We start from the raw sequence: 72,089 nt of genomic DNA on the forward strand, positions 1-72,089 counted from the left end.
TAGATATGACAAACCTGTGACCTTTCTGATATCCTGTCAACATCAGCCTATTCCCTGACCACCCAAATATTGTGTTCTTGGCCTGTATGAATGTTTCTTACTTCCCCCTCCCTCTGTTACCCATGTTATGGTATAAATTCAGCCTTGGAAAAGATCAGAAAAGTCACCTTGATCAGACTTTTGTCTTGGCATCCTTCTTCGCGTCTCTTGTCCCCCATTCTCTTCCAGGTACCCCCAGGACCCTTCACTTACAAATAATTTATTAAGAAAATATTCCTTACATTTTTACTTGTACACTCACTGCTTACAAGTTGGTGCCTAGGTGGCAAGGATCAGTCCAGCATATCAGTTCTTACATACTTATGTGGACTGATTGCTGTGATGTCAGAGTTTATTTTGATAGAGCTTGTATGTGTTGTTATGAACTTTCTTAATATATGTGTGAACTGACTGATATAATGCTAGTTTAACAGAGCTTACATATGCTGTTGTGGACTCACATAGTTCAGTTCTCCTTTACTTAATTCTTCTCATCTTTATTTGGAATACTTGAAAACACTCTGATCATACTTGCTTATTAAATATTCAGTAACACATGGAGTATCTGTGTACTTGACACATTGTTCTAGTTTGCTTTTTATAGCTGTTATAAAAACCTAAAACAAGTATATTGAGAAGAGTCAGAATCCTTCACTGAGGGAACTCAAGACAAGAAGAAGCCAAGGCAAGAACCTGGAGGCAAGAACTGAAACAGAGTCCATGGAGAAGTGCTATTTACTAGCCTGATATTCATGCCTTTGCTCAGCTTGCCTTTTTCTGCAATCCAGTTCATCACTCAAATGGGGGAAGGGATTCACCAATCATTAATCAAGAAAATACTCTATTATCAGTGATTCTCAAGCTGTGGATCACAACCTCTTAGCAAGTCTCTATTTCCAAAAATATTTACATTACGATTCAGAATAGCAACAAAACTACAATTTTAAAGTAGCAACAAAAATAATTTGATGGCTGGGGTCACCACAACATGAGGAACTGTATTTAAGGGTCACAGCATTAGGAAGGTTGAGAATCACTACTATATATGCTTGCTTATAGGTTATCTAATAGAGGCATTTTCTTAATTGGGATTCCCCTTCCAATGAGGAAACCTGATGACCTATTATAATTAAAATAACATTATTCCATTAAGTGTTATTCTTTCAAAATGACAAGTTAAGTCTAATCTTATCTAATATAAAGCCAAAACCTTAATCCTATGAGAATATCTTCTAATATAATCTCTCACTGTAAAAGAGAAGCTTAGCCTTCTATCTCTGCATATATTTTCATTTGAGGGCGAGGTTAGATAAGAGTGTTTATTACCATATTCTCACTAAGTTAATATCTACTATTGAAAAGCTTGGGGTAAAATTTCTTATACAGATACTTTAACACACAGGTAGCTTTGTCTCTTTGTTCTTCACTGCTAAGCAACCAAACACTGTCATTATGTAATCTGAAGTCTATTGGTATAAATGTGCTTGGCGTTGATCTATTTACTCATGCCTAGAAAATTTAATAAATGAACAAAATATACTTATAACTTAATTAATAATTCATAAATGTCAGTGCCTTTATGGAAATTGGTTTTTCACTACTACTCTATAAACAACCTTACCTCATTCTATTTATTAGTCAAATTCCAGATGAAATTGCTACAAAAGTGTATTTAGTAGTATTTCCAAGGGCCTTGGAGTATAGTGCCTGCTGTAGAAGATGCTACGAGTACTGAAGCACCTATTTCTCGGCTGCTGAGGCTGTTGGCTCTAGAGAGCTCACTGATGAACCCTCGGGCTGGCTCTTTGCCTAGAGTTATTATGTAGCTGTGACAATGATCTATCCCTAATGACTCACTGAAGCAGATTTCAAAGGCCTCAACTGGGACTCATCTAAAAGACCTTCAGGGCACACATGGGATTCATCCAGACCTTCATTCAAACTGGATCATAGATTTACTTCTTCCTTAAATGAATGGTTTTCAATTGGGAGCGATTTGGGCCCAATGGGACCTATGGTCAGCTTTGGACACAATTGTGGTTTTTTTGTCACTATAGGATTGGGAAAGGATGACTACTGATACCTGGTAAGTTGAGGTCAGGCATGCTGTCTAACTTCTCACAATGCACAGGATCTCTTGTGCAGCAAATTGGTCCCAAAATATCAGTAGTATCAAAACTAAGAAACACAGGCAGCTTACACCCACAGAAATTATTCCTATTAACTTCCCATGATGATCCTCTTACATGTTATTATCAAAATCTGAACCCAACCCACAATAACAATGTTTATCTGAGAGTTATAAAGTCAGTTAATACCTATATCCTTTCCAACACAGGTTCTGTGTGTTCTAAGCTTATCTGTCTGGAAAGAAAGAGATTCATTCTCCTAAATATCTATTATTACTTAATTGAAGCTAATAGAATAGAAACCAGAGGATGAATTGAATAAAATGATATACACAAAGGCACTGTGCACTTTACTTGTTCAACTTCAAACTGGGTAGAAGGAATCCTGCTATGGGTAGTATTGCTGTGGGGAATTAATTTGAACTCCTCCTTAAGGGTGAAAAAACGGCATAAAGAAGGATGCATGGCAAGAAGGGACTCTTTATTGACAATGTTGTTGACAACTAAAATAAGTCAACTGAAGAGCAACAGTGGTCAGTTACATCACCAAAATTATCCCTCTCAACAAAGAAATAAATGAAAAATTCTACAACATAGGACGTCAGAGTAAAAGAAAAAAAAAATCCTGGTTGTTTTTCATGTGCAGAGTGCCTACATGAACATGATAAGAAAGCCAAGGATGCAGGCTGGCAGACAGTGTTCCAGGACAGCATACATAAGAACATTGAAGAGCATTCTGAACCAGTAAACACTCTGGTTACACATTTCAGTGAACATCTGTTCATTAAGTCAGAAGAGAAATTATTATTCTTACGACACACGACGATGGAAACAGAACATACCAAAACCCATGGGGTATAGCTAGGAGGGACAATGCAATAATAAATCTCGAGGACTTAGGACAGCAATCATAATCGAAACCTCAAATCAGTAGGAGACAGACAAAGGTTACAACAGAAATAAATAAAGCAGAGTGAGTGACATATGGAAGATGACTGAAGTCAACAGGTCGTTTTTCATATATTTTTCACAAATTAGCAAATAGTAAAATTAGAGACAAGAAAAACAGATATTTCAATTGAGCCACAGAAATAAAATGGATTAGGAATTATTTTGAAGAAAATATATGGTAACAAAATTTAGAAATTTAGAAAAAACTGGAATTTTTTTTGGAAATTTTCTACCAAAATTGAAACAAGAATATATTTTTAAAAAAGCTCTGACTAGACCAACATCAAGTATTGATACTGAATTATTAATAAAGTTTTCCAACAAGGAAAGCCCAAAGCCAAGCAATCTTGTAGTAGAATTTTAACACTTTTTCAAGTAACAATTTATCAAAATGTGTTTAACTTTATTTTATTTGCATTCCTGTGAAGGCATCAGATCTCCTAGAACTGGAGTTATAGACAATTGTGAGTTGCAATGTGGATGCTGGGAATTAAACCCCGGTCCTCCAGGAAGAGCAGCCAGTGTTCTTAGCTGCAAAGCCATCTCTCCGGTCCCTTCAAACAACATTTTTAACTGCTTACTTACCAAACTATTCCATTCTACAGGATTGAAATTGAAGCACTACATTTTATGAAGCCAGCATTTTCATGATACTAAAACCTGAGAAGGACAAATAAAGAAACCCTAGAACAAAATCTTTCATGAGCATATATTCAAAAAATACTGGAAAATTAAATTTAAAAAACAAACAAACAACAAAAACCTCAAAATACCATACATGGAAGTTAGGTTAGATTTGGGTTTCTATGCATCTCAATAAATATTTTATGACACATATCTTAGGGTCTTATTTCTGTGAACAGACACCATGACCAATGTAAGTTTTATAAGGGACAATATTTAATTGGGGTTGGCTTACAGGTTAGAGGTTCAGTCCATTATCATCAAGGCAGGAACATGGCAGCATCATAGCATCCAAGCAGGCATGGTGCAGGGGGAGCTGAGTTTTACATCTTCACCCGAAGGAAGCCAGGAACAGCCTGAGCATCCTCAGGCATCTAGAAGGAAGGTCTCCAAGCCCACCCCCATAGTGACACACTTCCTCCAACAAGGTAACACCTTCTAATTGTGTCACTCCCTGGGCCAAACACATATAAATCATCACAACACATAAAGAGGGGAAAAGATAAAAATCAAACAATTATCTCAGCAGACACATAGCAAGCATTTGATAAAGCTCAACATTTCTCCATGAGGAAAGCTCCTAAAGTTGGCATCATAATAAAACTGAACACAACAAGTCCACAGTCATCATCTCACTGGATGGGAGAAATCTGAAAGCATTTCCCCCACAACCAGGAAAAAGACGATGATGTCATCCACAGCAGGCTCATTCAGTACAATGTTAGTCTTCAGACAGCAAGATTATCTATAAGAAAAAGAACATAAAAGTGAGAAACAAACCCCAAAAAGGATTAAAAACAGGAAGCAAGCCAGATTCCCCTGTTTGGGGATGAATGTTCACATTTCTATCGAAATCTAATGAGTATTCTGAGAGAGCAACAGAGAAGGTAGAGGGATGGAGTGGAGTAGCGGGATCCAGAGCCAGCCTAGGAAGCCATGTGCTTTTCCGCATACTCATGACTAGTTTGCTGAGAAAGAAAGCATGAAAGCAACCCATTTACAGTGGCCGGAAATACGCCTAGGAATAAGCTTTACAGAGGAGGTGCGAGACCCGAACAATGAAAATTATAAAAAAAAAAAAAATCAATGAAATTCATCAAAGAAGGCATTGAAAGGCAAAGGACAGCTCATGCACATGTTCTGTGCTACAGAGTCAATGAATCCTCATCTCCGAACAGAACTAGAAAAAAGGAAGCACAAAATCCCTCGATAGCCAAAGTGGAGCAGAAGGAATAAAACATGGTACTGGCAAAAACCAGACACCTAGACCAACAAACAATAAACCCTCCAACAGTTCCAATACCTAATTTAACTCATCGACAAACGCGCAGAAAACCCACATCGGAGAAAGGACAATGTCTGTAGTAAGTGGCACTCAAAATATCGGATAACTGTATACACAGAATTGAAACTTCATACTTTCGGCAATAGTTTGAAGGATAGTCCCTATAGTACAAGAAACAGAAGAAAATAACTGAGAAAAGGAGCGTTAAGACAAAATGTTTCTACCTGGCACAAGAAGCAATCAACAGATGAACCGGAAGCAGTCTACAGCACCGGGAAGTACTTGTCAGCTAGTCATCTGATGGAAGACTAAGGCTCAGAGTATATAGGGAACTTACAAAACAACACCTCCAGCATTCCCAGGAGACGATCTCACAACAAACTCCTTCCTTGTTCCTGTCTTTTACAATCTTCCTGCTCCTTCTTCTGCAATTATCCTTGAGTCTTCGGTGCAGGAGTTGTGTTGTAGCTGTATCGGATGGTTTGAAGGGAGGACAGGGAAGAGGAAAACGATGTCACTATGTTAAAACCTCAAAAAAAAAACCAATAATTTACAAAATGCACAATAATGTACAAAATGCAACAGAAAAGTATCCCCAAGGCATTTAAAAAGGGGTAAGTGATTGAAACATTTTGCTGTAAAAATAAAAAAAAAAAGTGGCGGAACCAGTTCCTGTATACCCTGGTGGTTGCTATTTCCGGCTCCAAGGGGCCCTTGGAACTAGCACTAAGTCATCTCAGATTAGTATCTCTCCTGGTGGCTCTCTCCTAGCCTTGCACTCTCTGGTTCCAGCACCTGGTAAAATCAAGACTCAACAATCAGATTTACATGTTAAATTCTCAATCCACAATTCATCCACCAAATAAGCTTACAACCAATTGGTAAGGATATAAACCACCCACCTAGATAACACAAAATCCTGTACACATCCATTCCTTAAGAATAGTCATAACAGGGGCTGGGGATTTAGCTCAGTGGTAGAGCGCTTACCTAGGAAACGCAAGGCCCTGGGTTCGGTCCCCAGCTCCGAAAAAAAGAACCAAAAAAAAAAAAAAAAAAAAGAATAGTCATAACAACCTGTAATATGTGCAGAGAGGAATCTTAACATCCACCGATACGTTCTCTCTGCTCCCTCCTCCTCACTCAGGCCTCCTCTGCCTCTCTAAAACTTTTCTCTCAGCCATCCTACCTTCTCGTCCAATGACAGGCCTCGTTCTATCCTGCACCTGCCTTCACCTGCATAATGACATCAACCTACAGAAATACACATTGTACAAAGGAAAAACACAAATGCCTAATAGACATAAAAACAAAAGAACTATGCTCTATGCTCAAGGTGTTTAGCCATCTGGGAAAATGCAAAATAGCATGAGATATTACCTGCTCCTAGTTAGAAAAGCTATTAATACAACACAATTAAACAAAACAGATCCAAAAGATGGGTCAGTAGGTAGAGCTGTTTGCTGTAGAAGCTAATGAGCTGAGTTTAATTCCTCAGATCCACAGGGTGAAAGGAGAGAACTGAATCACACAAGTTGTCTGCTGACACCCAGAAATATCTGTGGCATTACACACACACACACACACACACATAGCAAGTGCTATTACCACTGAACCATCTCTCCATCTGGCGTGCTAACTTTTTTAATGGAGTAAGTATGGGAATTAGGCTGTGTCCCTCTGTAAGCAACTCTACGTTGGGTAGAGCAGTAGTATTTCAAACAACCAAGAGTCCAGCAATGTTTGCTTCACGAGGTTGAATGCTTCAGCATTCCCAGTCTAGTGCTGGAGTCCCAGGAGAGTTTTAGTGAGCTAGCTGCTGGTTTTCCGTCTTCATTAAAATCTAGAAACAGTAAGTTTTAATACCATTAAAGGAATGCCTCAACAAGAGTACAGTATTTTCGAGTGAGAGTGAATACAAGTAGGTAAAAAGTCAAAACTTGCTTCTTCTTTGTAGTCTGCCACCACCAACTGTGGCCCAGATTTAGGATGAATCTTCTAACCTGAAATGAGCCAATTAAGAAAAATTCCTCCCAGGTATGCCCAGCTGTGTGTGATTCAGTTAATTCCAGATGCAGTCAAGTTGATGACCAAGATTAGCTATAATACATTCCCTTCTTAAATGTCAAAAAGAGGTAAAGACAGGCACTGTGGTGACAAAAGCCTTAACCTGTCATCTGACCACAGGATGTGTGTGTGTCAGGGTACGACAGGCAGAGAGAGAACTCCCAACTATTCCACGGACTTCAGCTCTGCTGTGTTCCCGCTATTGACATGACCTTCTCAAGTTCTAAGTGCCCATCCCGCATCTACCTGTTCCATCTAGACCTGGCTCTGTCCTTCCATCTCTCAAGCTTAGTTCTCAAATGTGGGCTCTTCAGAGATAGAACTCTAAACTGTTGCTGTTTCTTCAGCTTTTCCCTGCAGCCAGGTTCAGGTCTGTTATCAACACAGAGACTCTTTCAGGCATATCAGTTTCCCAGTTTCATCTTTTAGGCCTTTTAGAAATTAGGCCTTTCCTCTATCATCCTGTGCAGTCACTGTGCGAATATAAATGTATGGATATTTCTATTTATTGTGTGGTATATAAAGTGAATTTTCTAAGACATAATACTAGTAATCAAGATAGAAGAAGAGACCCTGAGCTTGCTTCCACCAGGGTTACCAAGGAAAGTAGAAATATCTGGAAAAAAATTAAAAGCACCTTCTTTTGTGAATGTATTATTATTGATAAACTCTGACATTGTGGAAAGACAAAAGTATATTCATCTATATTTCTGACATAGCACACTTTTTTTTTGTCTTTATTAACTTGAGTATTTCTTATTTACATTTCGATTGTTATTCCCCTTCTGGGTTTCCGGGCCAACATTCCCCTAACCCCTCCCCATCCCCTTCTCTATGGGTGTTCCCCTCCCCATCCTCCCCCCATTACCGCCCTCCCTCCAACAATCACTGGGGGTTCAGTCTTGGCAGGACCAAGGGCTTCCCCTTCCACTGGTGCTCTTACTAGGATATTCATTGCTACCTATTACGTTGGAGCCCAGGGTCAGTCCATGTATAGTCTTTGGGTAGTGGCTTAGTCCCTGGAAGCTCTGGTTGCTTGGCATTGTTGTTCATATGGGGACTCAAACCCCTTCAAGCTCTTCCAGTTCTTTCTCTGATTCCTTCAACGGGGGTCCCATTCTCAGTTCAGTGGTTTGCTGCTGGCATTCGCCTCTGTATTTGCTGTATTCTGGCTGTGTCTCTCAGGAGAGATCTACATCTGGTTCCTGTCAGCCTGCACTTCTTTGCTTCATCCATCTTATCTAGTTTGGTGGCTGTATATGTATGGGCCACATGTGGGGCACGCTCTGAATGGGTGTTCCTTCTGCCTCTGTTCTAAACTTTGCCTCCCTATTCCCTGCCAAGGGTTTTCTTGTTCCCCTTTTAAAGAAGGAGTGAAGCATTCACATTTTGGTCATCCTTCTTGATTTTCATGTGTTCTGTGCATCTAGGGTAATTCAAGCATTTGGGCTAATAGCCACTTATCAATGAGTGCATACCATGTGTGTTTTTCTGTGATTGGGTTACCTCACTCAGGATGATATTTTCCAGTTCCAACCATTTGCCTACGAATTTCATAAAGTCATTGTTTTGGTAGCTGAGTAATATTCCATTGGACATAGCACACTTATAACGGTAAGAAAAATAGTAACTAGATTAGATTTCCTTCTGTAAGTTCTGAGGCCAGATCCAGTAATATCCAATTATTTAAATCCAACAGCTTTTATTTTTAATAAAATAAAAATAAAAGTGCTAGCCACATCACAGGCAGAGCAATCAAATGAAAATATTTTATGGACCTGGTTTGCATCCAAGTGGGGAACTTAGACTCCTTGCTAGAGTCGAACAGAGCCCGAGAGAGGTGCTCCAGTTCACACACTTGGACCTAGAAGCTGTATTCCAACCTGAAACCCTTCAGCATTTCTAGACTGCTGATAAGATCATATGCTCTGTGTGTTTTCTACATGTGTGTTTGTCTGTTTACGAACCTACAAGGACTTTTATATCTTCTATTCATTCTAGAATGACAGTGCCCAGTCTCGTCCCGTAGACAAGATGGTGAAGGTCAGTGTGAACTGATTTGGCCGTATTGGGTGCCTGGTTACCAGGGCTGCCTTCTCTGCATCTGGCAAAGTGGACATTGTTGCCATCAATGACCCCTTCACTGACCTCAACTACATGGACTACATGTTCCAGTATGACTCTACCCATAGCAAATCCAGTGGCACAGTCAAGGCTGAGAATGGGAAGCTTGTCATCAACGGGAAGCCCATCACCATCTTCCAGGAGCGAGATCCTGCTAATATCAAACCAGGTGATGCTGGTGCTGAGTATGTTGTGGAGTCTACTGGTATCTTTTTCACCATGGAGAAGGCTGGGGTTCACTTGAAGGGTGGGGCCAAAAGGGTCATCATCTCTGCCCCTTTGGCCAATGCCCCCATGTTTGTGATGGGTGTGAATCATGAGAAATATGACAACTCCCTCAAGATTGTCAGCAATGCATCCTGAACCACCCCTGGCACTGCTTAGCCCCCCTGGCCATGGTCATTCATGACAACTTTGACATCATGGAAGGGCTCATGACCACAGTCCACACCATCACTGCCACTCAGAAGACTGTGGATGGCTCCTCTGGAAAGCTGTGGCATGATGGCAGTGGGGCAACCCAGAACATCACCCCTGCATCCACTGGTCCTGCCAAGGCTGTGGGCAAGGTCATCCCAGAGCTGAACGGGAAGCTCACTGTCATGGCCTTCCGTATTCCTATTCCCAATGTATCTGTTGTGGATCTGACATGCCGCCTGAAGAAACCTGCCAAGTACGATGACATCAAGAAGGTGGTGAAGCAGGTATCTGAGGGCCCACTAAAGGGCATCCTGGGCTACACTGAGGACCAGGTTGTCTCTGCAACTTCAACAGCAACTCCCACTCTTCCACCTTTGATGCTGGGGCTGGCATTGCTCTCAGTGACAACTTTGTAAAGCTCATTTCCCGGTATGACAGCCACAGGGTGGTCTACATTACCTCCAAGGAATAAGAAACCCTGGACCACCCACCCCAGCTCAGCAAGGATACTGAGATCAAGAGAGAGGCCCCCAGTTGCTGAGGAGTCCCCGTCCCAACTCAGCCCCCAACACTGAGCATCTCCCGCACAATTCCATCCCAGACCCCCATAATAACAGGAGGGGCTTAGGGAGCCCTCCCTTCTCTCTTGAATACTATCAATAAAGTTCGCTGCATCCACACAAAAAAGATAAATATTCTACTTTTCTTTTTCTTATGCATATCCTGTTTATGCATAATTCATCTGATGCATTCAGGCTTGTGTTCTATTCTTTGAGAAAGTCAGATTTCTTGTGAACCTCCATCATTGAAGTGTTGATTACCATCCTTTATATTGTTTTATGAAAGGTAAGCTCCTTTTAAGATAGAAATTGAAGAGAGGCAAAAGTGCTTTTTGGAGCTAGCCGAGTAGCAGAGAAAACAGAGAAATCAAGAGAAGACCACTATTCTTGAGTGGAACAAGTATACATCAAAGTTTGTGCTCCAGGCTCTCTTCTAAGTATAGAAGATGAGACATAAACAAATGGGACCAAGATATCTGCACATAAGGGTCCTATTCTGTGGGGGAAAGAGACTAAAATAAAAAACACATGTGCGCTTTCAACTTAAAATGTAAATGATTTCTGAGCTATGAAGAAAATCCCATCAAGAAAAAGGGACCCAGTGGGTATGTAGGGAATTTAACATAGTACACATCATCCGGGTTTAGCATAGATGGGTCCTGTACTCAGGACCACACTAAGCTGCCGTCAAGGACTGTAAAACTTTTTCAAGGCAAACTTATCTCCTCATAGCTATGGAAATCTCAGGCAGGAAGACAGACTCTGTTCTTAATTTATAACTTTAGGAAAGACTTCACCACTTTTTAAAAGGGAACAGCTGATTAGGTCGGGCCCAGCAAGATAATCTCTACCTTGATCAACCCCAAATTGAACATATTTGAGAGCTAAATGCTATCTGCAATGCCCTTTGTATCTTTTCTGAATGAAACAACAATATCTTAGGGAGATGTGCCAATTTTTTGCCTTATTCTCTTAGTTAGAAACATTAAAAGGAAAGGCATAGTGATGATCAGTGAAATGAAGCAAAATGAAAACGTCAATGAAGAATAGGTTTGAATTTTTAAAAAATAATAAACAAAATAGATAAATTTTTATCTAGATTAGGAATTAAAAATGCAAAGCTCAGTTCAATAATAGCATGGTTCAAAGTGGACATTTCATAGAGAGACTACAGGGATGTCAAGGAAGGTGAGCTGAGATGGTTCCTCTGAAAAGAGCAATAAAGCAAGGGTGCTCGTGTTCACCATTCATACTTAATGCAGAGATCTTAGCAAGTACAATTAGGCAAGAGAAAGAAAGTCATCCAAGCTGGAAATAGAGAAGTTAGATTTTCCATTTCTGCAGATGACATGACAAGTCTAACTGCTCCATTAAAAGGCTGTTACAACACGAACTGAGTTATAGATGACAACGTTAACAGACCTAAACCAGAAGCTTTTAATTATTTTATTTATTATTGTTGTGTATAAGGGTGTGTGTGTGTGTGAGAGAGAGAGAGAGAAAGAGAGAGAGAGAGAAAGAGAGAGAGAGAGAGACAAGGAGAGAGAGAATGGGGAGGGAGGGAGGAAGGGAGGGAGGAAGGGAGAGAGAGAGAGAGAGAGAGAGAGAGAGAGAGAGAGAGAAAACTTTGGGGAAACTGGTTCTCTCCTTCTATCACAGGAAGCAGTGATGAGGTTCATGTTAGCTCGCTCATTTCTTGTGCACTTCTATTCACCGACTACAACATTAGCATCTTACATAGCAGTATTGAAACTAAAAAGATGTTAGGAAAGCAATCTTATTTACAAAAACTACAGGTATTTAGCAAAGTTTTTAAATAAGGAAATAAAGTTGTTTTCAATCAAAAACATCAAAAGTTGCTTTCAATCAAGATACTGCTGAAAGAAATTAAAGAGGACAAAATAAATGAAAGATTTCCTGTGCTCATGTATAACAGGATTAATTTTTATGACAAATGCCATATTAGCCTAAGTGATGTATGGAGTCTATTTAGTCCCATCAAAATACAAACCTTTTCTTCTTATAAATCTAATTTTAAAAAATCCTTCAGAAGATTCAGAATAGCCAAAGTGATCCTAAGTAAGTAACTGATTCGAGCCATCACAGTACTAACATGAAAACAAACTAATCATTTTGATGCTAACATACAAAGATCAATTGATCAAAAGAAACAGAAATTAACCAACACTCATCTAGGCAACAGATTCCTGAGAAAGATCTCAGGAATATACATGGGAGAAATGATACTCTCTTCAATAAGTGGTGCTAGCAAGATTGGACAAACCAAAAGAATTGAAATAGACCCTGACTCTCACCATTCACAAATAACAATTCAAGATCAATCAAAGGCCAAAATTTAAACCTTAAACTATAAAATTACTTTAAGAAAACAGAGGAATACTTTAAAACATTGATGAAAGAAAATTTAGATCTTTATGTAGGACCCCCAATACCCAGGCAATGAAAATAAAAACAAAAGGGATTACATGAAATTAAGCAGCTTAAACACAGCAAGGGAAGTGACCCAAAGAGTTAAGAGACAATCCACGGAATAAGAAAAGATATTTCTGAAGGAGTCATCTGGCAAGGGTGAATCCTTAAAATATATAAGAAACTTGAAAAGCCAATCACCAAAAAGTCAATAAAATAGACCAAGAAGCTAAAATACCTCTCGAAGGACAATACTCAGTCTTACTAATCAACGGAGAGATTCAAATCAAGTCACAATGCTGGGGAGAGTGCAGAGGAAGGACAAGTGGTAAGCTGTTGAAGGGAATGTTCATTAGTATAGCCACTGTGGGAAACAGCATGATTCTTCAACAACTCAAGATAGAACTGTCACATGACCCAGCATGTCTCCCACTAGGTGAACATCCAAGGTGAACTCATTATGCCAAAAGATACCTACACCCCTCTCCTGCTGATCACAGATAAAGTAAATAAAATATTATTTCCACCCAGATGCCTTCCAGTTGGTGAAGAGAATGTGTGTTGTGGATGCATAATCACATATTCAGTCATAAGAGTCAAAAAGTTATTCTAACTGTCACTTTCAGTCATTAGTAGAAGTTACTCTGATTGTCATTTTCAGTAGCGTGGCTGGAATTGGAAGCCATTGTACTGAGTGAAATTAGCTAGACACATGAAGACAAATGTCACACATTTCACTCATTTGTGGGAAGTAATGATTTGGTCTTGTAGAACTATGAGAAGATGGAGTGGTAGAGACTGAAAAGGGAGCAGGGGAAGAGACGCTAACAGTCCTACTAGTAATACAAAAAGACAAGGTGGAGGATTTCTGTCTGGTTCTCTTTAGGATAGTAGGGTAGTGATGGGTTAAAACAACACAAGGTGTATTTTAAATGACAAGAGAAAACAAAACCCCTAATGAATAAAAATTATTAATATTTGCAAAGAGTAGAGATACTATTCCCTGATTAGATTATAACACATTTGTGTATCTGTACTGAATTAACACAATGTAGCCCATGAACACGTATTGTCTCTGTTTATAAAATTAGACTTTATTGTCTGTTAAAGAGTTATGAAAAGCAGGGCAGTTGAAAAAGTAGACCTGCACATTCAACCTGTCCCCAATACACTTACTTTTTTTTTTTTACAGTCAATTTATAGGTAGTTAAAAATAATTCAAGTTCCTGTTCCTTAATTATGCTAACTTCATTCCAAGCACTCGGCAGCCCCATTTGCGCAATGGCTGTGTATTTGGCAGCATAGTTCATGCATTACTGGAATCGGGCCAATCTTCTCATTCTCCTGTTGACCACGTGGACAGAAGTAGTTGACAGCTTGTCGTTGGGAGGCTATGGTGCACTGGTTAGTGCAGGAACATCTCTCCTATGGGTTGAGTTATACATTTAAAAGAAAATAACTTGCACCTGTTACAAAATCTGTTTGATGTTTTTGTTTTTGCAACTGTGATAGCACACTTCCGCCAACCTTGCCAGTGATCCACGGAAGATGAAAAGGAAGGGACAGAGCTTACTTCTCACACTGAATGAACAAAATTCTTATTGACCTAGGGGTAAGCAACGTGCTGTAAAGGCTCGGGAAAATAACAAAAGTTACAGGATAATCTACCTTTCTTTACTTGGCACACTTTAAAATATTTACGAACCTTCAAAGATTTAAGTCAATGGGCATTCTGACATCGATCTAGTAAGACGATTTTCTTTCCTTTAACTATTAATCCAGATGATTATTTCAAGAGTTTTTGCTATTTCCTTTTAATCCCTTCACATCATTCTCGTATGACATTAGTTAATTCAGTGTGCTAACCTTTTTCAGCACTTCTACGTCTGTTTACCTTTATCTGTCTGTGCCACCCATGCTTCGCTTTAGTATCACAATTATGCTGAAGTTTCAACACTCGATGTTTACACATAGTCAGCATTTTTACTACTCACTGCTGCCTGAAGCATTTGCTTTACTCTCTCTGCTTTAATTCTCTTTGGGCCAGAATTTACAATGTAAACGTATGTAATCAGATCCTTAATCCTTTACATTTTTTTAAAAAAAAGTATTAATCACCTTAATCTAAAATACCTAGGAATCTTGCTTTACACTTCTGGTTTTTTAACAGTTTTTGCCTTTTTAAAATTCTGAGCAGAAAGTTATTTGCTTGGTTGTTTGTTTGTTTGTTTGTTTGTTTGTTTGTTTGTTTGTTTTGATGTAAGTTCTCTCTACATATCCCCAATTGACCTGAAACTCACTCTGTAGACCAGGCTGGCCTCAAACTCTGAGATCTGCCCGCCTCAGCTCCTGAGTGCTGGGATTAAAGGTGTTCAGCACCACACCTCGCCCTGACAGTTTTTGGCTTTTATTCTTAGGATTTCATCTTCTTACACAAGTATCAACAATGCATACCGATATCTTTCCACGCTGTGATTTGGATTACACTTTTCTTCTTATTCCTACAAATACGTTTACAATTTCCTGTTAAAATTTACCAAGTCGTTCTTCCCCACTTTTTCCTTCTTGCTGTTGTTTAAGCTGCAGCACTTACAAACAGCTCCTATGATGAATTTTGGTTGTTTCCTCTTTTACTAAACATTTTAACCCATGTTTCTAAAAGAAAACTCAGCCTATTATTATGTAATAACTACTGATATCTTTTAACTTCCTGTCAAATTTCTTCACATACCATTTCATATTACATTTCATAGTTTTATTAAATGACAAGGCCTTTCTTCTTCCTTTACTGTATATTTTATTTAATAACAAATTATAGTTTTAATGCTCTAAGTTAAATGGTTAGATAAATAACAATTTAAGTAAATTTTTTTATTTTCATCACTTTTAATTATGTTTATGCACGTAGGTCTGTATATAAGAGACGTGCTTGTAGAAAACAGAGGCATTATGGCCTTCTGAAGTCCTGGGAGTAACAGACCTTTGTTAGCCGCAGTTTATGGGTACAGAGAACAGAGCACCAATTCTCCACCTCCCAGGGTCACCCAGCTCCTAGATAAAATCCTTTTAAAGAGGTAGAAACCAATGCCCAGTTTCCTATCCATCTCTCTTGGATAAGGTAAAACAAAACAAGTTCTTTGTCCGCTTGCTGGAGCACCCCAATAATAACTGTGCCCCAATTGATCTGTTTTCTAGATTCTCACTATTCCTAATTATTTATGATTGTAAACATTACTGTATCACATATTCTTTTGAATGTCTGCTTACATATTTGGACCTGGGTTTTTCCTTCCTTCCTTCCTTCCTTCCTTCCTTCCTTCCTTCCTTCCTTTCTTCCTTCCCCTTTTTTTGCATTTACTTTTTTTAAATTTTTTTAATTGGAGACTTTTACATATATATATTTGCAGTCCGGGTCCTTTATTTCCTTTTTGTACATTAGGCCATGAATTCGTATGGCATGGGCTCCAGCAGCTCAGGCTCCTTTCCATTAGTCCTCACAAAGTGGGCTTCTCTGGGTGGCGCAGGCTGGCGCTTCAGCTGAACCCAGGTGCCCTTCTCTTTGGCTTCCTTTTTCTTCTGATCGTTGTCCTTCACACGCTTCAGGAAGCTGTCTCTGCTCTTCGAGTGCTTGATGTGCTCAGTCCGCACATTGATCCTCTTGGCCAGAATCTTGCTTGTTTACCATGACGCCCACGGCATGCTGGGTGACATTGTAGACTCTTCCGGTTTTGCCATGGTAACACTTGTGGGGTATTCCTTTTTGAACAGTGCCCATTCCCTTGATGTCTACAATATCACCCTTCTTGTAGATTTGCATGTATGTGGCCAAAGGAACAACTCCATGTTTCCTAAAAGGCCTAGAGGACATATACTGAGTACCTCTCCTCTTTCCTTTTGTGTTCCTCATTTTGGCAAGTTACTGGAAGATGGCTGCCGCGGCCGAAAGGACTTAATTTATATTTTAAATGTTATCCCCTTTCCCTGTTTCCCCTCCAGAAACCCACTATCCCATCCCCCCCCCAACTTTTATGAAGACGCTTCCTCAAGCACCCAACCACTCCCTCCCACTTCCCTGACATTCCCTCACACTGGGGCATTGAGGACAAGGCCTTCTTTACCTTCCTGAATTCCCTAGTCTGTTCAGTCGACCTATCAAAGTTTGAATCACCCAGTGTTTAACCACTATCCTGGTGTTAAATTTAGATACAAATCTTCTCACATACCAAAAGCTTGTATATTTTCTTCTCATTTAACTTCCTCCTGCCTTCACCTTCCACAACTATTTTCTCCCCAACAGCCATGAGTGAAACAATCTAATCTTTTAATATCAAGTTGTTACTAAATTTTCTCCACTTTTGAAATCATTTTTAGTAATTATTTACTTGTGATTATGTCATGCCACCTAAAGTATTAATAATTACCAGGTATTCACTATAAACACCACCATTCCTTTCTTCATTACTCTTTTATCTTGTGTTTGTCTTTTGAGGTGTCCTTGAGAACATTTTTCAAAATAGAAGATTATCTGTAGATCCGAACCTGGGCTCACTGACACTTTTTACCTTTGAGGTTCAAAGTGAAATGGTGTGGTATTACGTCCCAAGTGTCAGTACTTCTTAGCAAGTTTCCCCTGGAGAAACTGTTATTTATCCAAGCCGAGTTAGAGACTTGTCCTTGGAATGCTTTCTTGGGACAAAGGCCATGGTCAGTTGTAATTGGAGCCAGATGGGAGTAAGTATGTAGACTAGACAAGAAGTCAGGATGCTTCCCCCTGACACTGCTGGCCTGCTTCCCCCTCTGCCGTCCCTTGATTCTGAACTAGGACTACCTCTGGACCCTGGTCAGGCATCTCTCGCCTCTTTATGAGCACTCTCATTCTGTAGTCTTTTCCTTCAATCTCCGGCTTTCGATTGGTAGGTCAATTGGCTGGCTGGTTTGATTTGTTTGGGGGTTTGTTGTTTATTGTTGTTATTTGTTTTTTCTTCTCCAGTTTTTATTAATCTTATCCATATCTTTTTATGAAATAATGTGTCAAAGGTCTAAGCCTCTATTCCCAGTAGTCTTGGGAAAGTATGTTATTACCATTTCATACATTTTTAAAAGGATTGGAGAGGAAAGAGGAGAGAACCTGCCCAATTAGTGATCCTGAAGGGCACACAACAGTCTGCTTATTCACAGGCACATGGTTCACTTATATTCACATTTTGTTATATCTTATGCTAATTTTGTCTGAAACAATCAAAAGTGACATCATTTTCCCTCTATGTATGCCTTCACCTGTCTCCGAGTCTGTACCTGTAGAATGCTTCTCAAATACCTGACCTGACATTAATTGTTCGTATTTGCTGAAATGTCTATCTTTTCTCCATCTTTTCTCTATACTAATCCAAGCTAGTTTCTGTTATTTCTCCGTATTTCTCTCCGATGACCCTTTTAATGTTTTTCTACTAAGGACATCCCTGACTCACTGAGTGTATTCTTGCCATCTCCTTTGAACACAGTTGGCTCCGCTTAGTGCCAATAGTTTGAGGGCAAATCTCAGTTTCTGTTTATAAAACAAACACCCAGTGGTCACCATGTCCAAATACTTTATCACACTTGAGACATTGTCAGTCAGTCAGCTCAGACGAGAAGCTCATGAGATCAGAATCTCCACAGCCTACTATTTCCAAACACACACACTAGTCCCCTTGTTTCTGGAACATGCTTTCTTCTAGCAAATTCTGATTATTCCAATTCCCTGGGATCAACCTCCTGACAGTGTTAAAGAATCAAGGTCTGCCTTTGTTCGATCTGTATTCGTGGTGAAACTGACTTGCAAAAGTGTCCCACTTGCACACTCGTGTTTACAAAAGTTTTTGTTAAAGTCAAACTTAGATTTAAATATATCTGTGTATATCTAATGTGTCAGGACCACGATAAGTCTGAAGGCATGGGCTCATCCGAGTATGGACAAAAAGGCAGAAGCTCCTCCAGTGCACCATTACCTCCAAAATGATTCACTGTAAAACAGCCTGCTTGTGACAACCTCTCATGTCTGAGCTAACCTTCACACCAGACACACAATCTGAACAGTGTTCTAACAGTGTTTATGATCCGTAAGAGAGTTTTCCAGAAAATATGTGTGCCTAATCCATGGCATTTATGAGAATTTGTGTTATGATAACGAACTTGATTTCATTTCTATTTCTAAATTCTTGATGTAATGTGTACCTAGCAGGAATCAGACCAGTTACAATCCTTGGTATGTCACTGGGGAAACCAAGTCATTTGACATGTTTGCATTATGCTAAGACTTTTCTAAGTATTTTTTACATAATATAGCCACATTGACATTTTATTCTTGTTAATTTATTTCAGTGTATGTCTCTGTGTGTGTGTCTGTGTGTGTATGTCTCTGTGTGTGTGTGTCTATGTGTGTGTGTGTGTGTGTGTGTGTGTGTGTGAGTGAGTGCCTGCACGTGCAAAGTATGTATGCATTTGTCTATGTGTACATGTGTTTGGAAACTAGAGGTTAATGTCAGCTGTCTTCCTTTCTTGCTTTCCATTTTACATTTTCACCCTTTTTGTTGAAAAACAAAAACCATAACAATATACTTCAAATAGTCTCCCCTCCTACAATTCTTCTCAGATCCTCTGGCCTCCTCACCCACCGAAATCCACACCCTTTCTTATTCTCTCTCCTTAGTGTTTGTTTGTTTGTTTGTTTGTTTGTTTGTTTGTTTTTAAAGAAAGGGTCTCTTGCTAAATCTGGAGCTCAGTAGAGTATCAAGACCAGGTGGTCCGGAAGCTCCAGGGACCTGCCTGTCTCCTCCAATGCTGGGATTATAGATGCCACCATCAGGGTTTTATGTGGTTCCTGGGAATCTGAACTCAGGTCTTCATGCTTGCACCTAAGCACTGTACCAACTGAGCCATATTCTCACCCAGATATAATTCACTGGTGAAAACTTTCTGAAGCCAAAGTCTGTGAAACTTTGAGGAGAGACATAAATTCAAATCCATCAAGACCCAAAACTTCTATTTTTTTTTTTACAGATATCCCTCACATACAGAAAGCTATGACTCATAGATCAGAGTCCTCAGATTCCTATTCCAGGTTGAAAAGGAGGCCCTGGATAAGTGACTGGCTATGGTCTTCTGGGGAAATGGGTTGAGTTCCTTTTTGCTCTCTGTGGGCCTAACGTTGAGCTTTGTTCTGTGCATGCAACTTTGTTAAAACCAATAACAAGTGGTAGAGTGGGTGAGGAGGTTGAACTCATGTTGAAGGAATCCTAAAGTTGTCAAATGACTCTAGGATTTAAATTCTGACCTGTCCGGCTGTGCACTATGTGCTGTAGAACCATTTCATGTGCAGATCACATGCAAACATGGAGAGTGAAAGACACAAGCTTAGAAAAAAAGAGCAGGCTTATCATTGCAACGCTGTTTCATCATCACATTGCATAAGTATATTTTTATGGGGAAAATCAATTAAAATGCTTTTTAACTGTTAATTTATAAACCTTGGTGGAACATCAACACATAATCAGGTGACTGACTGAAACAGAGTGACAAGAATAGTTTTCTCTAATTTTCTAAAATCTGTAATGAACAGACCAATTATGGAGAAGGGAAGAGACAGAATAAAGCAGGGTGATATTGAATAGATTCTCATTAAATTGCTTTATACAGAAACCACCCCGCCTCAGCCCTCTGTTTCTTTTTTTTTTTCCGGAGCTGAGGACTGAACCCAGGGCCTTGCGCATGCTAGGCAAGCGCTCTACCATTGAGCTAAATCCCCAACCCCGGCCCTCTGTTTCTAAAATCATGGACAGCCATGGAATTTTTATCCTTATTATCATTACATGTGGTTATCCTATCACAGTTGGAACACAGTAGTAAACAGACAGCCGCATAGTCTGTCTTTGTAAGGATACTTAGCAATATCTCTCAGATTTCTTCTGCCTTCCCAGTGCTGATGAGCAGAAAGCTATTAACTAATACTGAGTCCAAGAGAGTTAGTTCTCTTTGCTGATGTGTAGTACTGAGTGGAAGAACAAGGTGCCACAGCAAACTTTACCTATCTACCTGTCTCATATTTTCCAGGATCCATCACTGTTGGCTCCCAGCTAAACCTATGTTCATAAAACTGTTTCTGTCTGGTAGTGTTTGAGCTTATGCTACTTGGGTTTGGATTGAAGGTACAGAGTTGAGAAAGGAAGATTTGAGGTGGATTCAAGGGTCACCGTGAAAGGAAGACACAACTTCTGGATGTGAAAGTGAAAGAATAGAAGAGACTCGAGAGAGCATGGGAGTTGTTCATGTGAGGAATCTGGGAAAGGTCATAACATCATAGACAAATCAGTCAATGAGAAAGGTGAGGAATACTTTATATATGCCTGGTTGGTTGGACTTTCTTTTGCTTAGGTTTGGTTTGCTTTGGTTTGCTTTGGTTTGGCTTGGCTTGGCTTGGCTTGTTCAGTGTAGCCCAGGCTGGCCTGAAACTTTCAGCACTCTGCCAGCCTTAGACCCTCAAGTGCTGAAAGGTACAAGCCAGCACACATGGCTGACAAGATGTGTCTTAAGCAGACAAGGACATCTTCACAGTGATGGGGAAAGAAGTGCATTCAACTTTACCAAGTTAATGTGAACAGTGGTGCTAGTCCCTTTTAATAACTGTGTCAAATGACTTCAGAGCCTGCTCTCAACTCTCAGTCTTGAATTTCATGATAAATCATTCAGAGTTCAGTATGTGTCTAAATTCTTGTAGGAAAAAAAAACATAAGTTGTAAGCAATTCCTCATATTTCTTCATTTTGTTTTTACTCATACCATCACTCTGCTCTTTGTAATGGGCATCATTTAAAATTGCTCATGTGTAATGGTTTGTTTATCTCAATAAATCCAGAAGTCAGGGGCATTCGTTACATTATTTTTATATTAAGGAAGTGAAAAATCACAGCTAGATGCCACATGCAGCCCATCTTGACACAGAGATCTTTTTACCTTGGATTTACTGCTTCGGCCCTCACAAGCTGCTCTGAGACCTGGTGTTGCTATAAGGAATACTCAACCCAGGAGTGTTCTCTTTAGAAGAATATTCCATCTTCTCTTTCATAAGATCTGGGGTGACCAACATTAGCCTGACCCCCAACTCAATGCTCCAAAAGTTCCATGAGGCTACCCTGTTGTCAGAAGTTCTATAGTGTATGGGCAATCCTTACCATCGAAATCTACAAGCCCTAGAGCTTACTTGAGTACCATCTTACTAAAGACAGCATTTAATTAAAGATTTCACTTTCCATACCCACTGGAATAGCAGAAATTTCTCACCATAAGCCTCTGTATCAGGCCTTGGTATCTAATGATATTGCTCTTTAATAACATAGATCTGAGGTACATACATACATACATACACACACACAGAGAGAGAGAGAGAGAGAGAGAGAGAGAGAGAGAGAGAGAGAGAGAGAAAGCACATGAGGTATGAAAATGAAGATGCATTTTAGTTCATTAAGAAATAAGAGATGGCTCAGCGCTTAAGAGCACTGACTGCTCTTCCAGAGGTCCTGAGTTCAATTCCCAGCAACCACATGGTGGCTCACAACCATCTGTAATGGGATCTGATGCCCTCTTCTGGTGTGTCTGAAAGACAGCTACAGTGTACTCATATAAATAAAATAAATCTTTAAAAAAAGAAATATTTAGTTACAATTAAAGTCATGTTAGAAAAGGGAAGTGGGAGAGGAAGGAAGGAAGAAATCAAAATGGATAATTTGTGGAAGGGAAGAGGAGATGAGAAAAGATGATGAGAAGAGAGCAAGGGAAGACAGGCAAAAGGAGAGGATAGGTGACAAGGAATGAGAGGGAGGAGAGAGGAGAGGGGAGGTAAGAAGGGGAGGGAGTTTGGAGAGAATGGAGAGTAGGGAAGAGAAGATATAAGAGAAGGAAAGGGAAGGGAAGGGAAGGGGAGGGGAGGGGAGGGGAGGAGGGGAGGAGGGGAGGGGAGGGGGGAGGGGAGGAGAGGAGAGGAGGGGGGAGGGGAGGAGAGGAGAGGGGGGGAGGGGAGGGGAGGGGGGAGGGGAGGAGGAGAGGAGAGGAGAGGAGAGAAGAGAAGAGAAGAGAAGAGAAGAGAAGAGAAGAGAAGAGAAGAGAAGAGAATGCTTTTGTATTGCTGGTGTACACATAACAGTGTATCTATTGTCAAAAATGGTCCCACAGAAATCCTGCAGAAAAGGAGGTGGGAAAATTGTAAGAGCCTTCTAGTCACAGCCACCTTGATTCACATATGAACTCACAGAGACTAACAGCTTGCACAGAGCCTGCACTGCTCTGAGCACTAAGAGGGGAAGTGGAGTCAAGCCCCCATCCCTAACCAGAAGCTATCTCCAATTAGCAACTGCTCACAAGGGAAAAATTTAATTTTCTCCAGAGAAATTTTACAGGGCATTTAAACCACACTTAGGACCAAGCCCCATGACCATCAGTAGATGGTTAACACAAAACAAACTCAGTGATATTTTTGGAGGGGTCTTGCCTTAATGCTTTGTCTGGGTAAGTTTCTTACCTTGCATGTCTTTTGTTTATATATTATGGTTTTCAACTTTGTGTTTTTATGGGATTCTGTGTATAAAAATGTGTCTATATGGATTTTCTTGTGCTTTTAGGGCTGCTGTTTTCTGTTTATTTTTTGTTTGTTTTAGTTTTATTTATTATTTTAGAAGCTTTGTTTTTTTTCTTAGAGAGAAAGAAAAAGAGTAAATTTGGGTTGGTAGGAGGTAGGGAGATGAAAAGAATCTGGAAGATGTTGGGGAAGAGAAAATTATAATCACAATATATTGTATTTTTTTTAATCCATTTTAAAAAATTGTCCCTTGGTTCCTCCAAAACCTAAGCACAGAATTACCATATGATTGAAAAATTATTTCTTTGAGTCTGTATCCAAAAGAATTGAAAGTGGGCCTCTGAGATATTTATATTCATAGAGATGATATTCCCAAAAACCATGGGTGAAGCAACCTAGCAATCGGTTACATACCGATGAAATGAAAATGTGTCAAATGAAAATCTGTCAAAACTTTGGGCTCATGCTACACATGGATAAAACTTCAATATATTAGACTAAATAAAACCAGTATGAAAGAAAGGCAGAAAACATTTAGAAGATTCAGGTTCCATTTCTCTCTCTCTCTCTCTCTCTCTCTCTCTCTCTCTCTCTCTCTCTCTCTCCCCTTCTCTCTCTCTCTCTCTCTCTCTCTCTCTCTCTCTCTCTCTCTCTCTCTCTCTCTCTCTCTCTCTCTCTCTCTCTCTCTCTCCCTCTCTCTGAAGTGAAGTGATAAGTACACATGACCGGGCTTGGTGAGAAGGAGAAATGGCCAGAGCACGGAGGTTAACCTGTAGACACTGAGCAGCTGGCTTGGTTTTTATTGAAGAGATTACTGCACTGACTAGAAATGCTGGAGAGATGGTGCTCGGAAATGAGTTGGTCTGAGGTTAGTGTAAGCTGCACACTTCCCACCCTGAAGCACTTCCCTCCCCTGTGATGGCAAACACCAGGTTATTCATCTGGAACTCCTCAGGAACTATGTCAGGAACTATGTTGGCGTAGGTAGTAAGGGGGAAGAAAGACCATAGTGAATTCTGTAAGTCTGTGTTATAGTAGAAACAGATGCTAGCGTTAAAAAAGGAATGTTAGCATTAAGTCAGCACACAAGGAAGGGTATGAGATAACTAAGAGGATTCCACAAGAGACAGATGGGCTCTGAGAAGCAAGGCCAGTGTCCGCAGGCTGGTTCTCTAGCCCCACCCTCTGCTTCCAGGCAACACTGAACAGCATTGTTCATTTACATATTCTTCCTGCTAATGCTTCTTACGGTAACAGACTAAGTAAAGATGACTTCTAAGAAAGCCTCCGGTTTCAGCAAGTAGATCCCAGACGTCCCATAGACGCAGCATTGATTAAGTAAGAACTACCACAGCTATTTATTGGTACTGAGAGAGTAAAGAGACCTTAGGGTAACTAACAGTGCTTGAAACACCTGCAAGCTCAGAGGCTACCAATGCTGAGCAAGGAACTAACAGCTAGCCACAGTCAGGGTCAATAACTAACAAAACAGGAGTGAGAGAGTCGCAGTCAGAGTCAATAACTAACAAAACAGGAGTGAGAGAGCCGCAGTCAGGGTCAATAACTAACAAAACAGGAGTGAGAGATGGACACTGGTACAGCCATTCCTGAGCGGGCAGCACAGCCGTGAACAGCACGGAATCTCGGACTGGGTAAGCCTGCATTGGCAGACAACCAACCTCGGTGAAAAATACCCAGACTTAGTCCAGTTTCTACCAGTGGTTCTCAACCTTCCTAACACCGGGACCCTTTGATACATAGTTCTTCATGATGCGGTGGACACCAACCATAAAATTATTTTGGTGCTATTTCATATTTTGCTACTAATATTAATCATAATGTTAATATCTGATACATAGGATATCTGATATGTAACTCCTGTAAAGGGGTCGTTGGCTCTAAGAGGGTCGCGACCCACAGGCTGAGAACCACTTCCCTAGACAGTGGTATTTGACAGCCTGTTTCTCTCCCAGGAACTCTTCCCATTCTCTACAGTTTCTCTCAGCTCTCAGCTTTTCAGTTTTGTCCACTTTTCATTAGTATTTCTTAATACCGGTTTGCATTCCAGTTTGTTTTCTTCCATGAGAATCCATGCCTTTAATTGTCATTGGCATGACACAATGAACTTGGGAGATGCTGACCCAGGTTGATCTTCCTGATAATGGGTACCTGAGGTCGTTGGGTCAAGCACAGTTAGGGCAGGAAAGGTCCTGCCATGATCAATATCTTGCATCATATATGTGTGTGTGTGTTATGTGTATATGTGTGTATGTATGTGAGTGTGTGGTATGTGTATGTGTATATATGTGTGTCTGTGTGTGTGTGTGAGTGTGTAGTATGTGTATGTGTATGTGTATGTGTATATGTGTGTGTATGTGAGTGTGTGGTATGTGTATGTGTGTATATGTGTGTGTGTGTGGTATGTGTATGTGTATGTGTGTGTGTATGTGTGTGTGGTATGTGTATGTGTATATATGTGTGTGTGGTATGTGTATGTGTATATGTGTGTGTATGTGAGTGTGTGCTATGTGTATGTGTATATGTGTGTGTATGTGAGTGTGTGGTATGTATATGTGTGTGTGTGTGGTATGTGTATATATGTGTGTATGTGTATATGTGTGTGTGGTATGTGTATGTGTATATGTGTGTGTATGTGAGTGTGTGGTATGTGTATGTGTATATGTGTGTGTATGTGAGTGTGTGGTATGTGTATGTGTATATATGTGTGTGTGGTATGTGTATGTGTATATATGTGTGTGTATGTGAGTGTGTGGTATGTGTATGTGTATATATGTGTGTGTGTATGTGAGTGTGTGGTATGTGTATGTGTATATGTGTGTGTGTGTATGTGAGTGTGTGGTATGTGTATGTGTATATGTGTGTGTGTGTGTGAGTGTGTGGTATGTGTATGTGTATATGTGTGTGTGTATGTGTATATGTGTGTGTATGTGAGTGTGTGGTATGTGTATGTGTATATGTGTGTATATGTGTGTGAGTGTGTGGTATGTATATGTATGTGTGTATGTGAGTGTGTGGTATGCGTATGTGTATATATGTGTGTATGTGTATATGTGTGTGTGTGTGTAGTATGTGTATGTGTATATATGTGTGTGTATGTGAGTGTGTGGTATGTGTATGTGTATATATGTGTGTCTGTGTGTGTGTGGTATGTGTATGTGTGTATGTGTATGTATATATGCTTTGAAAACTGCTAGTCATGTCCCATTCTACCCTGAATAAAATAAGCAACCCTTCAACGTCCTGAGATTCTTGTAAGAAATCCCCTGCCAGCTGTAGAACATTGGGCAGAACCAGCTGAGGCTTTCTTATCTACCCAAGATGCAACTGGAACACAGATGGGCTTTGGTTCTGTAGCAAGTACGACATAATTAGATGTTTGCAGTGGCTAAACTACCAAGTATGAGACATTAGAAATGCAAGCAGAGATTTCCGAATATGTAATTCTAATGTCTAATATGATTTAAAAATTGCATTAGAAACTCTCCGAACTGAGAGAACCCTGCACCACCTCCCACAGCTAAGCCATATGAAGAGGAGTGAATAGCTGGAGGTCTTAGATACAAAGTCACGAAGCACAGAGGATGCAATCTTAGGCAATCTTAGGATGCGTAGAGGCGTACAGGAAGTACGAGGTGAACCATTGGTGCCCAGAGAGCCAGAAAGGGTCTCAAGCTTGACTGCAGCAAGTCAAACAGACACTTCAGAACATTTTGAGCAGCATGCTGAATTTGATTTTTAGGAGTGTTGCTCACAGACTTGCCTTCCTAGAATTGGGGCAGGTGGTCGGAGGGGGTTACAAAAGGAAATCAGGGATCTATGTAACTCCCTAAGCACTTCCAACAAGGGGAAGAACCACACAGCCTTGAAGGGTCAATGTCAGTGTTTGGCCTTCTCAAAAAAGGTCAGCCTAATGTAATATAACGGAATTCTCATGACCTATTGACTCCGTTACATAAATATCTGAAATTATTTCTAAGTCAGTGTGTGACCAAATGCTTTCTTATTATTCATATATTAGACTCCAGCTTCTTGGGATTCCAAATCTCTGAGCAATTTTTTAACATCAACTCCACAATGTCTCATTGTTTTCTAGTGAAAAGCCATCTTCGTGTGACTCTTCCCAAGTTCATTACTCATTCCTTTCTACTCCTCCTGGCTGTTTTCTCCCCTCTCTATAGCTACTCTAACGTTTTGAACTTCTCACAGTGCAAAACGCAGACAGATGACTAAGATGCAGGCATTTCCTTGACTGGATCTTGTTTTCTACATGAGCACTCACAGAGATCAGCCCTTATCACCACCCCTTTCTAAAAATATTCAAGTGTAGCATTGCTTGTGGATTCCACCAATGGAATGCTCTTGCTTTTCAAGTATAAAAATATCTATGGTATAGTTTTGTTTTTAAAAACGAAGTCTATTATAAAGACAATGGAAGCGTAAATTGGTCCAACAAAGAATTAACTATCCATTAGCTGGAGGCAGAAACCAACTCTGCATTGAAATTCTTCTCATCGCCCATCTCCTGAACATGAGATAGGTAAATTGGGACTCAGTCCTGACTTCCTTGTTTGCCCAGGAAAGTTTCCTCAATTATAAAACGTATCCATAGATCATATTTACTTAATATATAGATATTAAGTAACAAACTTGAGGACTAGAGACAACACGAAGTTCTGATTCTGGGTAGTTTTTTAGCGTGCCCTTTGGCGCGGTACATCATAGCTTAAATATTCTGCCTCCATTCAGCTGCAACTCCCTACAGGTCACAGAGGCTGAGAATGGAGTCACTTCTTAGGAAGTTGTTGGTTTGTTCTCATTTTTGCTGTTGCTGTTATTGCTGTTTTTGAAATAATGAAAATAAGAGTTCATGATAAGAGTGAGGGGAAATTCACCCCATAATAAACATCACATTTTTAAAGTTAACATGAGACACAGGAGTGCAAACAGAGGTCTATTTTGCAAATGTTTCATCTTCCGACTTTGACCTGCAGTTTCAGCAGATGCGAGGCAAAGGAGGACCACATTAATCACCCTGATGGTTTCCCATCATGGTCCCATTTGTGCCCACTGTCACCTACCACAACCAGCACCAAGGAACAGCCATTCTTTATTCTTTCTCAATTTTTATTTGAAGATTATTTGGTAAGCATTTTCACAGAAAACCGTTGTGATGTATTTTTATAAATCTTTGACAGGATCATTGATTTATTATCATATGTTCTTTTCTATTCCCTATAATACAGCTTCTAAGTCTTGGTATATTTCACATACATTTTGACATAATGTAGCTAACTGGTTAGAGTATTTTATATACAGTAAAGTGTCTGCTTATGTGGTCATTCACATTGACATTTTAGAAACACAACGGGGGATTCTTGGTATGAGATAAAACACATTATAATTTTATTTCCTTAGCACAGAAGTTAACAAGGTATGAGCCAGGGTTTCCATGCAGAGCTTCTGACTTTTAGAAATTATTTGCTGATATTCAGAGGAGAAGCCAGGAATCGTGAATGGTAAAAATGATACAACGGTAACAGCTGGACTCTGATTTCATGAAACTGATTGAAAGGGACTCAGAGCAGAAGCACAAATGTCCCAAGCACTGGGAGCAGTTAAACTATGACATTTACATGAAGACGTAATGAGATATGAGATATCTCACATGAGTATGATATATTGGTATGAGATAAAAGAGGCAGGCCCCACCTGGGAAGTTAGAATTCAGGAATTTACTGATAAACAATGGAGCATTAGTTATATCTTTTTAAAAGAGTAATCTGTAGTACTATGTCCAATTTTATGAGAAACTGCCAGACTGATTTCCAAAATGGTTGTACCAGTCTGCAATCCCACCAACAGTGGAGGAGTGTTCCTCTTTCTCCACATCCTCACCAGCATCTGCTGTCACCTGAGTTTTTTATCTTAGCCATTCTGACTGGTGTGAGGTGGAATCTCAGGGTTGTTTTGATTTGCATTTCCCTGATGACTAAGGATGTTGAACATTTCTTTAGGTGTTTTTTAGCCATTCGATATTCCTCAGTTGAGAATTCTTTGTTTAGTTCTGTACCCCATTTTTAAATAGGGTTATTTGGTTCTCTGGAGTCTAACTTCTTGATATATATACATATAATATATATATTAGATATTAGTCCTCTATCAGATGTAGGATTGGTAAAGATCTTTTCCCAATATGTTGGTTGCCATTTTGTCCTATTGACAGTATCCTTTGCCTTACAGAAGCTTTGCAGTTTTATGAGGTCCCATTTGTCTATTTTTGATCTTAGAGCATAAATCTATGGTGTTCTGTTCAGGAACTTTTCCCCTGTGCCCATGTGTTTGAGGATCTTCCCCACTTTTTCTTCTATTAGTTTCAGTGTTTCTGGTTTTATGTGGAGGTCCTTGATCCACTTGGACTTCAGCTTGTTCAAGGTGATAAGAATGGATCAATTTGCATTCTTCTACATGCTGACCTCCAGTTGAACCAGCACCACTTGTTGAAAATGCTATCTTTTTTTCCACTGGATACTTTTAGCTCTTTGTCAAAGATCAAGTGACCATAGGTGTGTGGATTCATTTCTAGGTCTTCAATTCTATTCCATTGATCTGCCTGCCTGTCTCTATACCAATACCATACAGTGTTTATCACTATTGCTCTGTAATACTGCTTGAGGTCAGGGATGGTGAGTCTCCCAGAAGGTCTTTGTTGAGAATGGTTTCACTATCCTGGGTTTTTTGTTATTCCAAATGAATTTGCAAGTTGCTCTTTCTAACTCTATGAAGAATTGGGTTGGAATTTTGATGGGGATTGCATTGAATCTGTAGATTGCTTTCTGCAAGATGGCCATTTTTACAATATTATTCCTGCCAATCCATGAGCGTGGGAGAACCTCCCATCTTCTGAGATCTTCTTTGATTTCTTTCTTCAGAGATTTGAAGTTCTTAGCTGAAGGGGTTTACAACCCCACAGGAAGAATAACAATATCAACCAACCAGAACCACAGAGCTCCCAGGGACTAAACCACCAACCAAAGAGTACACATGGAGGGACCCATGGCTCCAGCCACACATGTAGCAGAGGATGGCGTTGTCAGGCATCAATGGGAGGGGAGGCCCTTGGTCCTGTGAAGGCTTAAAGCCCCAGTGTAGGGGAATGCCAGGGCAGGGAGGCAGGCGGGAGGGGGTGGGTGGGTGAGCACTTTCATAGAAGCAGGGAGAGGGGGAATGAGATAAGGGGTTTCCAGAGGAGGAAACCAGGAAAGAGGATAACATTTGAAATGTAAATAAAAAAAGAAGACAACAATAAAAAAGAGTAATCATAAAAGCTTACTTGGGTGATGTAAAAAGAATGTCAAAAGTATCCAAATGTCACCCTATAATTAGAAACCAGGTATAAATATGGAAGGGGAAGGGGGTGAAATAACAATAAAGATGTCTGAAAAAAATCATAAGGGGTCATACTATTACGTATCTACTTAAAATACCTATAATACAAGTTAAATGAAATTTTCCCATGTGGGCAAACAATGATCCCTCCAAGAGCCACATACTATCTAAAACAACAGCAGAAGGAGGCATGAGAAGGCCTCTTCTGAGTAGTTGATTAGGATTGTCCAAAAAAACTCCCAGAAGATTTCCAAAACATGCAGGCTGTTGCTGTTGTCCTTGGTTGTCATCAGAGGTGGAAGGGTAGCCCCTATGGCAGAAGACATGCACTTAAGACGCAGGGCCCAGTGGTCCCTGAGCTGAAATAACCTGAAAGCCTTCTCCCTCAGGACTATCCTTCATGGCAGGAGAAACTGCCATACAAGCTTCCAAAGGACAGCGTAACCAGAAGCCCTACCCAGCTATGATGCTCTGAACGATTGCTGTATGAGTATCTTGATGTAACCATCTGCTCTATAATTAGGCATAAGACCTGCTCAATAGGAGGGAAACTGTATCTGGTACTGGAAACCTATCCACTACCCTGGAACATTGAAGTCTTCAGTCTTGAAAGAGAATCTGTAACTGCCACTTTACTAAACCAGTTTAATCCCTAACTACATTCTAAATATCTGTCCTTATGGCCACAAATGAGTGTTTTCTCCCCTCTCATCAAAGAAACGTCTCTCTGCAGCAGACAAATTACAGAACCACAACCAATCACGATGCAAAGTTGTGGAACCCAGCACCAATAGATAATCCCACACCTAAGACTGGGGATCCTTGTGGAAGACGAAGCACAAATTTTGTGAGAGAAACAGGGAGCCTGCTTTGTAATTCTGTCTCCTAGGAATGTCAGAAGCTACACTCATGAAGTCTCACCGGTAGGACTGCTTTAGCGTGAGCTAAGCAAGGGCAGTAATAACAGACATGCTGAGCACGGGCTGAGCACGGGCTGAGCACGGGCTGAGCACGGGCTGAGCACGGGCTGAGCACGGGCTGAGCACGGGCTGAGCACGGGCTGAGCACGGGCAGAGGTCACGCAGGAGGCCTCAGCCCACACAAAGAGCTACAAGTAACGGAGAATGCTGCTGAGAACTGATAGTGGAAGGAATAGTCTTTCCAGGGAAGAACACACTATATGGTTATCCAGAACCACATGGATAGCCCTGAAAACATTCATGCAAATAGTGTTATACATGCTGGGAATGTTGTCATTTATGTATTTAGGGAACACACACATAATTTTAATTGATATATACAACATATATCAATTATATATTTAATTTATATATATCAATTAAAACTGTGTGTTCCATAGATACATACTTTTTTGATTAATTGATATATTGATATCACACACACACACACATAATCAATTAATAAGAAAAAATAGGCCATGAATTTGAAAGAGTATATGAGAGGATTTTGGGAGGATAAAGAGGAAGTTGGAATGTCATAATTATACTATAATTTCAAAAAGAAATATTTAAAAAAATCTACGTAGAACTTAAGTGTAGCTTCTTTGAAATAAAGAGACGAAAGATGCAGTTAAAAATCCTCAGGTGCCCCCTACTGGTGAGAAAAGGGGATACACGAGGGAAAGCATTCTGTCAGTAGTCTACGCAGCTAAGATAAATGCATGGAAGAAAAACCGCTTACTAGAAATGAAACAAAGCCCAACATATATTCAGACAGTGACATTTAACGATTAGCAGTGCTATCCTTTGCACCGTGGAAAGTATGTAATAAAAATAAATCATAAAAGAAATCATTTCTAACCGTTAAAGAGTCAGGATCCAAGGGAAGGAAATTAAGTGTATAAACATCTGAAAAAAACACCATTTCAAACGTCTGCAAATGGTTTTTAAATGTTTAATATCTTTTCACATCAATTAGTTTTCACAATAAACTCGGATAAGGCTAGTTTAGGTCATTGTCTTGGCAGAGAAGCAAACTCCTCTCGAAAGGTAAGGCAAGAGTACACATGAAGAACCAATTGGTGAGCTCCCAAAAGATACGCCCACATCCTTACAGACCTGAGCTCTAGCTACAAACCTTAGTAAGACAGTCATTCCTCCAGATGGTGAGTGATCAGTGGAAAGGAGCCTCGGTCTCCCTACATATGATCAGGGGGCTAAGGCTGGACACCAAAGTGAAAGGCAATCAGCCTAAAGTTAAAAGCTGAGCTACCCTCGGGAGCTGAACAGAAAACCACCCAGGAGCCTGGTTTCCACCTGCTATAGCCCAGGGAGAGACAGAGCAGTGGCGGCAGCCATGGAGAGCAGAAGGACTCCCTCCCAACAAGCCGAAAGACTCAGGGAACAGGGAGCCCACTTCAGACAGCAAGGCTTACCTGGAAAGCCATCCTCAGTGGTTAGGAGTCAAGCTCCTACGCTGAAAATAGCCCTGGAGTTAGAAAGCCCAGAGTAGAAAGGGCGACACTGGACGGACTGTAATACCTGATCTCAAATTACACAATAAGCTCATAGTGACAAAGGCATGTGACGGAAACAGACACATAGACTAATGGAGTTGAATAAAGGACCAGAAATAAAATCACACAGCTTCAGCCATCTAACTTATTGATAAAAATGACAAAAACACACATTAGAAAAACTGTCTTTAAAACAAATTTTATATCCACATAACTTAAAACTAAGTTCCTATCCTCTTTCAATCTACCACCAATGTCTGTTTAGTTTCCCCTTATTCTGATTTAGATTTGAGCATCCTCCCTTAGAACCTCCTGATTACCCAGTGTTTTGGGGGTCTGTAAATTGTAGCATGGTTATCCTGCACTTTATGACTGACTAGTGCACTCATAAGTAAATACATACCATACGTGTCCTTCCAGCTCTGGGTTACCTCACTCTGAACAATATTCTCAAATTCCATCCAGTTGCCACCAAAATTCATGATGTCTTTGTTTTCAGTAGCTGAGTAGTATCCATTGTGTAGATGAACCACATTTTCTTTATCCTTCACTTGAGGGGTGTCTACATTATTTCCAGTTTCTGACTATTATAAATAAAACTGCTATGATCATAGTTGAGCAAGTGTCCCTGTTGTATAGTGGGGCATCTTTAAAGATAGAGATTAATACTGCTTTCTGCTGCCCAGCAAACAGTAATTGTTAGCTTATTGAAAGCTCCCCCCCCCCACTGTGGGAGATGTTGTGTATGGTTTATTTTATCAGAGTGCATATATGAATGAACAACTAGTATCGTTATTTGTCAAGGCTTTCTGGAGTACAAATCTAGATTTTTATTCTTCCTATACCATTTTCTTTACTTTTAAATTAAAAGTATAACTACATTGCTACCCTTCTCATTACTCCCTCCAAACCCTCCCATAGCTTCATTGCTCCCCACATTTGTGGCTTCTTTTTCTTTGTTATTGTACATATATATGCATAAATATATACATACGACCAGCTGTGGTTGATACACACACACACACACACACACACACACACACACACCACCACCACCACCACCACCACCACCACCACCACACAAAAATACAGCCTGCTGAATCTGTTTAGAGTTGTTGTACCACTCGAATTGGACAACCAATTAAGGCTCTCATCATTGGGGAATCTTAATTCTACCTCTCTCAGCAGCCATTAGTTACCTGTAGGTCTTGATCTTGCTGTGGAGCCTTTGACATTTTGTCCATCCATACTGGTATGTCAACTTGTCTAGTTCTTGTTCCTGTCTTGTTCAGGCAACCATATTGGTGAGATTTCATAGCTGTAGAGTCCATAGAGAAGAAACTATCACAACAGACACCCTGATCCTCTGGCTCTTATAATCTCCTCCCTCATCTTATCTTCCCTGAGCTTTAGATGCAGAAGTTTTGTCGTAGATGTATGCAATGGCCACCTCACAATCAGTTGTCCTCTATATGTTGACCAGTTCTCGTTTCTGTAATGATCTCTGGCTGATGCAAAGAGAAGCTTTCTTTGATGAGGAGTAAGAATTACACTCACCTATGGTAGAAGCAGAAGCTGAGGGTTCTTCCGCCTGATTGAACCCAGGTCGCTGGCTAGGTTTCCCTCCTGTTGAGCAGGCTTTAAGTCCAGTTAGACAGCTGCTTGTTACCTCCAGTACATAAGGGTCACTATTGCAGGTTTAGGGATCTCATGCCATAGTGGTCATCGGTACAGTTCATAAAATTCACAGCTGGGTACAACTATTGGCTGTTTCTTTTCTTTGACAGCTTTTCTAGTGCCTTCCAGTACCTTGAAAGGTAATCCTCAGGTAGCAGGCTTTCAGTCCAGCCTGAATTCTTTGTCTGACCCGGTGTCTTCAAAAATGCAGACCTACCATCAGGAGGCAACAAAGGGTAACTACAATAGCCTGTGTTGTTTTGAGAGTCTCTTGGACTCCTCTGACTAACAACTTCAAAAATGTTTTCTCATGCCTGGTGTTAAGAGTTTTTCTTAGATAGTTCTTGTGAAGAGCATTGTCAGCCAAGTGGCACAAATTTGTCTAACTTATATGCATATGCAATATGTAAACTTACTTCTATGTACTTTTAGGTAAATAAAAGTGATATGATTCCTATAGCTTTTTCAAGAATCCATAGTACTGTTTTGTCTTCCTCCCTCTCTTTCCATAGCCTTCTCTTTCTATACTAACCTCCCTCCTCCCTCCACAACTCAAACAAATGATTCTAATTCCAAGTACTGGGAATTTTTGTTAGATAGTCAATGACTCTTAGAATGAAAGCGTTATCACCCCACGTAGCATAACTTCACTGAAAAAAATGTCATAATATGTATTTCATAAAATACATACAATTTCATATTTGCTATGATTATGTAACTCTAGTTATAAAATATGAACTAATGAATTATTAAGGTCTTCATTATTAGTTCTATTTTTTCCTCTTCCTCACTCTCTGCGTTGGGCTCTCTTCCCTGACACATTAGCACTTCCCCCATTCTTCCCACAGCATGTCTCCCACCATGGTACTGCCTGAGTTTCCTGGTTTAATAGTTGAAATAGTCACTCACAGTATGACCACACGCCAATGTCATCTATGCAGTTCCTAAACTCAGTATCTCCTCTCAGATGAATCTAGGCTGTGTCAAATTAACAATTAAGGTCGACTATGACAGAGTTAGAAGCTGGCCTGGACTACATAGTCCCTGTCTCAGATATCTATTGCTGCTAGTGTAGTTTTCTATGGTATGGCCCCCGGCTTCCTACTATAATTCTATAAAGTGGTAAAGAGCCTACAATGCTCACACAGGCAGGTGTCCTGAGCAAATTTTGAAGTCTTGCTTTTTTTTGTTGGATTTACTAATTTTGATTAGTAGGAAATCCTAGACTATTTCAAGTAGTCTGTATGCCTAATAATATGAAAGAGTGTTCCTAAGTTACATGGGATAGAATTTGTGGCTATGTGAAAGTCTCATAAAGGGAAATTCCCTCAGATGGTTCTACAGTCAGCATCAGAAACTGATGGGATTTCAGTTCCTGGTTGTTACTTTTTCCAGAATGTCAAAAGACATACAGCTTTTTTTTTTTTTTCCCGGAGCTGGGGACCGAACCCAGGGCCTTGCGCTTGCTAGGCAAGCGCTCTACCACTGAGCTAAATCCCCAACCGACATACAGCTTTTTAACATGATACGTAAGATATGTTTATAAAATGTATAAAAATGTTTATCATTTTGATATAGCAATATCAAATCAATATGTCAAAATATAACATTTATCAAAAATGTTGATTTTTGATAGCTAGTATTCTGTGGGGCGGCGGGCTGTGAAAGGTATCCTGATTCCCAGTCCAGATGAATCGAAGCCCTGGGGTCCCTAAGGGATGGCAGGTGCTTCCTAATCTCCTCTCACGTAGCTACAGCCCCCCCACAGCTCCCTGTAGAGAGGTTTGAGACAGATCAGTCACGTAGGGCAATGCTCCAAGCCACTCTGCCACAGGTGAGGACGTGACCACAGATCATATAAGCTCAAGACAGATCAGTCACATAGAAGCAGGGCCATGCCACCAAATATGTAATGTAGATGAGGTCTTCCCAAGCTCTCAGGCCAACCCAATAGGAGGTACCTGCTGTCAGACACTGTCCATCACAAGACTGCATATAAGTAATCTATTCAGAAGGATTAAGGTGTGTGCAGGAATTGCGCCATCTTCTGAGAGCTTCTGTCATAAGAGCTGTAACACTGCCACTTGGGGAAGAGATCTGCTCTCCTGAAATTGCCACCAGAAGCTCCCCTGTACCCCTCGCCAGTCGAGTCGCCAGTCACCAGCTAGTCAGTCTCCTGCTGGCTCAGCCCAGCCTGCGGTCCTGGAGCAACAGCAGTGGTGGAAACAGAGGCAGAGCAGCACAAGCAGCAGAGGTGGTAGAAGCAGTCACCCTCCCTGCCTGAGTTCTCTCCCCTCTGCCTGAACCCACACACCTAATTGGACCAGAGATTTCCATGGAAAGCCTCCAGTACGCAGGCCCACAGTGTTCTAATGTGGTTAGTAGTAGTACTTAGTATTCTAATTCTTGGGTGTATTGCTATATCCTAAAACTCACCTATTGGAAGATGTTTTGAATTATTGGTGAGCATGAACAAAGCCACTATGAACACAAAGAAATGTGGGAAGCACTCAAATAATGTTTTAACAGTATCTAGAGCAATACAGTATTGGGTATAGATTTTAGGAAAAGAATAAATATTTTAAAATTAGCCATCGAAGCACCCAAGCTAGGAAGCAAGAAAGAAAAAAATAAACTAATCCAAAAGAAGACTAGAAAGTAGACTGTAAATCAGTGGGTGTGAAAACAACAGCAATAAAAGAATGTAGACCAGGGATATGGCTCAGTGAGTAATATATGTGCTATGCTAGTGTGAGGATCTGTGTTCAAGTCTGCAGAATGCATGTCAACCTAGTACATAAGAACATGTCTGCAATCTTAGTGCCTACAGCAAGATGGTAGGCAGAACAGGAAGATTCCTGGAAGTTCACAAGCCAGCTAACCCAAGGTTGTCCTCTGTATATCACAGGTATGTCACAGAACATACATGAAATAGACATGGATGTACACACACACACACACACACACACACACACACACACACACCAACAGAGAAAACACAATGAAACAAAAATTAGTTATTTGAAAATTAATGGAATCAGGCTGGAGAGATGGCTCAATGGTTAAGAACACTGACTACTCTTCCAGAGGTCCTGAGTTCAATTCCCAGCAACCACATGGTGGCTCACAACCATCTGCTATGCAATCTGATGCCCTCTTCTGGTGTGTCTAAAGAAAGTGACAGTGTACTCAACATACATAAAATAAATAAATAAAATCTTTTAAAAGATCGTTTAAAAAAGAATTAATATATTCAAAAATAAAATTAATAAAATCAATAAACCTGTTAAGAATAATAGACTAATAAAGAATAATGATAATTGACTAAGAATGAGAGAAAAAAGGAGAATGTCACAGAATCACACTCTAGACTTTGAAAGGATAAGAGAAACATTATTAACTCTACGGCCATAAATTGATGTCTTATGAAGTGTACCTATTCCTTAAAAGATATATATGCCAAAATTCATATAAGAAAACTAAAAAAATTAATAGAAATTAAAACACTGTAGTACATTCCTGTAGTCTCAGCACACAGGGGTAGAGGCAGAAAATCATACATTTGAGGTGGGAGCTACATATAGAACCCATGTCACAACAAAATTGAATACATGACTTTATAAATCAGAAGTACAAGGCTGGAAATTATTAAGTGGTGAATTCTCTCAAGGATTTAATGAAGAATTTATTTTTATTTTCTAGTCTCTTTTTGCATAGAAAAGCAGCCAGAATAATTCCTGCTTCTTTCTGTAAGCCAGCATTTTCTGAAACTATGCAATAACACTTCAAGGAAAGCAAATTATAGACCAATATAGTTCCTGAATAATGGTGTAAAAGTTCTCAGTAAAATATCGGCAAGCACAGGCCAACAATATATAAAAGAAATATGTATCACAAACCAGATGGGATTTATTCCAAGAAAACAAGGCTGGTTCAACACTCAAAGCCATTGATGCATCCATCATATCAACAGGTCAAAAAAAAAAAAAAACAATCTCATAATCATAGCCTACTCAGGAACAGGATTTGAAAACACTATCACCCATGTATGATTTCTAAAAGTAACTGTCTCAGTAAACTAGTGTGGAGGAGAATAGTGTTCCTAGAAACACACACACACAAACACACACACACACACACACACACACACACACACACACACACACACCATGGTCAACATTACACTTTATTTATGCACACCTCTCTGTCTCTATTTCAACCTAAACTTCATGTCAGGACTCTGAAGATGGCTTGGGGATCACTGAACCTCTTGCTCCTCCTGTCATTGTGTCCACATTGAATAAAAAAGTCTCATGTCTCTGCTTTCCACTTCAGTTTGTCTCTTTAATTGACTTATGATGGAAAGGTCAAGCTTAGCTTGTTGTGGTTACCAGAGCCCAGGCTTTGGTTCTAAAACTCCAGTAGCATAAGCTGAACTCAGAATTTTGAGCATCCTCCAAATGAAAACGGAGGATAGTTAGACATGAGATTTGATTTAAAAAAAAAATCTCTTGAGAAAGTTATACAAACCACTAGGTTAGGAGAGGTCAGGTTAGGAGAGGTCTGTCCATGATGGGTGGTCCAGGGGACTTCTGGTATACCACCAATGGAGTCGTTAGGTTGAGCGTGCTGATGACTAAGTGAGGACTGATATTTATGACTTCCATTTCATTTCTTAAGAGACCATCTAAACCAACAGGATGCACAAACCTCTGAGATAAATAGCCGATTATTTCTCATTTAGACTGTAATCATGCAGGCCTGGTTTTCTGTAGACACGCTGTTCCTTCCTGGAGCGCACTGGACTCCTACACAAGCACCTGTGCGTTGTTTCATGTTTCCAGTAAAAACCGATGTGGCATTTACTTTCACAACGTTGAACTTGGATATTAAAGCTGATTGGATTTTTAACTAGTGGACATTTGGTTCTCCATGAACACAGGAAACTAGTGTTAAGAAGACAAGAACAATAAAGGTTTTAAGATCCCAGCATAAATAAATGTTAGAGCTCTATTCTCTCCACCTAAAACTATATGATTTTCTTACCTTAGGAAAGCAACCATTAAAAAGAAAAATTGAAAAGGAACGTGACAATCAGAACTTTTAAAGATTTACATAGTTTTGTTTTTACTTAGAATATTTGTGTTTGGGGAGTGGTACACCTTGTAAGAACTAAGCTAACATAATTTGAGTCTATGTCCTACCCCACCTCCAGTTAACACTTGAGTAAAATGAAAATTTCAAAGTTCATACAATCTTGAGTAGGTACCATTTCGGAAAAGAGGTCATTCCTTCATGAGACTTTCTATATTTAAAATATGGACGACATCAGTAGCGTAACATCTTTCCCTATCCAGAGGCTCACTGAAACTCAGTTTTATTTCAGAGTTGAAGGAAATGAAAAGTAGCCTAGGTTTATCCTAAGTAACTCAAGCAATTCTCTGAAAATCACTCCAGCCTTCCTTGCTCCGTGTCTTCTCTCCTGCTTCGATTCCTGTCCCTCCAAAGGGAAGTTTCCTAGTGGTCAGCAGAGCATTTTTTCCTGTTTGTTAAAAAGGTAGCATATCTTGCCTTGGGTAGTTATGAAAATAGTGAGTCTCAAGGCAGGGGGAACCAAAGCTAGACCAGGAAAAGCAATTTCCTAAGTGAGGAATTTACATTACTATAAAGGCTAAACATGTTCTAAAGTCCTCTCTGAGTTCTCTCAAGCACTTGATGTTGGTCTCTTCCCAAGGTAGGAAATGCTTTTGTAATTCACCCACACACACAAATTACAGTGTGTGTGTAGAAAGATAAGAGTAAAGGAATTTCAGTAGATTGGTTGAAATAGCAGAATACAGTAAATAAAGTAGAGTTTCATACTGTAAGACTCTGGAAACAGCATAATTACCTTTCCTTTCTGCTCTTTAACACTTGGACTTGGGCTGTAGACAGCAAACATCTCCTGGCGTTTGTTTTGAGACAATAAGATTAATAAGAAGAATTTTTAATGGCACTCATTAGAGAGAGAGAGAGAGAGAGAGAGAGAGACAGAGACAGAGAGAGAGAGAGACAGAGAGAGAGAATGAATCAGACATTTTCTCTCTGTGTATCATGTGATTTCAGAGGATCAAACCAAGGTCATCAGGCTTGGTAGCACACATCTTTAATCACCGCATCACCTTAAAACCCCAATTATACCTAAATTTTATTGAAGGCTGGTTAAATAAAACTTTATACTTAAGTGAACTGAACCTCTTCTTTCAACAGACTAGTAATGAATCATTGGTCCCATTCACTTTGCCAAATCTCCCAAGAAATGAGAAGAGTCAGGTTGTCTTCCTCAAATACTTCTAACCTTTCTGTCAATAGTTTATTATGAACAGTAAAATTTATAAACTATAAAATTTAAAAAGACATTGAAAAAACATGAATACATGTTGCTCTGTTGCTGTTGCTATGTTGTTGTGAGTTTACTATGTCAGAAACACAGACATGTTTGTGCCTTTACACAATGTCAGAATCTATTGACCTCACAAGCCATTCATCATCAAAGGAATTCAGAACAAGAAGTCACCAAGGACAGAAACCTGCAGGTATGATTTGATAAAGAGGCCATGGAAGGCTGTTGCTTACTGACTTGCTCCCGCATGGCTTACTCAGCCTGCTTCCTTGTACACCTAAGACTACCAGGCCAGGGTCGGTACCACCCACAAGGGCTGAGAGCAATCCTGTCAGTCACTAATTAAGAAAATTCCCTAAAGCCGCATCTTAGGGAGGCATTTTCTCAGTTGAGTTTACCTCTTTCGAATGACTCTAATTCATGTCAAGTTGACATAAAACTAGCCAGGACAAACTACAACAATGATCGGTACGGAAAGATATCCCTAAAGGTGAAACAGCAGCTCTCATATCCTGGTGCTCACCAATAGCTGACTAGTTGAACTTAAGGCCTACTCAACAGGGGGAAATCATTTCCTATTGCTGGAAACCCAGCCAACTACCCGGGGCTAATCATGTGATGGTTTTGGAAAAGAAGCCTCATTTGCCACTTCACTAAGCCAGGATAATTTCTAACCACATTCGAAATATTTATCATTCTACCCACAGGTCAGTGTAATTTTCATCCCTCACCAAAGAAACCTCATTTTGCAACCGAGAAAGACCATTTCAGAAAATGACTGCCCATCAAAATTCAAAGAACACGTGGGGTAGTATCCACCCACAACTGACCTGTCTACCACACAGCACCTGGATCAAGACTCGGGGAACATTATGGAAGGGGGCAGAAAAATTATAAGAGCCAGCAGAACAAGAAATCTGTTGAGAGATTGCAGCCCGGGAAATGTCAAAAGCTATACCCGTGAAGTCTCAACAGTGTGACTGCCTTAACAAGATCTGACAAGGACAGCACGACAGACATGATAAAAGGAAAAGGAGACATTTTAATGGGCCTCAACCCTAGACAAAGAACTACAAGTAACTACAGAACATTTAGAGTGGGGGAAAATAGTTTCCCCCAAGGGGAAAAAAAACCCAATTAGTTATCCAATATCAAGTGGTCAATCCTGAAATAATACATATATAAGTAATATTATTAGAGTCTAGTAAAATATTAAGGCCTAAATGGAATGGTAAGACTTAGGTAAAATATTAAGGCCTAGACAAAATGTTGAGGCCTAGGTAAAATATTAAGACCTAGGTTGAATGTTTAAGGCCTAAGTGAAATATTAAGGCTTATGTAACAGTTACTTGGCTAGCCTGCCATTATAAGGAAACTTTCTCATATGTTTTAGCTGTTACTAGGAAACTTTTCTAATGCTAAGATTGATTATATATTCACTTATATACTGTGCTTTTCAAAATCAATCACTATAGAAATCAGTAGAACTGTTCTGTATAGTTATCCACAGCAAGTTTGGACCTGAACCAACCACCCAACAGGACTTCCTGCACCTGAATAAGCTTTCATGGTATTTACCTTTATAAGCTGTCCCTTAAGTTCCCAAGACCTGCCTTGGAACTGACATCCTACTTGGCAGAAAGAGACATGTATGTGAGTGACTGTCATCGGTTGACAAGTTAAGATGTAAATGCTGAACAAGTCATATCTTGGAAGACAAGTTAGAACATGAATATTAGACAAGGCAAGGCTCCCATCCCCAAAAACTGACTGGGAAATAACTTGGCACAGATGTTTATGGATTTTGGGTTTTACAACCCTGTAGGATCTTTTTTTTTTTTTTTTTTTTGGTTCTTTTTTTCGGAGCTGGGGATCGAACCCAGGGCCTTGCGCTTCCTAGGCAAGCGCTCTGCCACTGAGCCAAATCCCCAACCCCAACCCTGTAGGATCTTAACTTGGGGTCATGGGTCAGTTCCTGAATCTGGACCATGGCCCTGGTCGACCAGTCCTGGGGGTGTATGCTCAATAAGTCATTCCCATTCGATTGAGATCAGTGTTCACGTGGTTTGTGAGGCGATTCCTGCACCCCAGCAAAACTATATAGACTAAGAATATTGCATTTATATATTTGAGAGAGAGAGGAAAAACTTAAAGAAAAAGACTAGTCTAGAGGCCATGAATCTAAAAGAGGGGTTGGAGAGAGAAAAGGGAAAGGAGAAATTATGTAATTATATTTTTTTAAATAAAAGTAAAATAAAAAGAACTAAAGAATGATCAAACAAAATATTCAAAGTTTATCCTCAGACTGTTCAGGTTGGGTTTTATTAGTATGATTGATGATATTATATATTTCCAATCTAGTTCTGCTGGTGATGGTTTTTGCACATTTGCTTTCCTATAAAACTTTTCTGGAGTTCTGTCTGCTTTTGCAAATCGACATCGATTTCAATGTCTTTTTAAATGGGGTTACTCTAATCATAAATTGACAAAAATTTAAAAAGATTAGTGAAGTGGTAGACAATATGGATACCTGGTCCCGAGTTGTTATAGATATTGTGTTCTCATCCCTGGAACAGCCATAGAGCAGGAGTGTTTGCTTCCAGGTAGTCAAGAGTAGGAGAAAAATTTTAATCCCTTTTTGTCACTGTTTTTATTCTGGAATGTGAAGAAATTATTACACAAGAAGCAATAATCGTCATGGTGATTAAACAAAATCCCTAATTCCTCTAAATGTCATCATGAATGTACGCTGGAGACTTTTTCTGAACCTTCCCAGTCACTTAGTATTAAGTATTTAGTACTCGTATTGATGGGATAATTTATAACCTGCTAAAAAGAAGGCCGTGGTGGTGGTGGTTTTGGAGCTAGAAAGCCTTTGTGAATGCTATTACTATTTTCGATATACCTACAATCTTTATCAATAAGAAAAGATAAACTTAGTGAAAGACACACACAGAGAAGAGAGGGGGGAGAGAAAGAGAGAGAGAAGGGAGAGAGAGAATATATGGTATCGTACTTTCATTATTTCTGTTATAATAACATCACCAATGATTTCTGGTCCTAGAAAAATATAGTAACCAACAACCGAGAACATCTGTGAGCCTGCTGCAGTACCGTTTGCCTCAGAAAAACTTTGCACTCACCCATTTCTAAGTTTTCATTCAGTAATGCACTGGCAATAGTTTAAAATTAGCAAAAATTGGAGTCATTCAACCACAAATGTTGCTGAACACTACTCTTTGTCCTCTCAGATGTGATAAACAGTTCTAACACACCATTAACTAAAATGTATATTTTTCAGAATATTTAAGAACTAGGCTTGATGGATACTAAGAACATGAATATAAGATTAGAAGATATGACCAAATGTTGTCAAATCTAAGGACAATTATACAGATTCATACCAACTAACCAACTTATTTTAAGACATTGGTCATCAAACTAAGTAAGATTTGAGCATCAAATCCAAGCACAGCTTGGTCTCTCAAACTTTTATTGCATATATTTCCTCACATTCATGAATCATCTATGGGTTCTATATTTCACAGTGGCAGAACTGAGGAGTTGGAAAAAGACTGTCATGTCTACAACCAAAACTGTTTGCTATCTTATCTTTTACAAGCATAAATGTTGGCACCTGCTCAAGAGGAGTGATGAACTCACCCATCAGCAGGATGAGGGCTCCAAGGGAAAGTGTCAAGAGGACTTTATACCCTTGACACAAAATTCCATGAGCAGAAGCACAGTGGATGGCCAAATTAAGATTAAAAGAAAACGTTAGGGCTGGAGAGATGGCTCAGTGGTTAGGAGCACTGACTGCCCTACCAGAGGTCCTGAGTTCAAATCCCAGCAACCACATGGTGGCTCATAACCATCTGTAATGAGATCTGACGCCCTCTTCTGGTGTCTCTGAAGACAGCTACAGTGTACTTACAGATAGTAAATAAATAAGTAAATAAATAAATAGATAAATCTTTAAAAAAAAAAGAAAGAAAACTTTAAGAGTAAAGAACTTAGACAGCCAAAGTCAACAAGTCTAATAACTTAGCCACGTTAGGAAGAAAAAAATACCTCACTCCCGAGAAACACAAAAGTTAACTTGCCAGAAAACAGAAACCTTTGTTTTCTAATCCAGTTACCAAAAGGTAAAGAAAAAACATAGTGCTTTTTTCCTCTTCTGGAAATGGAACATAAAACCTGGAAATTGACCTAATTAAAAAGCCCTTTTGTTTGTTTAAAAACTAAAGGAGTATATGTCAAAATTCTTGCAAGTACCTTTCATTATGAAGAACTCCAGCAAGGAAATCTGTATGATATATGAGATGGTGTGTTAACAACAGTAAAAGCTGGCGAGATGACTTGGTTATATGGGTCAAATCACATATGTCAAGAAGAAAAACAAGAATAATCTGGTCTTGGCTAGGACTTTAAAACAAACCCTTTTTTAAAAAAGTTTATGAGTGTTTTGCCTGCATGTATGTCTGTGCACCTTATGCATGGCCACAGAGTGCAGAAGAGACTGTTGGTCCCTGCAGCAGGATGTAAAGATGGCTGTGAGCTGCTGTCTGAGTACTGGGATTCCAATCCAGGTGCTCTGCAAGAGCAAGTGCTCCTAATCTCTGAGCAATCCCTCCAACCCTAAGACATAAAAAAATTAATATCCAGCCACAATCGCTTAGTGAGAACTGGAGAAAATAACTTTCTTAGAGGAGCTGACCAGAATGTTTAAGAGCTAAATGGAGTCTACGGTGAGAAATGCTACAGTTTAAAATATACATGACATTAAAAAAAAATGTAAAGACCCTCTCAGAATAAAAACCTCATAAATCTCTACCAAGATCTCTAGAGAGAATCTCTTATAAACATCACCTGTCAATAAGAAAGGCAATGACCAATACACTCGGGCAGGAAATAGGAGGTGGGACACTGGCAGGAAGTGAGAGGATTCTGGGAAATAGTGAGCAATAAAAAAGAGACATAGGGAGAGATAAGGGAGGTGAGATTAGAGACAGGCAGAGAAGACAGACATAAAACAGCAGGGAGATGCTGTGGAGATACTAAGGAAGAAGCGGGCTGGAACTGAAGAGCGGTAACTAACGAGTGGTAGAGAATGGTCAAATGGGTTAAATAAGCTACAAGTCAGGGAATGAGCCAAAGCCTATGGACTAGGAACTTAATAAATAATAACTAATTAGTCTCAGAGTCACCATTTCAGGAACAGGACTGGAAAGAAAAAAATCTTTCTTTTAAAAATTATTTTAACAAAGATCATGTCAATATTTCAAGAAAATTTTCTACATAACACATAGAGATTAGATCCTGAGTGAAAGGTCTTTTATTTAGGGTGACATCTAAATCAGATGACAAAGATCTCCCTCTGGACTCAACTTGCCTCCTGGCCCTTAGGGTCTGTATCAAAGAATGTAAATGAGATATAGAGACGTAGGGTAGGAAAGGGGCAGAGTTTATCGTAGAGTCATGTGGAGGGTGCCCAAGACTGAGAGAAGACAGTGGCCAAAGGCGTCCTTGTACCAACCTACACTTTTGGTGGGCTTTACAGTATTTCTTCTATTTGTTTTTAAGCCTTCACATTTTTATTCTTTGTGCACAAAGACTAGACAGTTTCCAACATCACTAGACACAGTGGATTTCCCCAAGAGGCATTTTTCTTTTTATGTGATGGACACACCCATAAGAGCTGAACTGCTTTCAGGGGAGGGGACGATGTCATGTTTCTGTTCAGTTAAACAGTAATCTTGTGACCTTTCAGGCCGTTCTAAGAGTCATGTCTCCACCCAGTCCTGAGATTCCATTCTTTTGAAAAAAAATCATGACAAGAAGTGTGTGTGTTTTTTTTAATTTACAGATAAGAAAACAAACAAAAAACAACCAGGATTCAACAGAAAAAGACAGCCTTCCCTTGATTAGCTTCACTATGCAATGTAACTATGCCTGCTACCTCTAGCTTCTTCACCACAGCCTGAGAGGTCCACAGCCTGCTTGCAGCCCCTAGTGGCTATGGATGGCTATTAATGTAGCCCGACACGAAAGCATTCCACTTCTTTTTGTAACTTGACTGTGCAGTTCTCAATTGTTGTAAACAATTGTGTAAACACAATCGATGATGTCCTCTTGCTGTGTCAAGAAGTTGGTCCTGACTGGATCTGTAACGGTCCTTCTTGGCGTCCCTAATTCTTTTTTTTTTTCTTTTTTAATTTTAATTTTTATTGGCGATTTTATGTATTTTCATTTCAGATGTTATCCTCTTTCCAGGTTCCCTCTCTCTCATTCCCCCTTCCCCTTCTATGTGGATGCTTTTTCTCCCAACCACCCATTCCAACCTCATCACCCTGGCCATTGCACTACTCTGGAGAAATGTGCCTTCACAGTACCAAGGGCTTCTACTCCTCTTGATGCCAGACAATGCCAGCCTCTGCTACATATACAGCTAAAGCCATGGGTCTCTCCCTGTGTACTCTTGGTTGGTGTTTTAGTCCCTGGAAGATCTGAGGTGTTTGATATTGTTGTTTTTCCTATGGGATTACAAACCCCTTCAACTCCTTCAGTCCTTTCTCTACTTCCTCCATTGGGGTCCCCATGCTCAGTTTGATGATTAGCTGCAAACAGCCCTATCTCTATCATTAAGGCTCTGGCAGGCCCTGTAGGAAACATCCACATCAGGCTCCTCTCAACAAGCTCTTCATGGCATCAGCAATATTGACTGGGTTTGGTAGTTGCATATGGGATTTTTTCCCATGTAGTGTAATTTCTCAGTGTCCTTTCCTTTGGGCTCTGCTTCACTCTTTTTCGCTGTATTTCCTCCTGTGTGTATTTTGTTCCCCCTTCTAAGAAGGACTGAAACCTGCAATTTTCAGTCTTTTTCTCACTTCTTTTTTTTTTTTTTATTAACTTGAGTATTTCTTATATACATTTCAAGTGTTATTCCCTTTCCCGGTTTCCGGGCAAACATCCCCCTCCCCCCTCCCCTTCCTTATGGGTGTTCCCCTCCCAACCCTCCCCCCATTGCCGCCCTCCCCCCATAGTCTAGTTCACTGGGGGTTCAGTCTTAGCAGGACCCAGGGCTTCCCCTTCCACTGGTGCTCTTACTAGGATATTCATTGCTACCTATGGGGTCAGAGTCCAGGGTCAGTCCATATATAGTCTTTAGGTAGTGGCTTAGTCCCTGGAAGCTCTGGTTGCTTGACATTGTTGTACTTTTGGGGTCTCGAGCCCCTTCAAGCTCTTCCAGTTCTTTCTCTGATTCCTTCAACGGGGGACCTATTCTCAGCTCAGTGGTTTGCTGCTGGCATTCGCCTCTGTATTTGCTGTATTCTGGCTGTGTCTCTCAGGAGCGATCTACATCCGGCTCCTGTCGGTCTGCACTTCTTTGCTTCATCCATCTTGTCCAATTGGGTGGCTGTATATGTATGGGCCACCTGTGGGGCAGGCTCTGAATGGGTGTTCCTTCAGTCTCTGTTTTAATCTTTGCCTCTCCCTTCCCAGCCAAGGGTATTCTTTTTCCTCATTTAAAGAAGGAGTGAAGCATTCACATTTTGATCATCCGTCTTGAGTTTCGTTTGTTCTAGGGATCTAGGGTAATTCAAGCATTTGGGCTAATAGCCACTTATCAATGAGTGCATACCATGTATGTCTTTCTGTGATTGGGTTAGCTCACTCAGGATGATATTTTCCAGTTCCAACCATTTGCCTACGAATTTCATAGACTCGTTGTTTTTGATAGCTGAGTAATATTCCATTGTGTAGATGTACCACATTTTCTGTATCCATTCCTCTGTTGAAGGGCATCTCGGTTCTTTCCATTTTCTCGCTATTATAAATAAGGCTGCGATGAACATAGTGGAGCACGTGTCTCTTTTATATGTTGAGGCATCTTTTGGGTATATGCCCAAGAGAGGTATAGCTGGATCCTCAGGCAGTTCAATGTCCAATTTTCTGAGGAACCTCCAGACTGCTTTCCAGAATGGTTTTACCAGTCTGCAATCCCACCAACAATGGAGGAGTGTTCCTCTTTCTCCACATCCTCGCCAGCATCTGCTGTCCCCTGAGTTTTTGATCTTAGCCATTCTCACTGGTGTGAGGTGAAATCTCAGGGTTGTTTTGATTTGCATTTCCCTTATGACTAAAGATGTTGAACATTTCTTTAGGTGTTTCTCAGCCATTCGGCATTCCTCAGCTGTGAATTCTTTGTTTAGCTCTGAACCCCATTTTTTAATAGGGTTATTTGTTTCCCTGCGGTCTAACTTCTTGAGTTCTTTGTATATTTTGGATATAAGGCCTCTATCTGTTGTAAGATTGGTAAAGATCTTTTCCCAATCTGTTGGTTGCCGTTTTGTCATAACCACCGTGTCCTTTGCCTTACAGAAGCTTTGCAGTTTTATGAGATCCCATTTGTCGATTCTTGATCTTAGAGCATAAGCCATTGGTGTTTTGTTCAGGAAATTTTTTCCAGTGCCCATGTGTTCCAGATGCTTCCCTAGTTTTTCTTCTATTAGTTTGAGTGTGTCTGGTTTGATGTGGAGGTCCTTGATCCACTTGGACTTAAGCTTTGTACAGGGTGATAAGCATGGATCGATCTGCATTCTTCTACATGTTGCCCTCCAGTTGAACCAGCACCATTTGCTGAAAATGCTATCTTTTTTCCATTGGATGGTTTTGGCTCCTTTGTCAAAAATCAAGTGACCATAGGTGTGTGGGTTCATTTCTGGGTCTTCAATTCTATTCCATTGGTCTATCTGTCTGTCTCTGTACCAATACCATGCAGTTTTTATCACTATTGCTCTGTAATACTGCTTGAGTTCAGGGATAGTGATTCCCCCTGAAGTCCTTTTATTGTTGAGGATAGCTTTAGCTATCCTGGGTTTTTTGTTATTCCAGATGAATTTGCAAATTGTTCTGTCTAACTCTTTGAAGAATTGGATTGGTATTTTGATGGGGATTGCATTGAATCTGTAGATTGCTTTTGGTAAAATGGCCATTTTTACTATATTAATCCTGCCAATCCATGAGCATGGGAGATCTTTCCATCTTCTAAGGTCTTCTTCAATTTCTTTCCTCAGTGTCTTGAAGTTCTTATTGTACAGATCTTTTACTTGCTTGGTTAAAGTCACACCGAGGTACTTTATATTATTTGGGTCTATTATGAAGGGTGTCGTTTCCCTAATTTCTTTCTCGGCTTGTTTCTCTTTTGTATAGAGGAAGGCAACTGATTTATTTGAGTTAATTTTATACCCAGCCACTTTGCTGAAGTTGTTTATCAGCTTTAGTAGTTCTCTGGTGGAACTTTTGGGATCACTTAAATATACTATCATGTCATCTGCAAATAGTGATATTTTGACTTCTTCTTTTCCAATCTGTATCCCCTTGATCTCCTTTTGTTGTCTGATTGCTCTGGCTAGGACTTCAAGAACTATATTGAATAAGTAGGGAGAGAGTGGGCAGCCTTGTCTAGTCCCTGATTTTAGTGGGATTGCTTCGAGTTTCTCTCCATTTAGTTTAATGTTAGCAACTGGTTTGCTGTATATGGCTTTTACTATGTTTAGGTATGGGCCTTGAATTCCTATTCTTTCCAGGACTTTTATCATGAAGGGGTGTTGAATTTTGTCAAATGCTTTCTCAGCATCTAATGAAATGATCATGTGGTTCTGTTCTTTCAGTTTGTTTATATGATGGATCACGTTGATGGTTTTCCGTATATTAAACCATCCCTGCATGCCTGGGATGAAGCCTACTTGATCATGGTGGATGATTGTTTTGATGTGCTCTTGAATTCGGTTTGCCAGAATTTTATTGAGTATTTTTGCGTCGATATTCATAAGGGAAATTGGTCTGAAGTTCTCTTTCTTTGTTGTGTCTTTGTGTGGTTTAGGTATAAGAGTAATTGTGGCTTCGTAGAAGGAATTCGGTAGTGCTCCATCTGTTTCAATTTTGTGGAATAGTTTGGATAATATTGGTATGAGGTCTTCTATGAAGGTTTGATAGAATTCTGCACTAAACCCGTCTGGACCTGGGCTCTTTTTGGTTGGAAGACCTTTAATGACTGCTTCTATTTCCTTAGGAGTTATGGGGTTGTTTAACTGGTTTATCTGTTCCTGATTTAACTTCGATACCTGGTATCTGTCTAGGAAATTGTCCATTTCCTGAAGATTTTCAAATTTTGTTGAATATAGGTTTTTATAGTAAGATCTGATGATTTTTTGAATTTCCTCTGAATCTGTAGTTATGTCTCCCTTTTCATTTCTAATTTTGTTAATTTGGACGCACTCTCTGTGTCCTCTCGTTAGTCTGGCTAAGGGTTTATCTATCTTGTTGATTTTCTCAAAGAACCAACTTTTGGTTCTGTTGATTCTTTCTATGGTCCTTTTTGTTTCTACTTGGTTGATTTCAGCTCTGAGTTTGATTATTTCCTGCCTTCTACTCCTCCTGGGTGTATTTGCTTCTTTTTGTTCTAGAGCTTTTAGGTGTGCTGTCAAGCTGCTGACATATGCTCTTTCCTGTTTCTTTCTGCAGGCACTCAGCGCTATGAGTTTTCCTCTTAGCACAGCTTTCATTGTGTCCCATAAGTTTGGGTATGTTGTATCTTCATTTTCATTAAATTCTAAAAAGTTTTTAATTTCTTTCTTTATTTCTTCCTTGACCAGGTTATCATTGAGTAGAGCATTGTTCAATTTCCACGTATATGTGGGCATTCTTCCCTTATTGTTATTGAAGACCAGTTTTAGGCCGTGGTGGTCCGATAGCATGCATGGGATTATCTCTATCTTTCTGTACCTGTTGAGGCCCGTTTTTTGACCAATTATATGGTCAATTTTGGAGAAAGTACCATGAGGAGCTGAGAAGAAGGTATATCCTTTTGCTTTAGGATAGAATGTTCTATAAATATCCGTTAAGTCCATTTGGCTCATGACTTCTCTTAGTCTGTCGACATCACTGTTTAATTTCTGTTTCCATGATCTGTCCATTGATGAGAGTGGGGTGTTGAAGTCTCCCACTATTATTGTGTGAGGTGCAATGTGTGTTTTGAGCTTTAGTAAGGTTTCTTTTACGTATGTAGGTGCCCTTGTATTTGGGGCATAGATATTTAGGATTGAGAGTTCATCTTGGTGGATTTTTCCTTTGATGAATATGAAGTGTCCTTCCTTATCTTTTTTGATGACTTTTAGTTGGAAATTGATTTTATTTGATATTAGAATGGCTACTCCAGCTTGCTTCTTCTGACCATTTGCTTGGAAAGTTGTTTTCCAGCCTTTCACTCTGAGGTAGTGTCTGTCTTTGTCTCTGAGGTGTGTTTCCTGTAGGCAGCAGAATGCAGGGTCCTCGTTGCGTATCCAGTTTGTTAATCTATGTCTTTTTATTGGGGAGTTGAGGCCATTGATATTGAGAGATATTAAGGAATAGTGATTATTGCTTCCCTTTATATTCATATTTGGATGTGAGGTTATGTTTGTGTGCTTTCATTCTCTTTGTTTTGTTGCCAAGACGATTAGTTTCTTGCTTCTTCTAGGGTATAGCTTGCCTCCTTATGTTGGGCTTTACCATTTATTATCCTTTGTAGTGCTGGATTTGTAGAAAGATATTGTGTAAATTTGGTTTTGTCATGGAATATCTTGGTTTCTCCATCAATGTTAATTGAGAGTTTTGCTGGATACAGTAACCTGGGCTGGCATTTGTGTTCTCTTAGGGTCTGTATGACATCAGTCCAGGATCTTCTGGCCTTCATAGTTTCTGGCGAGAAGTCTGGTGTGATTCTGATAGGTCTCCCTTTATATGTTACTTGACCTTTTTCCCTTACTGCTTTTAATATTCTTTCTTTATTTTGTGCGTTTGGTGTTTTGACAATTATGTGACGGGAGGTGTTTCTTTTCTGGTCCAATCTATTTGGAGTTCTGTAGGCTTCTTGTATGTCTATGGGTATCTCTTTTTTTAGGTTAGGGAAGTTTTCTTCTATGATTTTGTTGAAGATATTTACTGGTCCTTTGAGCTGGGAGTCTTCACTCTCTTCTATACCTATTATCCTTAGGTTTGATCTTCTCATTGAGTCCTGGATTTCCTGTATGTTTTGGACCAGTAGCTTTTTCCGCTTTACATTATCTTTGACAGTTGAGTCAATGATTTCTATGGAATCTTCTGCTCCTGAGATTCTCTCTTCCATCTCTTGAATTCTGTTGGTGAGGCTTGTATCTACAGCTCCTTGTCTCTTCTTTTGGTTTTCTATATCCAGGGTTGTTTCCATGTGTTCTTTCTTGATTGCTTCTATTTCCATTTTTAATTCCTTCAACTGTTTGATTGTGTTTTCCTGGAATTCTTTCAGGGATTTTTGCGATTCCTCTCTGTAGGCTTTTACTTGTTTATTAATGTTTTCCTGTGCTTCCCTAAGTGTGTTCATGTCCTTCTTGAAGTCCTCCAGCATCATGATCAAATATGATTTTGTAACTAGATCTTGCTTTTCTGGTGTGTTTGGATATTCCATGTTTGTTTTGGTGGGAGAATTGGGCTCCGATGATGGCATGTAGTCTTGGTTTCTGTTGCTTGGGTTCCTGCGCTTGCCTCTCGCCATCAGATTATCTCTAGTGTTACTTTTTTCTGCTATTTCTGACAGTGGCTAGACTGTCCTATATGCCTGTGTGACAGGAGTGCTGTAGACCTGTTTTCCTCTCTTTCAGTCAGTTTTGGGGACAGAGTGTTCTGCTTTCGGGCGTGTAGTTTTTCCTCTCTACAGGTCTTCAGCTGTTCCTGTGGGCCTGTGTCTTGAGTTCACCAGGCAGCTTTCTTGCAGCAGAAAATTTGGTCTTACCTGTGGTCCCGAGGCTCAGGTTCGCTCGTGGGGTGCTGCCCACGGGCTCTCTGCAGCGGCAGCAACCAGGAAGACCTGTGCCGCCCCTTCCGGGAACTTCAGTGCACCAGGGTTCCAGATGGTCTTTGGCTTTTTCCTCTGGCGTCCGAGATGTGTGTGCAGGGAGCAGTCACTTCTGGTTTCCCAGGCTTGTCTGCCTCTCTGAAGGTTTAGCTCTCCCTCCCACGGGATTTGGGTGCAGAGGACTGTTTATCCGGTCTGTTTCTTTCAGGTTCCGGCGGTGTCTCAGGCACAGGGGTCCTGCCGCTCCTGGGCCCTTCCCCACGGGAGCCCAGAGGCCTTATACAGTTTCCTCTTGGGCCAGGGATGTGGGCAGGGGTGAGCAGATTTGGTGGTCTCTTCCGCTCTGCAGCCTCAGGAGTGCCCACCTGACCAGGCGGTTGGGTCTCTCTCTCACCGGGTCTGGGAGCAGAGAGCTGCTGCGGGCCGGGATCCACGGGTGTGGGACTTCCGGTAAACACAGAACGTGCCCGGTCCTAGAGAAATTCTGCTTTTCTGTGTCCCAAGCTCACCAGGCAGCTTTCTTGCAGCAGAAAATTTGGTCTTACCTGTGGTCCCGAGGCTCAGGTTCGCTCGTGGGGTGCTCCCCACGGGCTCTCTGCAGCGGCAGCAACCAGGAAGGGCGTCCCTAATTCTAAGGAGGTATTTCTCCTCTCTTGATGCATCACTGGTTTTCACTTGCAAAGCCAATGTGTTTACAGGGACAATGAAGATAAGGTTTGATGTTGGTTTTCAGGAGCCAACAGAACTGTCAGGCAAACCAAATGTCTGAGGACAAAGAACTCTGCTAAATGCAAGAATATTTCACTCGGCCCATGCAACTTCTGAGCTCTTTCACCTCTGAAAATAGAGAGTACTTTTATTTGAAGCAGAACATCTCTGCTACATTTTCCCAGCCCCTCGATTGAGTAAAAGGATCTCTTTCATTAGTCTCTGTCTCCTGGTTTGCTTCAGAAGAGGTGGTGGGTCATGAGAACTCCAGCGCTCAGCCACAGAGTCCTAGAGCTTCAGTGCTCGCTTTACAAGTTGTTGGTTATAATGGTCCATCCCCAAAGGACTCCAAGCCTGTTAATATTTAATTTTCTACCTGACAGATAGTTCCTGGAACAGAACTCTGCAAACCCACAGCTCCAGAATGCCATTGTAGTAAAAGTGCTTTTATTGTCGCCCAAGATCCCAGACAGATGGAGGTCTCTTCTGAGTTCTGAGGAGTTCGGCCTCACGCGACGCTTCTGTGTGCGCTTGACTTACTCTGTGTTGTCCTTTCTGGGACACGTCGTCCTTTCGTGACTGGTTACAAAGACCTGTTGAGCATAAGAAAGAGGAGGCAGCAAATGACTGGGGGAGGGGGAGGGGGAGGGTGGGAGCTGTAGCCAGCAGTTGTGACCTGTTAGATGCAGTCACTATCAGTTTGCAGATGCTCTCCTGAGAAGCAAGGTTGCCTGCAGCCAACTGGGTGTCAAGAGTAGATAATTGGGTTCAGGACACCACCGCTGACTGGAATGCTCCGTGCCTCCTGAATATGAAGAATCTGCTTGTTTTTTACGAACACATCTGTGCCACTTCCCTCCTCCGTACTTAAGATGCCTCACAGGCTGCAAGCTTACTTGCTCTATTAAGTTCTTGTCTACAATATCTTCAAATAATATGGAAATATACATAAATGTCATGTCTAAGCGAACAACAATTCTCAACACACCACTGGATTATTTTTTTACTGAAAAATATGTGCTGATCACTTACACAGAAGCAATGTGTTAGAGATATAGCAATTAATAAACATGGCTATTTCCTTACCACGTCAGAGCTGTCAGGCTAGTGGGAGCAACACGGTGAACATTTCTTGGCATAAATGTACACACATACATCCTTGTTTGGATGTATACATCTTTTTATTTTGTTATCCTGGTCTCTGTTTCTGCAGGGCCACAAACCTGAGGTCTCAAACCATAAATATTAAAGATGATAAAGATAAAATTATAATGTGTTTTCCTGGCACTTAAAGAATATGTGGATTTAGCACTGTCAGAATAAACCTAGGCACATCACTTCCTCACGAGTCTCACAGTCCTGCAGATGGTTTCTTCAATGTTTAAAGAGATAATATAATATATGGGTAAAGTAAAAAACTTTGCATCCCTATCAAGGGGTTTCTGTTCTAATCCAATTTATGAGGAGGCAGGGGCCTTCTCTTTTTCAATGTTTTTATGGCCTCAAATGGATTATTGGATTTCAAAGCTACATTTTCTCCTCTAGGCTTAAGTTTGTTTCTGTAGGTGGAGCTGTGGTTTTATTTCTTTGTTCTTGAATAAAAATGTGAGACCATATGGAGATGGCTATAGGGAAACCACCTTGAGAAAATGCATCAGCTTCATTCAGTCTCATGGTGCTTTTCACTAAACACTGAGGTAGGTAAGAAAATTCTTATCCATGGTATATCTACTCCCTTTTCTCAACTTCCATTCCTCACACAATTTCCCCATATCTCCTGTCTTCCTGCTCAAATGCCCAAAGCACATTGTGCCCCATGTTACAATTTCAGCAACCATGGGATTGGCTCATCATTGCCTACAAAGGCCAACGCCACAGCAGCAAGAACGGGAGCAGCAGGACTCCTTGCTTCATACGTGTTGCAGCCTAGAGTCTTAGTTTCTTTTCTATTGCCAAGGCAACTTATAAAAGAAAGCATTTAATTGGGGTTATGGTTTCAGGCAGAGCCCATGACAGCAGAGCAAAAGCAGGAGGGAGCAGCAGAAAGCTCACACGTGACTCTAAAACAGGCAGGAAAAAAGGACACCAGGAATTGAACGTTCCTAAAGCCCATCCCTGGTGACACATCTCCTGCAACAAGGCCACAGCTCCTGATCCTTCCCAACAGTTCCACCAAGTGGGGAGCACATCCTCAACCGTATGAGCCTGTGGGGGCCAGCCTCATTCAATCCACCCTCTGTAAATTCTGAATGAAGAGAATCTCTGCCCTGGGAAAGAATTCTCTTTAAAGAAGGTTATTTCAGGGCCAGTGAGATAGCTCAGCATATAAAAGCGTTTGCTACACAACTCTGGTTATGTGAGTTCAAGCCACAGGTCCCATAGTGGATGGGGAGAGTCAAATTCCCCAAAGTTGATCTCCAACCGCCACCACCACAGAGTACTATGGCGTGTTCAGACCTGCACTCACACACATCTTGCACCTACACAGACACCTGTGTGTGTGTGTGTGTGTGTGTGTGTGTGCAAATAAGAATTGATTTAATGCTAAAATCATAAAAGTCAAATACAGATATTTCAATGAAAGTGGTAAATAGCAATGAAGCATGTTTGAGGTCTGAACACAGATGCTCCAAGTTTGACCTTATTCTTTCTCCTCTGTAAACCTGTAACTGTCTGAGAATCTCACAAATAAGGTAATAGACTTTGTTTCTCATGCAAGGATGTGTCTTAACTCCTCAGCATAGAAAAAACTCAGGCTCTCCGTCACTCTAAGATCACATTCACCCCAATTAGGAATGGAGTGTGGGAAGGGAGGGAAGTTTTTGACAATCAATCCTTTAGACAAATGACGCCAAAAGTCTACATGTGGCTACTGTTAAGATGCTCATGTGTAATTCTCTTAGAAGTGTATACTTGTGTCTTTGTGGGTACTGTGCTGTTCCTCAAACTTCCCCTCCTGATTCCTGTGCTTTAATACAGGTTAAAAAGTCTTTTCTCAACAGACTCTAACTTTGCTTCCTATTGACGCATTCTGAAATTTCTTCCTCCATCAAAGTCAAGAATCCCCAGCCCACCCAGACAGAGGTCTCTGAAGTCTTTTGACTGCCATAGCTAGGCAGTACTGAGCTGTACCTCCTACTCACACTCCTCCTAGTAACCTCGAGTTCCATCCTACCCACCATGAGCAAAGGATCTGTATGGACGGTTGTTCCAGAGAAAAAATGATTTTTTTTAATGACTGGGAAATTGTGTTTGTTTTAAAAAGAAAATTTGACCAGGTGTGGTGGTGCACACCTTTAATCCTAGCACTTGGGCGTCAGCGGTAGGCAGATCTCTAAGTTCCGGGCCAACCAGGTTTACATGGTGAGTTCTAGGACAGCTGGAGCTGCACAGGGAGACCCGTCTCAAAAAACGAAATAAACAAAACAAAAAACAAAACAAAAAAGTCTTCCTTTTTATTGTTTTAAGAGACACATCTACAATTAACATGCAGAAGTTAAAAGGCAAAGACTCACAACTCAAAAGAGGAGGCCTTGGATAACAACAAGTTCTCAGAAAATAAAACTGATATCCTAGGAGGTTATGTAATGGTCTCAAGGGCCTTCACATGTCTGAATACACCATATAAAGAGATAAAGACGGACAAAGCCGGAATCAACCTGTGCCTAACAGCACGACTTATGGAACAGTTCACGAGATAAGGAAAGCAAATATCCAGAATCCGGAGCCAGACACAGACTACTTGTAAAAAAAAAAAAAAAATGAGACAGACAGGGTGGGACTTTGTCAACCTCCTGTAGGAGGGGCCAACCCTATGGGCAGAGACTCTGAACTGAAGGATGACCCAGTTTACCTTAACTGAAGAGCTGTGTGTGCTGAAATTCTAGCACTGAGGATGCTGAAGCAGAATGTTCACGAGTTCAAGTCCAGGCCAGCCAGAAGGTTGTACAGTGAGACTCTTGCTTTGAATAAACACACACATAAACAATCAGACAAATAAGGTATTAACAAAACCAAACAGGAAAAGAATAACCAAACCCTTCGCAGCAACATAGAAACAGAAGAGGGCGCCAGAAAGCTATGAAAGCTAGTTTGTGTTCATTCCTCCCTTTCTGCCACTTACTGCTGGCTTGGGAAAGTACTAGGTACTCAAATCGAAAGAAATCTAAAAACCCTGCACTCACACAGTTACTGTAATCAAAAACATCAAGTGAACAGCAAAACGTTCCAGATGAAGAGAATTATTGCAAACAATTTAGGCAATCCAATGAAATATCCTTAAGCAAGCATTAAAGAGTCTGGGGGAAAAATACACACACAAACACACACACACACACACACACACACACACACACACACACACACACACATATATTTCAAAGTTAAATAGAAATTTACAAAAAACAGAAAATAATGTGAAATGAGACTTGATTCAACTCTGGAACCAAAGATAAACTATTATCGCAGAACTGATGACTAAGTTGGAACATATTTAAGACAACACAGGCCAGATCAACAATATAATAAAAAGAGCAATCACATTAAAAAAATCACAAGAACAGTACAAACATGGAAAACATAAAATGACACAGTATTTTATGAATTTTGTTACACATGTTTGTTTGGGACATAAAATAAATTTTATAAGCACAATGAGAAATAAGTAAAGCTTGAACATAGATGAACAGAAAGGCAATGGCAACATATATAAAACAGTAAATACAGTGAGATAGTATGAGCTAATTATAGCAACAAATAAAAACAAACTTAACCGGACCTTTTAAAAAAATTACAAATTGGCTTATCCATCAAGATTAAATCCTCCTGTACCTAACACACCCATTTTAAACATTTTGACTCAGAAAGGCTGGCCCTAGTACACATAAATAAGAGTCCACTAATTTCAGTAGTGATTTTTACATGAGGAAAAATTCAAATTTAAAAATATTAAACAAGACCAAAATTCTACTTACTAAATGAGAAGGGCCTAATGTACCAAAATGAGTGGTTACGGATGTGGATACTCACTGAATTACACAGACGCCATCTCAGTAAGTCAGCTACAGGAAATCCCCACCCTATCACAAAATCAGACCCTCCTCGTTCTGTAGTCTCGGGATATATAGTTCTTAGAACGGAAAATGATAGGGTAGAAATTAAATGCTGTGGGCATTTTTCTATTAAAGATATTTCAGAGAACTATGGGAGTTGGAGTAGTGAGTTAAACTAGACTCAACACTTTTGTACTTTCTTCAACCAAGATACACAGAAAAGCACAAACAAAAAGGTAGTGACTACAGGTGATTCTTCAATGCACATTGGTTCAAAATTGATACGATAGTTCATACTAAAAAAATCAAATGCTTGGTTAGCAAATTTTTGTTCTAATTAAAATATTTATGATGTTCTAATGAGAAGACACTGATAATCCCCCAAATGACTTCATCTAGTCTTGTCTCTTAAAATAAATAGAATTTGTATAGCAGTGTTTTCTAGTGAGACAAGAAATAACATTTGATAACAGCCATATTGTAATCACCCAAATGTCACACGTACTAAACAAACTTTTCAGAGAACTTTTCACATCAGTCACTGCCTTAAGTACCTCAAAATATTTACTTAAATTTCTTAAGAACCATATGGGGTAGATGCTGTAATTCTTTCTGTTGAATTTATATTGAAGTAAATTGGGAAACAGAAGCAAAGAAATTTTCCCAAGAGTACACAACCAGGACTTTAAGATATGGACCTACCTATGATGATTAGAACAGACAATGCTCCCTATGGGTTCACTTCTTAGAACCTGTGATCAGTCCTCGGTTTCTGATGCTGTGTAAGGGGGTGATGGATGTTTTAGGAATGTCTATTCTTCTGGAGGAAGTGCACCACTGCGGATGGGCTTTGCGGGTCTATGGTCCTGTCCCACTTCCAGTTCACTGTCTCTGATTTCTGGGTATGACTGAAGATGTGATTTCTAGGCTTCCTGCTATGACTGCCTGTTGCTGTGTCTCTCCTGCTGTTAGGGAACTGTAAGCCTGTCTCTGGAACTGTAAGCCAAAACAAATTCTTTCTTTTGTCATGGTGTTTAATCGTGGTGTTTCATGGCAGCAACAGAGAGTAAATAATGTACCACTCCAAACTTACTTAACAGTCTATGCAGACAATGACTAAGTCATCTGTCGCTAACAGCTACTTTATGTAGAAAGTCTTCGTACATAATGAAGAGGAAAGAGCAACAAAATAATTTCTTGAGACTTTCGCAATGGTCAGAGGCCATATACTATGCAAACTTGCTTGGGACTAATTCTGAAGGTCAGGGACATAAAGGCAACATAAGTCCATTACAGAGAAAGACTATGCAGTAAATATGAAATGATGATAATTACAGGGAAAACGAGAGCACAGAAAAATGTTACACAAGGTATAATTGAGATCACTAATTAAATAATTGTAGTGAAACCACTGTATGTAGACACCATGTTAGGAAATGCTTTAATAAATGAGAGAGTCTTGAAAAATCACAAGGTGTCTAAGAGGCACTATGAAAACCAGCAAGAGGCTCAAATAGAACAAAGAAGGCCAGAAAAGAAGAGAGGAGGGAAAGAGAGGGGACGCCACAGCAGGACAATGGAGGCTGATGTAAAGATTCCGCTGTGTATTTACAGGTTGTCATTAATGTTCCTAAGGGATGGATAGTACTGGCCTTTGTATGTTTAAGTGGGCAATTATATCTTATCAATTGGGTAAAAAAAAAAAATAGAACCAAGAAGGCCAGAAGACATCGCTGTTGCAACAAGACGGAAGGAGCAAAACTGTATTCTTTTCTTTTAATCCATTGAAGAGCAATAGATGAAATACAAGACAGAAACAAAACAATAACAACACCTTTTTGCTTTAAGCCAGAAGAGCAATAGATGCAAAGAAGTCTAAATAACGTGAGTTCTAAAGAAAAGTAGCAGTTCTTGGTGACTAAGACCCCATCTGCTTTCTTGGGGCCAATAGTTTATTTGTATATTAGTGGATGCAACATTAGCCTAGAAATGGGTATGAACACCCACCCACCATCACTTCCCCCTGTCCCTCCCATCCTGGGAAGAGAAACAAATAGTACTGTCTCTTCAGATGGCAATATGATGGGCCTAGTAGATTGCAAATAAAAGACATAAAATGGGAAAACAAATCACTGGGCCAGCCTAATAACTCTCCCTGCAAGGGAACTCTGCTAAGAGAAAAGCTGGGGGGGGGGGTGACAAAACAAAAAACAAGCAAAACAAAAACCCAGGAATTTCTCTAGGTTTTGTCAAGACTTAAGTTTGGGGATCTTCCAAGAAGACACAAAACAGGAAACAGAAACACATAGGCAATGAAGGTCTCTCTAGCTGAAAGAATCAAAGTAATCCATTTTCTGATTGCTGGATGCTAGGAATCAGAAATATCAGAAATATCAGAGATATAAGCTGACACGAAACACATGTGCACAAACACGAGGCTCCACTCCAAGTGAACCAGGGCCATAAAGAAACTGGAAAGCTGACCCTTCTCTGCAGTTAGCTCATGAAAGGGGGCCATGGGTGAGCCTGCTTAAGAAAGAAAATACAGAGATTATGTAGTTCAAAGTTTAATATTCTCGAAACGCCCTTAAAATAGGAAAAATGTAGCCTCAAATAAAAAGTGGACAGGATGGAGCTAGAATTACTATGGTAATAAAAATTACTGAGAAAAATGCTGAGACAAATGAAAAAAAATGAAATACAAAAATATTTTTGAGGTTCTTAAAAGTTAACAGATGCAGTAGAAAAATGAGGAAGAAACTAAAAAGATGTGGGGGAAAGGAGAAGTTCATCTAGGGCAGGGTTTCTTCCTGAGAAGATGAGAAAAATCTCATGATGATTATCTCAATAGCTATATGTAGACTTAGACTTTTTTCAAAACCTGCTTATAAGGTTCTTAGATGCTTTAACCTCCCTTCTAGCCCACTGCCCACCAGAGGCAGTGGAAAAGAAAGGTCATTAGGATACAGGAAAGTGGACCTGTTTGGAAATAGTTCTTTGGAGCAAATCCAATCTGCGTTGTCAGGATATCAGCAGTTCAGTTCACACAAATCAACAGCAGCAGCTCAGTCCACACCATTCATGAGTCAGAGACTTGGGGCAATTTTAATCTCCATATCATGATACCAGCAAGCTAGTTCAGTAGTGTCAGGATAGCAAACACCATCAACAGTGATGGCACCACGCAGCAGAAGCAGCCATATTTATTCTCCTTCTTAACACCATGCATCCGTTCACGTGTCTGCTTTAGCAAAGCATCCTTTGAGATAACTGAGTTTCCAAGAAATCAAAAGTTTCCACTTCAGTTACATATATCTAACAGTGAGCTACAAGAACCATAGAATTGAGAATATACTGATCTTTGCGTTATGCAATTTTTAGGAAAGTTAATGAGCGCTATACACAACCTCATGCCAATAAAAGGAGCAATCTATGTGAGGTGGGGAAAAGGTGGGGTGTACTTGAAAAGTACATCCAATGCTCACCCAAGAAGAAACAGATTTGAATACTATATTCTTTTATTTATTCGTTAGAGATACTATGTTTTTAATAAACTTCCCACAAAGAAAATGGTTTAAAAAGTGAAACATGTTCAACTTGTATAAAAATGGAAAATAACTTAGGCATGATATGGAAACCCTGTAACTATAGTACTTTGGAGGTGAAGGTTAAAGGACCAGGAGCTGTGACAGAAAATTATGCCCAACAAAGTACATCTATAAAAATTTTTAAAAAGTGACTAATTCTTTCTAATTCTTTTTTCAAAGGGTAAAACTGTGTATATATAAAAATTACTTTTCTTAACTTCCTTTAAGGATGAACTATTTAAAGAAAAAAATTATACATCACAGTCTTCATAGGACATGGAGACCTATTTGTATAAGGGAAAGTCTCTTTCAGTGCATGTGAAGTATTATAACATTTGCTCAAAATAAATTGTGATAAGAAACTATATTATACTCTTGCAATGCTGGCCAATTATAATAGCCACTAGCTATGTGTGATTAAAGATACAGTGATTTAAATTTACACAAAATTTACAAGTCATTTCCTCAGTGGCCTGAGGCACATTTCAAGTCCTCTTGGCTAGAGGCTGTGCATTCTAGACAGTATAGCCATTGAAGTGCGTTCTAGACAGTATAGCCTTTGAAGTGCATTCTAGACAGTATAGCCATTGAAGTGTGTTCTAGACAGTATAGCCATTGAAGTGCGTTCTAGACAGTATAGCCATCAAAGTGCATTCTAGACAGTATAGCCTTTGAAGCGCATTCTAGACAGTATAGCCATTGAAGTGCGTTCTAGACAGTATAGCCATCAAAGTGCATTCTAGACAGTATAGTCATGGAAGGCTTCCTTCATCACAGAAAGTTTCACTGCAGAGCATCACAGAACACTGAGGTGACCAAATAGCTTCCTGAGAATGTCTTCTGCTGCTGCCTTATCACCACCTCTGTCTTACAGTGTTTCTGCCGTCCCATTCTGAATTCCTTGACCTCAACTACAGCACTGACCTCCACGCCACCCCTCTCAGCTACCTGGGGCTGGTGTGAAAGTTATTGTCAATCAAAACTGTTGGTTTCAAAATCTTAAAGCATAACCTTACTCAGTTTGACCCCAACCTGAACACAACTGCCTCTGTTACCACCTTACTCCTATACAAAGGGCAGCTTTCTTGCCATGTTCTTCCAACTTCTTAGCACCCACCATTCACGCTTGAACTGTGTTCTAGCCCTAGTACCAGATTAATTATATTGCCTGAACACTCTTCTGTCCTTCAGAGCTCCCAAAGCACCCTTGTTGATATCTTAGAGTTATTAATTTTCACAAAGTATATGCCCAAAACTTTTGCTTCAGGATTCTTGAACCGACTTCCTACTGATTAATCCTCCCATAATCCTCTAGTCACACTGCAAGTTCTTCATTGCTATCCAACAGCTTGTCTCTTTGGATTCTGGTCTAATTCTCTCAGCTGCCATTCTTAGCCTCGTTTTATTTCTTGGTCCTTCAGCCTAAACCCCTCCTACCTTGCTATCCTTGCTTCCTGCTCCCGCTGCTGTGATAAAATACCAGTACAAAGCCACTGAAGGAAGAACGGGTTTGTTTTGGTTCACAGTGTGAGAAGCAGTCCATCCTGGTGAGGAAGTCCAGGTACCAGGAGCTTGAATCAGTTGGTCACACTGTGTCCACAGGCAGAAAGGAATGCTTCGACTTGGTGTCTTCCTAGGTAGTTCTAGATCTTCTCAAGTTTAAAATTAACACTAAGCCATCCCAGTGGGGATTATTTTTTTAATTGATAAAGGTGGCTAAGTACAATGTGATAATTTTTAATATCCATGTACTCTTGTCCACTTAACGTTTCCTATGAAAGAATTTTCTCCTCTATTTCCACTTTTTCTAGATGTCTTACACTGCTGGAATATAGTACCAGTCAATCATTTACTTTGAGCAATAAATCTACGTTCTCTCATTGAGCTCAGAGTCTTATTAGGAATTGGTGAGTACTGATGCTTATGAGTATTTTAATTAGAGATGAAATCATGAATATAATAACTATTTTAGTCAAAGTTTCTATTACTGCACAAACATCATGACCAAGAAGCAAGTTGGGGGAGGAAAGGGTTTACTCAGCTTACACTTCAATGTTGCTGTTCATCACCAAAGGAAGTCAGGGCTGGAACTCACATAGGGCAGGATGCAGGAGCTGATGCAGAGGCCATGGAAGGATGTTACTTACTGGCTTGCTTCCCCTGGCTTGCTCAGATTACTTTCTTATAGAACCCAGGACTACCAGCCCAGGGACCACACCACCTACAATGGGCTGGGCCCTCTCCCCTTGATCACTAGTTGAGAAAATGCCTTACAGCTAGGTCTCCTGAAGGCATTTCCTCAAGGGAGGTTCCTTTCTCTGTGATAACTCCAGCTTTCTGTGTGATAACTCAAGTTGACACACAAACCCAACCAGTATAATAATGAGTCATGTGACTGGGTTTGAAGCTTTGAAGGTACCAAGTGTATCTATACCTCCTTTATTCTGCTACCCTGCAGTCCCAAGCCAAAGTTGTGCAGTCAGAACAAATACTTTGGAATGAGCTTTTCTTGTAAATGAGAATTCTGAGTGGAGTTATTTGGTAGTTGCCTTGACGTCTGGAGATCTGGTTTTGGTTTTTGAATTAGTTTTGGCAGAAAATTAATTAAGAACTATATGAAGTTGTTTATCCCATTGGCATCTGATCCAGATAATACACAGTGTTTTCAGATATTACTCACTGTGGTACATTGAATGATGATGTCTCTATGGACTGATGGCTCATAGGGACTGACACTACTGAGATACATTCTTGTTGGAGTAGAGGTGGCACTGTTGGAGGAAGTGTGTCACAGCAGCCAGACTTTGAGTTCTGAAATGCTCAAGCTAGGCCCAGTGTGGCATGTCTTCCTGCTGCCTGCTGATCCACATGTAGGACTCTCAGTTCCTTCTCTAGCACCATGTCTGTCTACATCCTGCCAGGCTTCCTGCCATGATGATAATGGACTGAATCTCTGAACTGTAAGCCAGCCTTAATTAAATGCATTCTTTTATAAGAGTTGCCATGGTTATGGTATCTCTTCATAGCAATAAAACCCCAACTAAGACACCAGCATATGAAAAAGTCTTTAGCTTCTTGTTTTCAGTTGGCAAGGACTCTTGAAAAGGCATATCAGGCCAGTAGGAGAAAATCACTCAAGGCAAGTGCTTTCAACAAGAAAATGCTGTATTCTTTCCACTGTCAGAATTTGAAAGATGTCTGCTATGTTGTGGCTCAGAAAATAACACCTCAGACTGAAGTCTCAGAAATAGCCTCAGAATACAAGTTTCTGACCTTCTATCTTCTGGCCTTCTCTCTCTTTCCCTTTTCTCCTTTGTCCAAAGCAAGCCACACACACACACACACACACACACACACACACACACACACACACACACACACACACACAAACCCATAAAAACTCTTCCTGAAAAGTGGGTCATGGAAACTAGAACAGCTTTTCCCTAAACCATAAAGTTTAAATTTTTTTAACTATGATATACTCTACCTTACTGTTTCAAATAAACCAACATTCTGACATTCCTTGACTGATGGTGATCAAAACAACCAATTTGGGCCAGCAAGATGGCTCAGTGGGTAAAGGTTATTGTTCTCAGGTCCAGTGACTTGAGTTCAATACCCACGGGGTGGGGAAGAATCAACTCCCTCAAGTTGTTTTCTTACTTCCACACGACTACACACACACACACACACACACACACACACACACACACACACACACACACGGCAAATACCTGTAAAATATATTAAATAAAATCTTTGTAGAAAGAAAACAAAACACCCACCAACTGACTCAGACAGGTGCAGAAACCCACAGCTAAACAGTGGGTAGAGCTTTTGAAAGAATAGGGGGAAGGATTGTAGCCCCTTAGGCGATAGGAACTCCACAGGAAGACCAACAGAGACAACTAACCTGAACCCTTGGGGCTCTCAGAGATTGAACTACCAACCAAAGAACATACAAGGGTCAGACCGAGGCCTCCCTGCTCATATGTAGCAGATGTGCAGCTTGGTCTTCACATGGGTCCCAAACATCTGGAGCAGGGCTATCTCAAAAGCTCTTACCTGTATATGGGGTATGTTTGTTCTTCTAGCTGGGCTGCCTGGTCTGGCCTCAGTGGGTGAGGATGCACCTAGCCTCACAGAAACTTGAAGTGCTTGGGTGTGGGAATAACTAAGATGGCCCCCATCCACTGAAGAGGAGGGGAGGGGTCATGGGGGAAGGATTATGGGATGGGTGACTGTGAGGGGGACAGTGAGCAGGATGTAAATAAAAAAAAGACAATAAAAATGTGTTTGGCACGGAGAGGCCAAGAAGAGCCCAGGTAGGCTGTGCCTCATTTCCCATTCTGATAATTTGCATGTGGCAATAACCTATTCCCTAATCTGTCTTTCTATAGTTATTTGTATTTCATGTCAGATCCCAAGCACAAAAGCATCCTAAGTATTTGGGCCTTCAGTTGGGCCTTGTGTTACCTAAAAGCATGGTTAAATAAGTTTATTATATCCTCTTGTTAATCTGTTATATGGGTGTTGGTTGTGACCTTTTATGATGGACAAGAGGCCATTCCCATATCCACCTCTATTTCAACATCTAAAAATATTTCTTTACCAGGTATTAATTTTTGGTTCTTTTGTTTTGTTTTTTTGTAGTCCTGGGGACTTAACATAGAGCTCATACATACATGGTAGACACGTGCTTTACCAATGAACCATGTCACCAGCCAACTTCTCTAAAGGCATACAACATTTTGTCATGTATTCCTTCATAAATCATTCTAAAAATATTTACCATTTATCTACTCTGTGCTAACTATTGTTGCTAGTGACACATAGTTAGCAAGTAAAACAAATAGTTCTTTACAAAACGCACATAGCATTTTCCTGCATAGTTCTGTAGTTGAAAGTTTCTCAACCAAATGTTTTTTATGCACTGAGTTGGAATAAAGATAATGCCCTTTAAAGATCCAGATACAAAGTCTGGGTCATCAAGGTGGTGGATTTAAAGTAATGTGAACTCTGCAAGATACAGGAACTTAGGGAGACTTTAGAAGTACGTAGTCCCATCGTCTGGTACGTTCTCTTTCTACTCCTTGGCCCATGAATGTTTTTTTCTACCATATGCTCCTGTTATATACTATCCTTTCCAAAGGCTTGAAACAATGGGGCAGGATCTTGGGCTAGAAACCTCGGAACCATGAACCAAAACTTATCTCCTCTATTTAAAGTTAATATTTCAGGCATTACATTAAAGCAATGAGGTGATTAACACATCATGTTTAGTTGATCATCTTTCTTACTCTCAACTCATCTATCATGCTGAACTCTTGTGTTTTTTGTTTTTTTTTTATTAACTTGAGTATTTCTTATATACATTTCAAGTGTTATTCCCTTTCCCGGTTTCCGGGCAAACATCCCCCTCCCCCCTCCCCTTCCATATATGTGTTCCCCTCCCAACCCTCCCCCCCATTGCCGCCCTCCCCCCAACAGTCTAGTTCACTGGGGGTTCAGTCTTAGCAGGACCCAGGGCTTCCCCTTCCACTGGTGCTCTTACTAGGATATTCATTGCTATCTATGAGGTCAGAGTCCAGGGTCAGTCCATGTATACTCTTTAGGTAGTGGCTTAGTCCCTGGAAGCTCTGGTTGCTTGGCATTGTTGTACATATGGGGTCTCGAGCCCCTTCAAGCTCTTCCAGTTCTTTCTCTGATTCCTTCAACGGGGGTCCTATTCTCAGTTCAGTGGTTTGCTGCTGGCATTCGCCTCTGTGTTTGCTGTATTCTGGCTGTGTCTCTCAGGAGCGATCTACATCCGGCTCCTGTCGGCCTGCACTTCTTTGCTTCATCCATCTTGTCTAATTGGGTGGCTGTATATGTATGGGCCACATGTGGGGCAGGCTCTGAATGGGTGTTCCTTCAGTCTCTGTTTTAATCTTTGCCTCTCTATACCCTGCCAAGGGTATTCTTGTTCCCCTTTTAAAGAAGGAGTGAAGCATTCACATTTTGATCATCCGTCTTGAGTTTCATTTGTTCTAGGCGTCTAGGGTAATTCAAGCATTTGGGCTAATAGCCACTTATCAATGAGTGCTTACCATGTATGTCTTTCTGTGATTGGGTTAGCTCACTCAGGATGATATTTTCCAGTTCCAACCATTTGCCTACGAATTTCATAAAGTCGTTGTTTTTGATAGCTGAGTAATATTCCATTGTGTAGATGTACCACATTTTCTGTATCCATTCCTCTGTTGAAGGGCATCTGGGTTCTTTCCAGCTTCTGGCTATTATAAATAAGGCTGCGATGAACATAGTGGAGCACGTGTCTTTTTTATATGTTGGGGCATCTTTTGGGTATATGCCCAAGAGAGGTATAGCTGGATCCTCAGGCAGTTCAATGTCCAATTTTCTGAGGAACCTCCAGACTGATTTCCAGAATGGTTGTACCAGTCTGCAACCCCACCAACAATGGAGGAGTGTTCCTCTTTCTCCACATCCTCGCCAGCATTTGCTGTCACCTGAGTTTTTGATCTTAGCCATTCTCACTGGTGTGAGGTGAAATCTCAGGGTTGTTTTGATTTGCATTTCGCTTATGACTAAAGATGTTGAACATTTCTTTAGGTGTTTCTCAGCCATTCGGCATTCCTCAGCTGTGAATTCTTTGTTTAGCTCTGAACCCCATTTTTAATAGGGTTATTTATCTCCCTGCGGTCTAACTTCTTGAGTTCTTTTTTATATTTTGGATATAAGGCCTCTATCTGTTGTAGGATTGGTAAAGATCTTTTCCCAATCTGTTGGTTGCCGTTTTGTCCTAACCACAGTGTCCTTTGCCTTACAGAAGCTTTGCAGTTTTATGAGATCCCATTTGTCGATTCTTTTATTTATTTATTTATTTATTTTTTTATTTTATTTTATTTTTTTTTTATTAACTTGAGTATTTCTTATATACATTTCAAGTGTTATTCCCTTTCCCGGTTTCCGGACAAACATCACCCTCCCCCCTCCCCTTCCTTGTGGGTGTTCCCCTCCCTAACCTCCCCCCATTGCCACCCTCCCCGCATAGTCTAGTTCACTGGGGGTTCAGTCTTAGCAGGACCCAGGGCTTCCCCTTCCACTGGTGCTCTTACTAGGATATTCATTGCTACCTATGGGGACAGAGTCCAGGGTCAGTCCATGTATAGTCTTTAGGTAGTGGCTTAGTCCCTGGAAGCTCTGGTTGCTTGACATTGTTGTACTTTTGGGGTCTCGAGCCCCTTCAAGCTCTTCCAGTTCTTTCTCTGATTCCTTCAACGGGGGACCTATTCTCAGTTCAGTGGTTTGCTGCTGGCATTCGCCTCTGTATTTGCTGTATTCTGGCTGTGTCTCTCAGGAGCGATCTACATCTGTCTCCTGTCGGTCTGCACTTCTTTGCTTCATCCATCTTGTCCAATTGGGTGGCTGTATATGTATGGGCCACCTGTGGGGCAGGCTCTGAATGGGTGTTCCTTCAGTCTCTGTTTTAATCTTTGCCTCTCCCTTCCCTGCCAAGGGTATTCTTTTTCCTCATTTAAAGAAGGAGTGAAGCATTCACATTTTGATCATCCGTCTTGAGTTTCATTTGTTCTAGGGATCTAGGGTAATTCAAGCATTTGGGCTAATAGCCACTTATCAATGAGTGCATACCATGTATGTCTTTCTGTGAGTGGGTTAGCTCACTCAGGATGATATTTTCCAGTTCCAACCATTTGCCTACGAATTTCATAAAGTCGTTGTTTTTGATAGCTGAGTAATATTCCATTGTGTAGATGTACCACATTTTCTGTATCCATTCCTCTGTTGAAGGGCATCTGGGTTCTTTCCAGTTTCTGGCTATTATAAATAAGGCTGCGATGAACATAGTGGAGCACGTGTCTCTTTTATATGTTGAGGCATCTTTTGGGTATATGCCCAAGAGAGGTATGGCTGGATCCTCAGGCAGTTCAATGTCCAATTTTCTGAGGAACCTCCAGACTGATTTCCAGAATGGTTTTACCAGTCTGCAATCCCACCAACAATGGAGGAGTGTTCCTCTTTCTCCACATCCTCGCCAGCATCTGCTGTCCCCTGAGTTTTTGATCTTAGCCATTCTCACTGGTGTGAGGTGAAATCTCAGGGTTGTTTTGATTTGCATTTCCCTTATGACTAAAGATGTTGAACATTTCTTTAGGTGTTTCTCAGCCATTCGGCATTCCTCAGCTGTGAATTCTTTGTTTAGCTCTGAACCCCATTTTTTAATAGGGTTATTTGTTTCCCTGCGGTCTAACTTCTTGAGTTCTTTGTATATTTTGGATATAAGGCCTCTATCTGTTATAGGATTGGTAAAGATCTTTTCCCAATCTGTTGGTTGCCGTTTTGTCCTAACCACAGTGTCCTTTGCCTTACAGAAGCTTTGCAGTTTTATGAGATCCCATTTGTCGATTCTTGATCTTAGAGCATAAGCCATTGGTGTTTTGTTCAGGAAATTTTTTCCAGTGCCCATGTGTTCCAGATGCTTCCCTAGTTTTTCTTCTATTAGTTTGAGTGTGTCTGGTTTGATGTGGAGGTCCTTGATCCACTTGAACTTAAGCTTTGTACAGGGTGATAAGCATCGATCGATCTGCATTCTTCTACATGTTGACCTCCAG

General features: G+C 40.3%; 2 long non-coding RNA genes and 1 pseudogene across 2 annotated transcripts; 1 reads left to right on the plus strand and 2 right to left on the minus strand.

Annotated features, from left to right (window-relative positions):
- Window positions 1-3,814: 3,814 nt before the first annotated feature.
- Window positions 3,815-33,145, minus strand: LOC134485600 (uncharacterized). The gene is made up of 3 exons (XR_015671138.1): window positions 33,097-33,145; window positions 5,426-5,556; window positions 3,815-4,548 (listed from the first exon to the last, which is right to left on the minus strand). It is a non-coding gene; the product is annotated as an uncharacterized LOC134485600 (long non-coding RNA).
- LOC134485599 (large ribosomal subunit protein eL21-like) lies at window positions 15,995-16,596 on the minus strand (annotated as a pseudogene).
- On the plus strand, window positions 20,843-43,596 carry LOC147996095 (uncharacterized). The gene is made up of 2 exons (XR_015671148.1): window positions 20,843-21,048; window positions 41,944-43,596. It is a non-coding gene; the product is annotated as an uncharacterized LOC147996095 (long non-coding RNA).
- The last annotated feature ends 28,493 nt before the right edge of the window (window positions 43,597-72,089 follow it).

This window comes from Rattus norvegicus, chromosome 2 (genome assembly GCF_021556685.1).
Source record: "Rattus norvegicus strain SHRSP/BbbUtx chromosome 2, alternate assembly SHRSP_T2T, whole genome shotgun sequence".
NCBI classification, from domain to species: Eukaryota; Metazoa; Chordata; class Mammalia; order Rodentia; family Muridae; genus Rattus; species Rattus norvegicus.